This window comes from Oncorhynchus kisutch, linkage group LG23 (assembly GCF_002021735.2).
Source record: "Oncorhynchus kisutch isolate 150728-3 linkage group LG23, Okis_V2, whole genome shotgun sequence".
NCBI lineage: Eukaryota > Metazoa > Chordata > Actinopteri > Salmoniformes > Salmonidae > Oncorhynchus > Oncorhynchus kisutch.
Genome location: NC_034196.2, coordinates 48,180,464 through 48,252,552, shown reverse-complemented (window position 1 = coordinate 48,252,552; position 72,089 = coordinate 48,180,464). Strand labels below are relative to the sequence as shown.

At 45.5% G+C, this 72,089-nt stretch overlaps 1 protein-coding gene across 1 annotated transcript; it reads left to right on the top strand.

The window, feature by feature from the left end:
• The first annotated feature begins 27,671 nt into the window (after positions 1 to 27,671).
• Positions 27,672 to 54,990, top strand: LOC109885724 (phospholipid phosphatase-related protein type 1). Its single transcript, XM_031803273.1, has 8 exons — positions 27,672 to 27,873; positions 32,839 to 32,936; positions 44,796 to 44,984; positions 47,474 to 47,606; positions 48,715 to 48,965; positions 49,868 to 50,044; positions 51,778 to 51,909; positions 54,180 to 54,990. The coding sequence occupies exons 2-8, from the start codon at positions 32,877 to 32,879 to the stop codon at positions 54,210 to 54,212; spliced, it is 975 nt and encodes a 324-aa protein (XP_031659133.1). The 5' UTR covers positions 27,672 to 27,873; positions 32,839 to 32,876; the 3' UTR covers positions 54,213 to 54,990.
• The last annotated feature ends 17,099 nt before the right edge of the window (positions 54,991 to 72,089 follow it).

Genomic DNA, 72,089 nt, shown 5'->3' with positions numbered 1-72,089 from the left:
TTATGTGTCGGGGGGCTGGGGTCAGTTTGTTATATCTGGAGTACTTCTCCTGTCCTATTTGGTGTCCTGTGTGAATCTAAGTGTGCGTTCTCTAATTCTCTCCTTCTCTCTTTCTTTCTCTCTCTCGGAGGACCTGAGCCCTAGGACCATGCCCCAGGACTACCTGACATGATGACTCCTTGCTGTCCCCAGTCCACCTGGCCATGCTGCTGTTCCAGTTTCAACTGACCTGAGCCCTAGGACAATGCCCCAGGACTACCTGACATGATGACTCCTTGCTGTCCCCAGTCTACCTGGCCATGCTGCTGCTCCAGTTTCAACTTCCACCTGACTGTGCTGCTGCTCTAGTTTCAACTGTTCTGCCTTATTATTATTCGACCATGCTGGTCATTTATGAACATTGAACATCTTGACCATGTTCTGTTATAATCTCCACCCGGCACAGCCAGAAGAGGACTGGCCACCCCACATAGCCTGGTTCCTCTCTAGGTTTCTTCCTAGGTATTGGCCTTTCTAGGGAGTTTTTCCTAGCCACCGTGCTTCTACACCTGCATTGCTTGCTGTTTGGGGTTTTAGGCTGGGTTTCTGTACAGCACTTTGAGATATCAGCTGATGTACGAAGGGCTATATAAATAAATTTGATTTGATTTGATTTGATCTGGAGCCTGGTTTTTGCACACTTGAATTCCTCTGTTAGACTGGTGAGGGGCAGCTTGAGGACACCATCTCCATAGAGGCCTATGGTGGTAAGGCATCGTGGAACTCCGAGCCACTTCTTTAAGTAGCCTGTGACTCCTCTTTCCATCTTCTCCACTGTTGAGATTGGAACCTCATACAGTGCTAAGGGCCACAACCTTCCAGGTAGCTGGGTGTTGTCGATGGACTGTAGGCTACTACTGATGTCTTTGCGCAGCTGTTGCACTTGGTCTTTGTCCTTCAGGCTTGCATCATACCACCTTCCAAGGCTTTTTACCGGCTGCTCAGACACTGTTGGGATTTGGTCATCTCCGATGAAGAATTTCAGGTCAGAGAGTACTCCCTTCACAATCGAGATGCTGCGTGACTTGGATGGTTTAATCTTCAAACGGGCCCAGCTGATGTTCTCCTCAAGTTCTCTGAGCAGTCTCCTGGTGCATGGGACAGTGGTGGTCAATGTTGTAATGTCGTCCATGTAGGCTCTGAGTGGAGGGAGGCGGAAACCAGAGTCGACTCGCTGTCCACCAGCAACCCATTTTGAGGATCTGATGATAATCTCCATTGCCATTGTGAATGCCAACGGAGAAATGGTACATCCCGCCATTATACCTACTTTCAGGCACTGACATGAGGTGGTGAACTCTGAGGTGGTGAAGCAGAACTGCAGATCCTGGAAGTAAGACTTCACCAGGTTTGTGATGGTGTCCGGTATGTGGAAAAATCTGAAGGCAGACCACAGGAGTTCATGGGGCACAGAGCCAAATGCATTGGCGAGGTCGAGGAAGACTACATGGAGGTCCCTTTTCTCCACCTTGGCCATTTGGATCTGGTGCCAGATCATGCTGGAATGTTCCAAGCAGCCAGAGAACCCTGATATTCCTGCCTTCTGTACAGATGTATCGACGTACGCATTCCTTTGCAGGTACTCGGCCATCCTCTGGGCAATGACCCTAAAGAAGATTTTACCCTCGACATTCAGTAAGGAGATTGGGCGGAATTGGTTGATGTTCACTGCATCCTTCTCCTTAGGGATCAGGACCCCGCCTGCCCTACGCCACACTTTGGGTATTATCTGCTTCTGCCAAGCTGTTCTCATAAGCCTCCAGAGGAACCTCAGGACATCTGGTGCGTTCTTATACACTTTGTACGGGACTCCATTTGGCCCCGGGGCTGATGCTGTTCTTGCCCGTCGAACTGTGTCTTCCACCTCTTTCCATGTCGGAGGGCTGGTCTCAATATGATGTTCCGGGGGTTCAATGGGTGGGATATCTGATGGGATGGCCAGATGTTCATGTCGCTTTGAGTCAAAGTTTGTTGTTCTCAGGTGCTCCTCTAGGTCTTTCTTTGTTGTTTTTAGAGCTCCACTTTTTTCCTTTGTGAAGAGACTTTTAAGGAACTTGAAGGGATCTTTATAGAATCGAGTTCTAGTTTGTTCTTTCTTCCTTCTGCGTTTCTGTAGGTTCTCTGCTCTACGGAGGGATGCCAACCGGGTTTTGATGTCAGCCTGAAGTGCCTCTATGCCTCCTTCTCCACTTCCGAGGCCTTCTTCCACTGTTTCTTAAGCTGCCGCCTTTCTTGAACGAGGCGCTTGATTTCTTGTTGCCTCCTGGAAACTGGTGGGGTTGGAACCTTTCTCCCGCCTTTTGCCTCTTCCACTCCAAATCTTTCTGTCCCGTACTCATAGATGATGTCCCCCATCCTCTCCAACTTCTTCTCCACTGTGCCTCGAAGTTTCTCGAGGTTCAAGGTAAGGTCAGTATTCACTGTTTCCCACAAGTGGCGCCAGGCCACTTCACATACGGTCTGTGCCCTGGCAGTCTCCTCTCGACTCCAGGTCTGGGAGGCTGGGTGAGTTCCACTCCTGTTGTGGGTTCCACCTCAGTTGCTACTTCGGTGCTTGAGTTTACGTCCTCCATGACAGTGGTACTGATGCACTGCAAACTATGGTTTGCGTCCAGTTGCTGTGCTTCATTCGACTGATTTGATCGCTTTCGCAGAAAGTAATCAATGCGAGTTCTCTGTCTCTCTTTACCCAAACACCCCTTCTTCCCCTGGTGGATCCTCAACCCATGGTGTGATGTAACTTTCCTCCAACCACAGATACATACCTGCATCTGTTTGTGGCCCACTGTTGTAGCAGAACTTGTGACAGTTGCTGTGGTGTTCTCTTGTGCTGTGCTCTCATTACTTGTAGTCGTTTCCAGTCCAGTCGTTACCATGTTGTCAGCCAATGAGTCATCTTCCGCCCCCGCTCTCGCAGACTCTAGGGGTATTCTCGTATGTTGACTTTCAGTAGCTAAAGTGGGTGTTTCCAACATACTGTGAAGCATGGGAATCTACAGAAATGGGAAGCTACCCCATGACTGTCCCAGTGGGGTCTATTCACTCCTGTCAGCCGTCTCTCCGTGCCACCACAAGGACTTTCCCCTGTTGTCAGCTGATCTTTCTCAGCAGTCACTGGACAAGTCCAGATATTCAGATTCCAAGAACACAGGATGAGATGTTACTATCCTTTGTGCAAGCACTTCCAAGAATTAATGAAGAGTGAGCGTGGTGAAATTTGGGGAGCGTAGGGTCTATGGACTATATTATGAATGGGGTGACCTTTGAGATACAGCCTATGTGATCTGTTTTGTAGTTCTGATTTTAAATGTGATATTTCAAAACATTAATCTGATTTGACAGTAGTTTAACAAGCAGCATACACTTGCCCCCATCCCCCTCTCTCTCCATCCCTCTCTATCCGTCCCTCTGTCTTCATCCCCCTCTCTCTCCATCCCTCTCTCTCTTCATCCCCCTCTCTCTCCATCCCTATCTCCGTCCCTCTCTCTATCCGTCCCTCTGTCTTCATCCCCCTCTCTCTCCGTCCCTCTCACTATCCGTCCCTCTGTCTTCATCCCCCTCTCTCTCCATCCCTCTCTCTCTCCCCCTCTCTATCCGTCCCTCTCTCTATCCGTCCCTCTCTCTATCCGTCCCTCTCTCTCTTCGTCCCTCTCTCTCTTCATCCCCCTCTCTCTATCCGTCCCTCTCTCCATCCCTCTCTCTATCCGTCCATCTCTCTATCCGTCCCTCTCTCTCCATCCCTCTCTCTCTCTCCCTCTCTCCCTCTCTCTATCCGTCCCTCTCTCCATCCCTCTCTCTATCCGTCCCTCTCTCTATCTGTCCCTCTCTCTCCATCCCTCTCTCTCTCTCCCTCTCTCCCTCTCTCTATCCGTCCCTCTGTCTTCATCCCCCTCTCTCTCCGTCCCTCTCTCTATCCGTCCCTCTGTCTTCATCCCCCTCTCTCTCCATCCCTCTCTCTATCCGTCCCTCTCTCCATCCCTCTCTCTATCCGTCCCTCTCTCTCTTCATCCCCCTCTCTCTCTCCATCCCTCTCTCCGTCCCTCTCTCTATCCGTCCCTCTGTCTTCATCCCCCTCTCTCTCCGTCCCTCTCTCTATCCGTCCCTCTCTCTCTTCATCCCCCTCTCTCTCCATCCCTCTCTCCATCCCTCTCTCTCTTCATCCCCCTCTCTCTGTCCATCCCTCTCTCTCCGTCCCTCTCTCCATCCCTCTCTCTATCCATCCCTCTCTGTCTTCATCCCCCTCTCACTCTGTCCCTCTCTCTCTTCATCCCCCTCTCTCTCTCCATCCCTCTCTGTCCATCCCTCTCTCTCTGTCCCTCTCTCTATCCGTCCCTCCTAGTCTTCATCCCCCTCTCTCTCCGTCCCTCTCTCTCTTCATCCCCCTCTCTCTCCGTCCCTCTCTCTCTTCATCCCCCTCTCTCTCTCCATCCCTCTCTGTCCATCCCTCTCTCTCTGTCCATCTCTCTCTCAGTCCCTCTCTCTCCATACCTCCTCTTCCCTTCATCTCTGTCTGTTTGGGTGGGGAGTATTTTTGGTGTAACATTGGCTTTGACATTACCATGGATACCTCCTCAGCCAGCCCTGGTTATTTATAGCAGCAGTAAGAGATATATAGCTGAGCTCTCTCTCTCTCTCTCTCTCTCTCTCTCTCTAAACAGTATCTCTCACTCTCTCACTCCTTCCTCCTGCTGCTATCTCCATATACAGTAACTCTCTCTCCTCTCTCTCTCTTTCCTCCTTCTATCTCCATACACAGTATCTCTCACTCTCTCTCCTCTCTCTCTCTCGCTCACTGTGAGAAACAACCCAGTGCTGCCAAAACATGGTTGCCAAAAACAGACAACATGGGTAATACAGGATGAGGAGCAGGAGGACAGAAATGTATCATGCAAATATGCATTTGCTGATGAACTCTATTTCACTGATATCTCCAGGGTGGAAATTGTATTAGGGCATTATAATACATCTACATATGGGTTATTTCAACGTATCAACAGAAAAACACAAAGATCATCTTCATCGTAAAATACAAACAATAACATACGCTCTTGGAAATAAATGTAGTGTATTGATTGACAGCTATTATAATGAAAATATATCTGTCCTGAAATAGACTGGTGATGATGATGTGACTATTGTCTGTGGGAACTAACGTGAATGGAAAGAGCTGACCCTGCTGAAGAGAAGACGCCACAACAACAACAACAGAATACTGGGTCTAAAATGTGCTTCCTGTTCTGTTTCTATGGTGGGTTGTGTGAAAGGAAGACTGTAACATAGAGACACACAGCCGTATCTAAAGAACAAATTACCACCTTCCCCTGGGAGAGAAACACCACGGTTCTGTTTCAGACAAGCTTCTATGTGACATAAACCATGATTTTGACATTTCAATTGGTAAATGACAATAGCCATGTCAGTACTGCTACATTAGTGTATGATCAGTCCTGTGTGTCAGTACTACTACATTAGTGTATGATCAGTCCTGTGTGTCAGTACTGCTACATTAGTGTATGGTCAGTCCTGGGTGTCAGTACTGCTACATTAGTGTATGATCAGTCCTGTGTGTCAGTACTACTACATTAGTGTATGATCAGTCCTGTGTGTCAGTACTGCTACATTAGTGTATGATCAGTCCTGTGTGTCAGTACTGCTACATTAGTGTATGATCAGTCCTGTGTGTCAGTACTACTACATTAGTGTATGATCAGTCCTGTGTGTCAGTACTGCTACATTAGTGTATGGTCAGTCCTGGGTGTCAGTACTGCTACATTAGTGTATGATCAGTCCTGTGTGTCAGTACTACTACATTAGTGTATGATCAGTCCTGTGTGTCAGTACTGCTACATTAGTGTATGATCAGTCCTGTGTGTCAGTACTGCTACATTAGTGTATGATCAGTCATGTGTTACAGCAGACAGGTCTCTAGTCTCAGGAGTTCCCTCTTCTCCACGCACAGCGCCAGCCCCAACATCACACGCACACAACAAGGCCAAAGATACCGACATACACTTCCCTCTCCTCTCCACGCCTGCCTGCCTTCTGCATCACCATGACAACCCCTCAGTGGAAGCTACACCCATAGAATTAGGCATTAGAATACTTTCATTCAATAGGATGTCTGTGGCTACACCCTCACCTTCGCAGCATATGCAAGAAGTGGATGTTTAAGTTTGCCCAGAAATTTGGAAGTGGGGACTCAGCAAAGGCACCTTCCTACGGCTGCTACGTTAGGCTTCATGACCACAGCAGAGCTCCACAGAGAGAGAGCTGAGCTGGAGAAACCAAATATAAAGAGAAAATGTTACACCCAGATATACCCAGATCAAAGGCTATGCCCAGATATTTCCAGATATACCCAGATATTACCAGATATACCCAGATATTCTCAGATATACCCAGATCAAAGGCTATACCCAGATATACCCAGATCAAAGGATATACCCAGATATTCTCAGATATACCCAGATATACCCAGATATACCCAGATATTCCCAGATCAAAGGCTATACACAGATATACCCAGATCAAAGGCTATACCCAGATATTCCCAGATATACCCAGATCAAAGGCTATACCCAGATCAAAGGCTATACCCAGATATTCCCAGATATACCCAGATATTCTCAGATATACCCAGATCAAAGGCTATACAAAGATATACCCAGATATTCCCAGATATACCCAGATCAAAGGCTATTCCCAGATATTCCCAGGTATACCCAGATATTCCCAGATCAAAGGCTATACCCAGATATACCCAGATCAAAGGCTATACCCAGATATTCCCAGACCAAAGGCTATACCCAGATATACCCAGATATTCCCAGATCAAAGGCTATACCCAGATATACCCATATATTCCCAGAACCCAGATCATACCCAGGTATACCCAGATATTCCCAGATATACACAGATCAAAAGATCTTGGCGGCAGGTAGCCTATCGGATAGAGCATTGAGCCAGTAACCCATCAGGTGTGTGTCACAATACCAAACTCAACCTCTAAAAACTACATTGGCGCATATATCCACGAGATAACAAGCACTAGTATCCATGTGAACCCCTCAGGGCTGTACACTAGGGGCTACAAGGCATCGTATCCATATGAACCCCTCAGGGCTGTACACTAGGGGCTACAAGGCATCGTATCCATATGAACCCCTCAGGGCTGTACACTAGGGGCTACAAGGCATCGTATCCATGTGAATCCCTCAGGGCTGTACACTAGGGGCTACAAGGCATCGTATCCATGTGAACCCCTCAGGGCTGTACACTAGGGGCTACAAGGCATCGTATCCATATGAACTCCTCAGGGCTGTACACTAGGGGCTACAAGGCATCGGCTAACATGCCACCCTACGGATAATCTACACTGAGTGTACAAAGCATTTAGAACACCTGCTCTTTCCATGACATAGACTGACCAGGTGAATCCAGGTGAACTCTATGATCTCTTATTGATGTCACCTGTCCACTTCAATCAGTGTAGAAGAAAGGGAGGAGACAGGTTAAAGAAGGATTTTTAAGCCTTGAGACAATTGACATTTGGATTGTGCACTTGTGCCATTCAGAGGGTGAATGGGCAAGATCAAATATTTAAGTGCCTTCGAACGAGGCATGTTGAAATTTGCCAGGCACACCCGTTTGAATGTGCCAAGAACTGCAACGCTGCTGTGTTTTTGACTTTCAATAGTTTTCTGTGTGTATTAAGAATGGTCCACCTCTCAAAGGACATCCAGCAGGCCAGTGGTCGAAAACGGGTCAATGATATGATGAAAGAGGACAAAGGAGGCTGACACTAATTGTGCAGAGCAACAGACGGCTGTAGTTAGTCAACTGACAGTCCAGTACAACACTGGTGCCCAAAGACCCATCAAAGAATGCACAACTCATCGTACTGTGACACTAATTAGGTATGGCAGCCGATGACCTTACAGAAATCTTTCAGCAGAAAGCAACAAGAAACTGCGGTTGCAGTGAGATAAAGAACGAAAACACTGGACACTGGAGAATAGGAAAAGCATTGCCTGGTCTGATGAATCCCGGTTCCTGTTGTTTCATGCTGTTGGGAGGACAAGGGTATGGAGACTCATGAGTACATGCATCTATCATACCGCGTGTCAACAGTGCATGCTGGTGGTGCAATAGTGTGGGGTGTGTTTTCAGTGCACACATTGGGCCTCTTGATAAACCTGGATAGTGTGGGGTGTGTTTTCAGTGCACACATTGGGCCTCTTGATAAACCTGGATAGTGTGGGGTGTGTTTTCAGTGCACACATTGGGCCTCTTGATAAAACTGGATAGTGTGGGGTGTGTTTTCAGTGCACACATTGGGCCTCTTGATAAAACTGGATAGTGTGGGGTGTGTTTTCATTGCACACATTAGGCCTCTTGATAAAACTGGATAGTTTGGGGTGTGTTTTCATTGCACACATTGGGCCTCTTGATACAACTGGATAGTGTGGGGTGTGTTTTCAGTGCACACATTGGGCCTCTTGATAAAACTGGATAGTTTGGGGTGTGTTTTCATTGCACACCTTGGGCCTCTTGATAAAACTGGATAGTGTGGGGTGTGTTTTCAGTGCACACATTGGGCCTCTAGATAAAACTGGATTGTGTGGGGTGTGTTTTCAGTGCATATATTGGGCCTCTGATAAAACTGGATAGTGTGGGGTGTGTTTTCAGTGCACACATTGGGCCTCTTGATAAAACTGGATAGTGTGGGGTGTGTTTTCAGTGCACACATTGGGCCTCTTGATAAAACTGGATAGTGTGGGGTGTGTTTTCAGTGCATATATTGGGCCTCTGATAAAACTGGATAGTGTGGGGTGTGTTTTCAGTGCACACATTGGGCCTCTTGATAAAACTGGATAGTGTGGGGTGTGTTTTCAGTGCATATATTGGGCCTCTTGATAAAACTGGATAGTGTGGGGTGTGTTTTCAGTGCACACATTGGGCCTCTTGATAAAACTGGATTGTGTGGGGTGTGTTTTCAGTGCATATATTGGGCCTCTGATAAAACTGGATAGTGTGGGGTGTGTTTTCAGTGCACACATTGGGCCTCTTGATAAAACTGGATAGTGTGGGGTGTGTTTTCAGTGCACACATTGGGCCTCTTGATAAAACTGGATAGTGTGGGGTGTGTTTTCAGTGCACACATTGGGCCTCTTGATAAAACTGGATAGTGTGGGGTGAGTTTTCAGTGCACACATTGGGCCTCTTGATAAAACTGGATAGTGTGGGGTGTGTTTTCAGTGCACACATTGGGCCTCTGATAAAACTGGATAGTGTGGGGTGTGTTTTCAGTGCACACATTGGGCCTCTTGATAAAACTGGATTGTGTGGGGTGTGTTTCAGTGCATATATTGGGCCTCTGATAAAACTGGATAGTTTGGGGTGTGTTTTCATTGCACACATTGGGCCTCTTGATAAAACTGGATAGTGTGGGGTGTGTTTTCATTGCACACATTGGGCCTCTTGATAAAACTGGATAGTTTGGGGTGTGTTTTCATTGCACACATTGGGCCTCTTGATACAACTGGATAGTGTGGGGTGTGTTTTCAGTGCACACATTGGGCCTCTTGATAAAACTGGATAGTGTGGGGTGTGTTTTCAGTGCATATATTGGGCCTCTGATAAAACTGGATAGTGTGGGGTGTGTTTTCAGTGCACATATTGGGCCTCTTGATAAAACTGGATAGTGTGGGGTGTGTTTTCAGTGCATATATTGGGCCTCTTGATAAAACTGGATAGTGTGGGGTGTGTTTTCAGTGCACACATTGGGCCTCTTGATAAAACTGGATTGTGTGGGGTGTGTTTTCAGTGCATATATTGGGCCTCTGATAAAACTGGATAGTGTGGGGTGTGTTTTCAGTGCACACATTGGGCCTCTTGATAAAACTGGATAGTGTGGGGTGTGTTTTCAGTGCACACATTGGGCCTCTTGATAAAACTGGATAGTGTGGGGTGTGTTTTCAGTGCACACATTGGGCCTCTTGATAAAACTGGATAGTGTGGGGTGAGTTTTCAGTGCACACATTGGGCCTCTTGATAAAACTGGATAGTGTGGGGTGTGTTTTCAGTGCACACATTGGGCCTCTGATAAAACTGGATAGTGTGGGGTGTGTTTTCAGTGCACACATTGGGCCTCTTGATAAAACTGGATTGTGTGGGGTGTGTTTTCAGTGCATATATTGGGCCTCTGATAAAACTGGATAGTGTGGGGTGTGTTTTCAGTGCACACATTGGGCCTCTTGATAAAACTGGATAGTGTGGGGTGTGTTTTCAGTGCACACATTGGGCCTCTTGATAAAACTGGATAGTGTGGGGTGTGTTTTCAGTGCACACATTGGGCCTCTTGATAAAACTGGATAGTGTGGGGTGAGTTTTCAGTGCACACATTGGGCCTCTTGATAAAACTGGATAGTGTGGGGTGTGTTTTCAGTGCACACATTGGGCCTCTGATAAAACTGGATAGTGTGGGGTGTGTTTTCAGTGCACACATTGGGCCTCTGATAAAACTGGATAGTGTGGGGTGTGTTTTCAGTGCACACATTGGGCCTCTTGATAAAACTGGAGCAAAGTTTATATGCCACAAGATATCTGAACATCATGAGCCAATCAGGCTCCTCCCTTCATGGTAGCAGTGTATCCATCTGCAAATGAATTTATTTTCAGCAGGATAATGTCTCATGTTACAAGTCTAAGACTGTCTCGGAATGGTTCTACAAACATGACAGTGAATTTAGCTTACTGCAGTGGCCTGCCCAGTCACCAGAGATCAATCCCATGGAGCATCTGAGAGATGGAAAAAGCTATTCGGGGTAAAGATTCCACTACTAATAAACTTGACACAACTGTGGGAAGCATTGGAGTCAACATGGGCCAGCATCCCTGTGGAACGCTTTCGACCACTTGTAGAGTTCATGCCCCCGACAAATTGAGGCTGTTCTAATGGCAAAAGGGGAGTGCAACTAAATACTAGGAAGGTGTTCCTAATGTTTTGTTCACTCGGTGCACATACTTTTTCTATGCATTGTCAAGGCAGGAAGGCAGACTGGGGAAAGACAAAGGGCGGAGGGGTGTGTCTCTTTTTTTAAATACAGCTGGTGCGCCATCTCTAATATTAAGGAATCTCAAGTTCTTTGCTTACCTGAGTTAGAATACCTCATGATAATCTGTTGGCCATACTATTTACCAAGAGAATTTTCATCAGCATAAACCGGTGCTCGCACTGAGACCAAATCAAATCAAATTGTATTTGTCAAATGCACCAAGAAGAATTGATTAGCTGTTCAGGAGTCCTATAGCTTGGGGGAAGAAGCTGTTTAGAAGCCTCTTGGACCTAGACTTGGCGCTCAGGTACCGCTTGCCGTGCGGTAGCAGAGAGAACAGTCTATGACTAGGTTGGCTCGAGTCTTTGACAATGTTTAGGGCCTTCCTCTGACACTTCCTCTGACAGGAGGTATAGAGGTCCTGGATGGCAGGCAGCTTAGCCCCAGTGATGTACTGGGCAGTACGCACTACCCTCTGTAGTGCCTTGCGGTCAGCGGCCGAGCTGTTGCCATACCAGGCAGTGATGCTCTCGATGGTGCTAGTCTAGAACTTTTTGAGGATCTGAGGACCCATGCCAAATATTTTCGGTCTCCTGAGGGGGAATACGTTTTGTCGTGCCCTCTTCACGACTGTCTTGGTGTGCTTGGACAATGTTAGTTTGTTGGTGATGTGGACACCAAGGAACTTGAAGCTCTCAACCTGCTCCACTACATTCCCGTTGATGAGAATGGGGGCGTGCTCGGTCCTCCTTTTCCTGTAGTCCACTATAATTTTTAATTTCACCTTTATTTAACCAGGTAGGCCAGTTGAGACCAAGTTCTCATTTACAAATGCGACCTGGCCAAGATAAAGCAAAGCAGTGCGACAAACAACACAGTTATACATGGGATAAACAAATGTACAGTCAATAACATAATAGAAACGTCTATATACAGTGTGTGCAAATGTAGTAAGATTAAGGAGGTAAGACAATAAATAGGCCATAGAGGCAAAATAATTACAATTTAGCAATTAAACAATGGAGTGATAGATATGCAGAAGATGAATGTGCAAGTAGACATACTGGAGTGCAAAGGGGCAAAATAAATAACAATATGGGGATGAGGTAGTTGGGTGGGCTATTTACAGATGGGCTATGTACAGGTGCAATGATCGGTAAGCCGCTCTGACAGCTGATGCTTAAAGTTAGTGAGGGAGTTATAAGACTCCAGCTTCAGTCATTTTTGCAATTTTTTCCAGTCATTGGCAGCAGAGAACAGGAAGGAAAGGGGGCCAAATGGGAATTTGGCTCTGGGGATGACCAGTGAAATATACCTGCTGCAGTGCATGCTACGGGTGGGTGCTGCTATGGTGACCAGTGAGCTGAGATAAGGCGGGGCTTTACCTAGCAAGAACTTATAGATGACCTGGAGCCAGTCGGTTTGGCGACGAATATGAAGCGAGGGCCAGCCATCGAGAGCATACAGGTCATAGTGGTGGGTAGTATATGGTGCTTTGGTGACAAAACGGATGGCACTGTGATAGACTACATCCAATTTGTTGAGTAGAGTTTTGGAGGTTGTTTTGTAAATGACATCGCCGAAGTCAATGATCAGTAGGTAATTCATTTTTATGAGGGTAGCATGAGTAAAGGATGCTTTGTTGCAAAATAAGAAGCCAATTCTCCTTAGTCTTGATAACGTTGAGGATTGTTGTCTTGGCACCGAACAGCCAGGTCTCTGACCTCCTCCCTATGTGCAGCCTTGTCCTTGTTGGTGATCAGGCCTACCACTTTTGTGACATCGGCAAACTTAATGATGGTGTTGGAGTCGTGAGTGGACAGGGAGTACAGAAGGGGACTGAGCACGTAACCCTGAGGGGCCCCTGTGTTGAGGATCAGCGTGGAAGATGTGTTGTTACCCTAACCACTTGGGGGCGGCCCGTCAGGAAGTCCAGGATCCAGTTGCAGAGGGAGGGGTTTAGTCCCAGGGTCATTAGCTTTGTGATGAGCTTTGAGGGCACTATGTGTTGAACGCTGAGCTGAAATGAATAGCATTCTAACATAGGTTTTCCTTTTGTCCAGGTGGGAAAGGGCAGTGTGGAGTGCAATAGAGATTGCATCATCTGTGGATATGTTGGGGTATGCGAATTGGAGTGGGTCTAGGGTGTCTGGGATGATGGTGTTGATGTGAGCCATGACCAGCCTTTCAAAGAACTTCATGGCTACGGTGTGAGTGCTACGGGTCGGTAGTCATTTAGGCAGGTTACCTTAATGTTCTTGTGCACAGGGCTATGGTGGTCTGTTTGAAACATGTTGGTATTACAGACTAAGACAGGGAGAGGTTGAAAATGTCAGTGAAGACACTTGCCAGTTGGTCAGCGCATGCTCGGAGTACATGTCCTGGTAATCCATCTGGCCCTGCGGCCTTATGAATGTTGACCTGTTTAAAGGTCTTACTCACATCGGCTGTGGGGCGCGTGATCACACAGTCGTCCGGAACAGCTGAGGCTCTCATGCATGTTGCAGTGTTACTAGCCTCAAAGTAAGCATATTTAGTTATACAAGTTATTTAGCTCGTCTGGTAGGCTTGTGTCACTGTGCAGCTCTCGGCTGTGCTTCCCTTTGTATTCTGTAATAGTTTGCAAGCCCTGCCACATCCGACAAGCATCGGAGCCGGTGTAGTACGATTCAATCTTAGTCCTGTTTTGATGCTTTGCCTGTTTGATGGTTCGTCGGAGGGCATAGCAGCATTTCTTATTAGCTTCCGGGTTAGAGTCCTGCTCCTTTAAAGCGGCAGCTCTACCCTTTAGCTCAGTGTGGATGTTGCCTTTAATCCATGGCTTCTGGTTGGACTATGTAGGTACAGTCACTGTGGGACTACGTCATCGATGCACTTATTGATGAAACCAGTCACTGATGTGGTGTACTCCTCAATGCCATCAGAAGAATTCCGGAACATATTCCAGTCAGTCTTAGCAAAACAGTCCTGTAGCATCTGCTTCATCTGACGACTGGTGCTTCTTGCTTTAATTATTGCTTGTAAGCAGGAATCAGGAGGATAGAATTATGGTCAGATGGAGGGCGAGGGAGAGAACTTTGTACGCGTCTCTGTGTGTCGAGTAAAGGTGGTCCAGAGTTTTTTTTCCCTCTGGTTGCACATTTAACATGCTGGTGGAAATTTAAGCTTCCTGCATTTAAGTTTTCTTGTTTGCTCATGGCGGGATACAGCTCATTGTCTTAGTGCCATGACGGGGAGGAGGGCCTGTTTGGGTGTCTGGAGTACATCCAGCCTGTCTGACTCATTTAAGAGAATTCTTTTGTCCAGTTCAAGGTGAGTAATCGCTGTTCCGATGTCACCATTAAGGTTTTTTATTTAAATAGGCCCCTTGAATGAACTCTATCAGATTTAACCGTTATATTCTTAATCAACAGTCAATTTACTATATGCTCATTCTGAATGGTCATCGAACTCTCAGACTTCAAGAATCCAAATGCTCATTTAAGGACTTCAATGCAACAAAGGATTCACTTCAAGGTTTTATTACAAGACCAACAGGTGGAAAATTTGGTTGATACAGTTGTTTGATATGCAACATATCAAACAACTGTATCTCGGCTTGTCCACCAGTCGTGGAGCTCCCGGCTTAACCACCGGTCGTGGAGCTCTAGGGTCGTCCACCGGTCGTGGAGCTCTAGGCTCGACCACCGGTCGTGGAGCTCTAGGCTCGACCACCGGTCGTGGAGCTCTAGGGTCGTCCACCGGTCGTGGAGCTCTAGGCTCGACCACCGGTCGTGGAGCTCTAGGCTCGACCACCGGTCGTGGAGCTCTAGGCTCGACCACCGGTCGTGGAGCTCTAGGGTCGTCCACCGGTCGTGGAGCTCTAGGCTCGACCACCGGTCGTGGAGCTCTAGGCTCGACCACCGGTCGTGGAGCTCTAGGCTCGACCACCGGTCTTGGAGCTCTCGGCTCGACCAACGGTCGTGGACCTCTAGGCTCGTCCACCAGTCGTGGAGCTCTAGGGTCGTCCACCAGTCGTGGAGCTCTAGGCTCGTCACCAGTCGTGGGTCGTCCACCAGGAGTTGCCAGTGGCTAGGCTATCCGTGGACAATGCAGTGACAGTATTTATTATGATATGTAATTAAGAGTAACAATCTTACAATAATCATCAGTTACTGTCACCAGTTTTACATAGAGACAACGTCACACAAAAGGGAATGCCATGAGGTGAATCTGGTTTATTTGAGTTTTCGTTATGACGGAGTGGTAGACAGGGAAAGTGGTTGAAAGAAGCAACTCCCTCATCGGGGCTACAAGCATAGGCCCATCGTTCTTTCTCAGTTCAGTTCTCCATTCGTCAGTCCTTAGAGAAAAAGCTTTTTAAGGGACAGTATGCAATATACTGTTGGTTTGGGTCCCCTTTTGGGAGTGAAAAAAACTCAGCAGTTCATTGGGAATGAGCAGAGATGCGGTTTCCTCTCAGGTAATCCTTCTGTTTGAGTAGGATGGTGCAAGTTAAAGGTGTGTAGGTTTCTTGCAGCGATGTTTTGGTTTCCAAGGAGATGGGATCACTCTGTTCACGGGTGTGGTATCGACCATGGTACCTGATCTAATGAGTCAAAGGACCAGCCTCATTACTTATACTGTGGGAGGGCTCAGCCAGGAAGTGTCACGAAGACTGCCTGGTCACGCCTTCGTGTTTACCATAGGGCATGCCAATATGGGGACAAAACCTGATATTTGCTCATAAGTGTTCATATAATGTTAAAAGGTGTTTTGAATAAGAATAACAGTCTCCAGGATGAAATGCATAGTCTGTAGAGAACAAATGGAAGTATGACCAGATCCATACATTTTGTTACAGAAAAACACTGATTGCTCTTTTAATTAATAACACGGGAAGAGATAGAAAGAGCATCACCATGTACATTCAGGTTACATCAACGTTTCCAACAGTTCCAATACAGTTTAAGAAAATGTGTTTAATTGTCCTTCTGCGCTCCATTTTGTCTTTGTTACAAAGAGTGGGAAGAGAAATTTGGCTCTGGCAGCCAAAAAGTCTCTAATAACCCCCTTCCTTATCAAGTGAGTCATAAAAGAGAGTCAGTTCTTTGTCTCTTGTCCTCCTCAGTCCATTCAGAGTCGTAAAGGGAGCAGTTGATTTGTCTTGTGATAGGCTTGAAAGGGGGCCATCAAATACAGAACAGTAAACTCTTGGCCTGGAATGTGGTACTTAGGAAACTCTGTTCTGCATCACTTACTCCAGCCCTCATGAGCTCTCTGATGCAACACTATACACACCATCACATACAGTACCAGTCACACACCTATTCATTCCGCTGTTTTTCACAATTTTTTTTACTATTTTCTACATTGTAGAATAATGAGAACATAACAACTATGAAATAACACATCATGTAGTAACCAAAACAGTGTTAAATCAAAATCTATTTTATATTATATATCTTCAAAATGCTCACCCTTTGTCTTGATGACAGCTTTACACACTCTTGTCCATGCCAGCTGCGAGTGAGAATAGACTGGCTTCTCTAGTGGTGGCAGAACCCTGTCCATGTCAGCTGGAAGTGAGAAGAGACTGGCTTCTCTAGTGGTGGCAGAACCCTGTCCATGCCAGCTGGGAGTGAGAAGAGACTGGATTCTCTAGTGGAGGCAGAACCCTGTCCATGCCAGCTGGGAGTGAGAAGAGACTGGCTTCTCTAGTGGTGGCAGAACCTTGTCCATGCCAGCTGGAAGTGAGAAGAGACTGGATTCTCTAGTGGAGGCAGAACCCTGTCCATGCCAGCTCGGAGTGAGAAGACACTGGATTCTCTAGTGGAGGCAGAACCCTGTCCATGCCAGCTGGGAGTGAGAAGAGACTGGCTTCTCTAGTGGTGGCAGAACCCTGTCCATGCCAGCTGGAAGTGAGAAGAGACTGGATTCTCTAGTGGAGGCAGAACCCTGTCCATGCCAGCTGGGAGTGAGAAGAGACTGGATTCTCTAGTGGAGGCAGAACCCTGTCCATGTCAGCTGGAAGTGAGAAGAGACTGGCTTCTCTAGTGGTGGCAGAACCCTGTCCATGCCAGCTGGGAGTGAGAAGAGATTGGATTCTCTAGTGGTGGCAGAACCCTGTCCATGCCAGCCGGGAGTGAAATAAAGGCAAATGTTAACCGTGTGTGCTTGTGGCGTCTAACCACTAGAGTCTAACCAGGTCTATCTAACCAGACAGTCCTGGTTTGACATCCCTAGTTTGACAGTAACTGAAAGGTTGTTGGATGGATCCCCAAGCTGACAAGGAAAAAAATCTGTCTTTCTGCCCCTGAACAAGGCAGTTAACCCAGTGTTCCCTGGTAGGCCATCAGTGTAAATAAGAATTTGTTCTTAACTGACTTGCCTAGTTAAATAACGTTTAAATGAAACATTTTTAAAAACAGGGCTGTCTAACCAGGGCTGTCTAACCAGGGCTGTCTAACCAGGGCTGTCTAACCAGGGCTGTCTCAGAGCATAAAATGAACATATCTACCCTGTCAAGTAGCTGCTCACTACAGTTTAAGATTTTATACACAAGGCAGTGTTATTTGAGGTGGACAGTGATGCAGGATTATTAATCCTCTTTACTGTAACCGTCTGAATTGACTGAGCATGATATCGGATTACATGCACCTTTGTTATAAAGGATGATGGCTAGATTGTAATGGTCCTGTGAGTGGCTAGTGCAGAGAGTCAGGTGCAGGACAGCAGATATGAGTAACCAACGTACTTTACTCAAGTAAATACACAAATACAAAAAGCAAAATAACGAGCCCACAAATATGGACCGAATAACAATGAACAATCACTCACAAACAAACATGGGGAACAGAAGGTTAAATAATAAACAAGTAATTGGGTGAATGAAGCCAGGTGTGTAAGACAAAGACAAAACAAATGGAAAATGAAAAGTGGATCGGCGGTGGCTAGAAGACCGGTGACGTCGACCGCTGAACGCCACCCGAACAAGGAGAGGGACCGACTTCGGCGGAAGTTGTAACATATATCCTGTTTTTGTTTTTTTGGGGGGAAACATCTACTTGGGATGATGTAGCAGGGTGTAGGACACAGTAGAGGACATCTACCTGGGATGATGTAGCAGGGTGTAGGAGACAGTAGAGGACATCTACCTGGGATGATGTAGCAGGGTGTAGGAGACAGTAGAGGACATCTACCTGGGATGACGTAGCAGGGTGTAGGAGACAGTAGAGGACATCTACCTGGGATGACGTAGCAGGGTGTAGGAGACAGTAGAGGACATCTACCTGGGATGATGTAGCAGGGTGTAGGAGACAGTAGAGGACATCTACCTGGGATGATGTAACAGGGTGTAGTAATGGGTCCCAATATGCCTGGCAAAACCAAACACTGCATTCCACAATAAGAACCTTTTACCAAAGGTCAAGCATGGTGGTGGTAGTGTGATGGTTTGGGGATGCTTTGCTGCCTCAGGATCTGGACGACTTGCCTTAATAGAAGGAACCATGAATTCTGCTCTATATCAGATAACATTCAGTAAAAAATATTTATAAACATTGAGAAAATTAGAAAGGTGGCAAATACTTTTTCACGGAACTGTACAGTCCACTTTTTTCTCATTGGGTAATCCAATCTTTTCTCATGGGGTAATCCAATATTTTCTCATGGGGTAATCCAATATTTTCTCATTGGGTAATCCAATCTTTTCTCATGGGGTAATCCAATCTTTTCTCATGGGTAATCCAATCTTTTCTCATGGGGTAATCCAATATTTTCTCATTGGGTAATCCAATCTTTTCTCATTGGGTAATCCAATATTTTCTCATGGGGTAATCCAATCTTTTCTCATGGGGTAATCCAATCTTTTCTCATGGGGTAATCCAATCTTTTCTCATGGGGTAATCCAATCTTTTCTCATTGGGTAATCCAATCTTTTCTCATTGGGTAATCCAATCTTTTCTCATGGGGTAATCCAATCTTTTCTCATGGGGTAATCCAATCTTTTCTCATGGGGTAATCCAATCTTTTCTCATTGGGTAATCCAATCTTTTCTCATTGGGTAATCCAATCTTTTCCCATTGGGTAATCCAATCTTTTCTCATTGGGTAATCCTATCTTTTCTCATTGGGTAATCCAATATTTTCTCATTGGGTAATCCAATCTTTTCCCATTGGGTAATCCAATCTTTTCTCATTGGGTAATCCTATCTTTTCTCATTGGGTAATCCAATATTTTCTCATTGGGTAATCCAGTATTTTCTCATTGGGTAATCCAGTATTTTCTCATTGGGTAATCCAATATTTTCTCATTGGGTAATCCAATCTTTTCTCATTGGGTAATTCATTCTTTTCTATTGGGTAATTCAATCTTTTCTCATTGGGTAATTCAATCTTTTCTCATTGGGTAATCCAATCTTTTCTCATTGGGTAATCCAATATTTTCTCATTGGGTAATTCAATCTTTTCTCATGGGGTAATCCAGTCTTTTCTCATGGGGTAATCCAATCTTTTCTCATGGGGTAATCCAATCTTTTCTCATGGGGTAATCCAATCTTTTCTCATGGGGTAATCTTTTCTCATGGGGTAATCCAATCTTTTCTCATGGGGTAATCCAATCGTTTCTCATGGGGTAATCCAATATTTTCTCATTGGGTAATCCAATCTTTTCTCATTAGGAATTCCAATATTTTCTCATTGGGTAATCCAATCTTTTCTCATTGGGTAATTCATTCTTTTCTATTAGGTAATTCAATCTTTTCTCATTGGGTAATCCAATCTTTTCTCATTGGGTAATCCAATCTTTTCTCATTGGGTAATTCATTCTTTTCTATTGGGTAATTCAATCTTTTCTCATTGGGTAATCCAGTCTTTTCTCATGGGGTAATCCAATCTTTTCTCATGGGGTAATCCAGTCTTTTCTCATGGGGTAATCCAATCTTTTCTCATAGGGTAACTCAATCTTTTCTCATTGGGTAATCCAATCTTTTCTCATGGGGTAATCCAATCTTTTCTCATGGGGTAATCCAGTCTTTTCTCATTGGGTAATCCAGTATTTTCTCATGGGGTAATCCAGTATTTTCTCATGGGGTAATCCAATCTTTTCTCATTGGGTAATTCATTCTTTTCTATTGGGTAATTCAATCTTTTCTCATTGGGTAATCCAGTCTTTTCTCATGGGGTAACTCAATCTTTTCTCATTGGGTAATCCAGTCTTTTCTCATGGGGTAATCCAATCTTTTCTCATGGGGTAATCCAGTCTTTTCTCATTGGGTAATCCAGTATTTTCTCATGGGGTAATCCAGTATTTTCTCATGGGGTAATCCAATCTTTTCTCATGGGGTAATCCAGTTTAGCCTGAGTTGGGATCGGTGGTTGTGATGGTTATCCATTCACTTTTTATTTCCAGGTGGAAGGATCATGTTCATGTGATGTCTAGAGTAGATGGGGGTCTATGGTTAAATCTCTCAGGCAGGAAGAAAATGACTACATTTACCATGATCCTATGCTAGTTATGGCCAATTTCACCATGATCCTTAGAGAATTTTTGGTGTCAGAGTGTTAAGGAGGAGTCTACCGTGTCTGGAAGATAATTAACCATGCATGTCCTGTATTCAGGGTTCACACAAACATCGTTGTAAGCTTTGTTTTACTATTAACAGTTACAGCTCATTTCAGGATTGTACATCCATTTGATTTATTTGTTTTAGTGTCTGAATCTTTTATTTTTTGACCCCTTTTCCTCCCGTATTGGTAGTTACAGTCTTGTCCCATCGCTGCATCCCCTTACAGGCTTGGGAGAGGCGAATGTCGAGACCCATGCGTCCTCTGAAACACGAACCTGCCAAGCCGCATTGCTTCTTGACACACTGCTGCCTTAACCCGAAAGCCACATCAATGGAGGAAGCACCGTCCAGCTGGCGCTCCGCAGTCAGCTTGCAGACGCCCGGCCCGCCACAAGGAGTTGCTAGAGCACAATGGGACAAGGAAATCCCTGCCAGCCAAACCCTCCCCTACGCCGGGCGATGCTGGGCTAATTGTGCGCTGCCTCATGGGTCTCCCGGTCATGGCCGGCTATAATCAAACCTGGGTCTGTAGTGACGCCTTAAACCGCTGCGCCACTCGTGAGGCCCTAGTCTCTGAAAGTTATCAAACATTTGCCGCCAGCTCCTGAAAACATATGCGCAATAAGCCCGTGTTCCGTTTCCCCGGTTTGCCCTGGCTAAACTAGCTGGCTAGTTGAACTATGCTAGATTTAGTCCTCATTCCCAAACTTCATAAATACTGCACCCTCAACTTCAAAACTCCTTTGCTAGTTAAACAAACATGTAACTAAGAAATTAGCTAGAAGGCAACATGAAAATTCTGAATTGTTTTATTGAAGTAGTCATAATATATTCCATTTATCCAAAGCGACTTACAGTCATAGGTGCATAAGAACAGCCCTTAGCTGTGGTGTATTGGTCATATCCCCTCCAGCCTTATTTCTTAAATTATACCTCAGTGATTCAGCAATATGGCGCTTCAAATACTTCCAGTGCCATCGGGGGTTTTCCATAGGAATATGTGGATGACGTCAGCGGTATCACTGTCTACTGGTTTTAATGTCCATGGCTACAGCACTGTTCGTCAGAGAAGGAGACATCCAGAAAATTGGTACCGCCAATGTGCCATCTTCTGTCTGTAGCATCCACACTGTTTGATTTAAAAACTAATATGACCCCATCATATTTAGATGTGTTTGCGTGACTTTCAATGAGCTCTCGGAGAGACTTGATTGGTCTCCCCACATCACAAGCGCAAAAAGGGTGTGCGGATGATGGGAATTAGGGAACTCCCAGTCTGACTCACCATAGTGCTGGTACCCACTAGAGACAAGGGTTTCCTAATAGGGCAGGTTGCTATAAAATGTCCTGCCCCTCCACAGTACAGACAACAGTTACTGTTCATCCTCCGTGAGCGTTCCCCAACGGACAACCTAGCTCTTCCCAACTGCATAGGCTCATTAGTATCCAACTCACCTGACGTAGATTCATGAGAGTGCTCGGGTGGCTTTGAACCCTCTTGGAAAAGCTGCCTTCGGAAACCTCCGGGTTCCCTCGAAGGTGAATGAGCCATAGTGGGTGCACGAGTGTGCCTGAGACCAGACCTCCACTCACTCCTACGTTTCCTTAGGCATCCATTGATTTTGACGGTTAGGATGATAAGTGAGTCGAGGTCCACTGGCAATTCCCGAGCAGCTAGATCATCTTTTACCACCTCAGTTAAAGGTTTCGGGGAGAGACTCCGGATTCCAGGCACTCTCAGCGGCCAACGTGTGAAAATTGTAGTCTGCCACACTACGGGGGTTCTGACGTAAGTCAAGCAGTTTACTGGCCACCTTTCTCCCAGATACCTGAGACTCAAATACCTTTCTCATTCCTCCAAATGACCACAAATGGCAGATTGTTGCTCCCGAACTACCGTAGCCCAGGAGAATACCCTTCCCGGCATTAGCGTAATGGTAAACACTATCTTCGATCGGTCTGAAGGAAGGAAAGATGGCTGTATCTCAAAAATAAGCGAGCACTGTGAAATAATACCCCGGCAGGCACCAGGATTCCCTGAATATCAATCCAGAGGTGGTAAGTGGGGTTCTCGGGGAGCTGGAATAGGCTGTACAAACTTACCACAGAGAGAGGAAAAATACTGGGTGATTGGGGTTTTTCCAGAGGTGGCAGGCAGCCTCTGAGCTAACTCCCTGATTTGCTCCATAATAACCTTTAACCCATGGTTGTGGCGTTCCGTCAAGGACCTGAGCCCTTCCAAAAGACCCAGTAACAACTCTTCATGTCTCCCAATGGTGGCTCCCTGCAGGGAGACAGCGTGGAGGAGATGGTCCAAGTCTGCTGGGTCTGTCATGGCCATGGCTATCATGACACAAGGCCAGACACAGATGCAGACACATGAGGCAGATGGTTGGAGTCTTACAATGTTTATTAATCCAAAAGGATTAGGCAAGAGAATGGTCGAGGACTGGCAAAAGGTCAAAACCAGATCAGAGTCTAGGAGGTACAGAGTGGCAGGCAGGCTCATTGTCAAGTCAGACAGAAAGGTCAGGCAGGCGGGTACACAGTCCAGAAACAGGCAAGGGTAAAAATCGGGAGGACTAGAAAAAGGGGATTGCAAAAAGCAGGAGAACAGGAGAAACACTGGTTGACTTGGAAACATACAAGACGAACTGGCACAAAGAGACAGTGAACATAGGGAAAAATACACTGGGGAAAATAAGCGACACCTGGAGGGGGTGGAGACAATCACAAGGACAGGTGAAACAGATCAGGGTGTGACAGAGGATGAGTTACCTGTAGTTGCAGGCGTGGTGAAGACCTCTGACTCCGAGCCTCACCCTGAAGCTCACCCTGGATCCCACCCTCACAGGCAGGGATCCACTTCCTCAAAAAATCTCACTCACCCTGAAGCAAAGGATGAGTGAGATTTTTTGAGAAAGTGGATCCCTGCCTGTTAGCAGGCACATATCAGGCTGGGTAGAAAATAAGTTGGGTACTGTTAAATTGGTGAAGGTAGCTCAAAGTGGTCTTGTGAAGATGTTCTGTGTTTCTTTCTCCCAGAGGGAGCGGGCGCTTCGCATCACGTGCCTTGGGATAAGACCTCTGACTTGCATTGCTCTCCGGTGCAAGGTTGCCTTTGAAAGGAGGGATTACTGGGGTGGCGTTAAGTGTTGAGGTGGAACAACTAAAATTGAAGATTCCCCGTGTCTGTGACACCCGTCGTTTGGTGAGCGTGGTGAATCTGAGAAGACACTGCATGTTCTTTTGAGTTTTCACCTGTCAAAATCATGTTAGGATATGTCATTTATCCCGTGAGCGCTTTTGTGCCGAACCCACTAAGGCGTTTTAGATGCCAAATTTATGGTCATGTTGCAGCAGTGTGTCAATTGTGGGAATGCCCATGTTGCTGGTGATCAGAATTGTCCGGTGCGAGAGAGAGAGAGGTTGCCAGGGTCAGAGTATAACAGAAGGTGTTGTATTATGAGGCAGTAAGAGAGTAGTAGAGGAAGATGAGTCCAGGGTGATAGATCCTAAGAGGCTACCTTTGAGTGAGCCAATAGAGAGTGATAGGAATAACGTGAGGTTGGTTTCTTAGCATTCATAGCCATGCTTATCAACTCTACCGCAGAAATTGAACATAAATCCCAGAGAATGGACGTGGTGGCAGCTGCAGAACTTACTTACATACTTGGGTGGACAAGATTTTACTGCAGAGGAGTTACAAGGTGTGTTGAGCGACAGTGTCCCGACCTCCCAGGCTGCTGGCCGGGTGTGGGATCAGATGGGGGCCAAGAAGTGGAATAGTTGTGAGGTTTTAATGGGGTGTCGGGTTAGTTGCTATAGTGGGAGGTTTTAATGGGTATAGGGTTAGTTGGTAGTGAGGTTTTAATTGGTGTAGGGTTAGTTGGTATAGTGGGGACGTTTTAATGGGTGTAGGGTTAGTTGGTATAGTGGGAGGTCTTAATAATGAGTGTAGGGTTAGTTGTATAGTGGGGAGGTTTAATGGGTGTAGGGTTAGTTGGAGCAGTGGTGAGGTTTTAATGGGTGTAGGGTTAGTTGTATAGTGGGGAGGTTTAATGGGTGTAGGGTTAGTTGGTATAGTGGGGAGGTTTTAATGGGTGTAGGGTTAGTTGGTATAGTGGGGAGGTTTTAATGGGTGTAGGGTTAGTTGGTATAGTGGGAGGTCTTAATGGGTGTAGGGTTAGTTGTATAGTGAGGTTTTAATGGGTGTAGGGTTAGTTGTATAGTGGGGAGGTTTTAATGGGTGTAGGGTTAGTTGGTAGTGAGATTTTAATGGGTGCAGGGTTAGTTGGTATAGTGGGGAGTTTTACTGGGTGTAGGTTTAGTTGGTAGTGAGGTTTTAATGGGTGTAGGGTTAGTTGGTAGTGAGGTCCTAATGGGTGTAGAGTTAGTTGGTATAGTGGGAGGTCTTAATAATGAGTGTAGGGTTAGTTGTATAGTGGGGGGGTTTAATGGGTGTAGGGTTAGTTGGAGCAGTGGTGAGGTTTTAATGGGTGTAGGGTTAGTTGGTATAGTGGGGAGGTATTAATGGGTGTAGGGTTAGTTGGTAGTGAGGTTTTAATGGGTGCAGGGTTAGTTGGTATAGTGGGAGGTCTTAATGGGTGTAGGGTTAGTTGTATAGTGGGGAGGTTTAATGGGTTAGTTGGTATAGTGGGGAGGTTTTAATGGGTGTCGGGTTAGTTGATATAGTGGGGAGGTTTTAATGGGTGTAGGATTAGTTGGTATGATGGTGAGGTTTTAATGGGTTAGTTGGTATAGTGGGGAGGTTTTAATGGGTGTAGGGATAGTTGGTAGAATGGTGAGGTTTTAATGGGTGTAGGGTTAGTTGGTATAATGTTGAGGTTTTAATGGGTTAGTTGGTATAGTGGGGAGGTTTTAATGGGTGTCGGGTTAGTTGGTAGAATGGTGAAGTTTTAATGGGTGTAGGGTTAGTTGGTATAATGGTGAGGTTTTAATGGGTTAGTTGGTATAGTGTGGAGGTTTTAATGGGTGTAGGGTTAGTTGGTATAGTGGGGAGGTTTTAATGGGTGTAGGGTTAGTTGGTATAGTGGGATGTCTTAATGGGTGTAGGGTTAGTTGTATAGTGGGGAGGTTTTAATGGGAGTAGGGTTAGTAGGTAGTGAGGTTTTAATGGGTGCAGGGTTAGTTGCTATAGTGGGGAGGTTTTAATGGGTGTAGGGTTAGTTGGTATAGTGGGAGGTCTTAATGGGTGTAGGGTTAGTTGTATAGTGGGGAGGTTTAATGGGTTAGTTGGTATAGTGGGGAGGTTTTAATGGGTGTCGGATTAGTTGATATAGTGGGAAGGTTTTAATGGGTGTAGGATTAGTTGGTATGATGGTGAGGTTTTAATGGGTTAGTTGGTATAGTGGGGAGGTTTTAATGGGTGTAGGGATAGTTGGTAGAATGGTGAGGTTTTAATGGGTGTAGGGTTAGTTGGTATAATGGTGAGGTTTTAATGGGTTAGTTGGTATAGGGGGGAGGTTTTAATGGGTGTCGGGTTAGTTGGTAGAATGGTGAAGTTTTAATGGGTATAGGGTTAGTTGGTATAATGGTGAGGTTTTAATGGGTTAGTTGGTATAGTGTGGAGGTTTTAATGGGTGCAGGGTTAGTTGGTATAGTGGGGAGGTTTTAATGGGTGTAGGGTTAGTTGGTATAGTGGGATGTCTTAATAATGGGTGTAGGGTTAGTTGTATAGTGGGGAGGTTTTAATGGGAGTAGGGTTAGTAGGTAGTGAGGTTTTAATGGGTGCAGGGTTAGTTGCTATAGTGGGGAGCTTTTAATGGGTGTAGGGTTAGTTGGTATAGTGGGAGTCTTAATGGGTGTAGGGTTAGTTGTATAGTGGGGAGGTTTAATGGGATAGTTGGTATAGTGGGGAGGTTTTAATGGGTGTCGGGTTAGTTGGTATAGTGGGGAGGTTTTAATGGGTGTAGGGTTAGTTGGTATAATGGTGAGGTGTTAATGGTTTAGTTGGTATAGTGGGGAGGTTTTAATGGGTGTAGGGATAGTTGGTAGAATGGTGAGGTTTTAATGGTTTAGTTGAGGTTTTAATGGTGTAGGGTTAGTTGTATAGTGGGGAGGTTTTAATGGGAGTAGGGTTAGTAGGTAGTGAGGTTTTAATGGGTGCAGGGTTAGTTGCTATAGTGGGGAGCTTTTAATGGGTGTAGGGTTAGTTGGTATAGTGGGGAGGTTTTAATGGGTGTAGGGTTAGTTGGTAGAATGGTGAAGTTTTAATGGGTGTAGGGTTAGTTGGTATAATGGTGAGGTTTTAATGGGTTAGTTGGTATAGTGGGGAGATTTTAATGGGTGTAGGGTTAGTTGGTATAGTGGGGAGGTTTTAATGGGTGTAGGGTTAGTTGGTAATGAGGTTTAAATGGGTGTAGGGTTAGTTGGTAGTGAGGTTTTAATGGGTGCAGAGTTAGTTGGTATAGTGGGGAGGTTTTCATGGGTGTAGGGTTAGTTGGTAGTGAGGTTTTAATGGGTGCAGGGTTAGTTGGTATAGTGGGGAGGTTTTAATGGGTGTAGGGTTAGTTGGTATAGTGGGAGGTCTTAATGGGTGTAGGGTTAGTTGTATAGTGGGGAGTTTTAATGGGTTAGTTGGTATAGTGGGGATGTTTTAATGGGTGTAGGGTTAGTTGGTATAGTGGGGAGGTTTTAATGGGTGTAGGGTTAGTTGGTATAATGGTGATGTTTTAATGGGTTAGTTGGTATAGTGGGGAGGTTTTAATGGGTGTAGGGTTAGTTGGTAGAATGGTGAAGTTTTAATGGGTGTAGGGTTAGTTGGTATAATGGTGAGGTTTTAATGGGTGTAGGGTTAGTTGGAAGGGCAGTGTTTCTTCCCTTTTCCCGTCCTTTTTGTGTCACAAAGTGTAATGAATTCATACTCTAGAACAGTAGGTAGAAATAGGGCAAGATGAGAGCTATAGATGAATATGGAGGCCCTGTCCGGCCTCACTCTCCACTACAGTAGATGGCGGTGTACGCACCTTTCAGTTGGTTGCGATCCGCCAAATTTAAAGAATAGAAGTTTGACTCCTCCCAGTTCTCTGTGCCGTTGCGAGGGGTACTTGATGGTGTTCTCATCACCCATCTCAAAGCTACTAGCAGACACTGTAGCGCTGAAACGCTGATTAACAATATGGAGTAGCATGCACGCGTCTGGGCATTATTTTATTCCATTCCCTTTGATGGATGTGCACGTCCATTGGAATATACGTTCATCGCACGGTAAGTTCTCCGTGATGCACTCGGTGGCAGCCCCGGCCACTCGGTGAGAAATAGACAAATTGTTGTTGCTATTCGCCTATTCAGCTATTGTCTTGCTTCTCACAGCGTCTAGGGTCGATGGGTTCGTGTGCTGTGTCTGAGCGCAATGTGGAATTGGTTCCGATATTGCCGGAGTGTTCATTTTTTATTTCAGCCGATTTAAATATAGCCAGTGTTTAACTAAAGCGTTACTTTGTTGCAATGGTCAGTCCTGAGAATGAAGCCACACGTTGCGGAGGGAGGACCAGAGTACTATCATGGTCCTCCGTGGGTCATTTAATTATTTAAATGGTCTTTTACCAGGGAGGATCCGTGAACTCAGACTAACACCTGTCTCTCTGGAACTCATTTAGACCGTGATTGTTGTGTAATTACCTCGCCGTCCTCGTGTTTTTTGTTTCCAATTATTTACCGAGGAGAGAGGAGCCTAATCATTCATGCACATCATTTGTTCGTCATTAGTAGGATCACGAGCATGGTTGGTGATCAGACAAGCCTGTGTGTCATTCCAGTCGCCTTTGGTTGTGGTCTGGGGCCGGATGTATCAAGTGTCTTGATAGCTGATTTAGGATCAGTTTGGTCATGTTTCATAAAACCTCTCAGCAGTAGAAGGGGCTGATTTAGGATCAGTCAGAATAAGATGACATGGTGACATTATCCTACTCTGATCTCCCTGTGAACTCCAACCTGATGGCACATGATGCCACCCACACCCCAGTGCCACAGCATCCTCCCACACCCCAGCTCCACAGCAAATCAAATCAAATTTTATTTGTCACATACACATGGTTAGCAGATGTTAGTGCGAGTGTAGCGAAATGTTTGTGCTTCTAGTTCCGACAATGCAGTAATAACCAACAAGTAATCTAGCTAACAATTCCAAAACTCCTACCTTATAGACACAAGTGTAAGGGGATAAAGAATATGTACATAAGATATATGAATGAGTGATGGTACAGAGCAGCATAGGCAAGATACAGTAGATGGTATTGAGTACAGTATATACATATGAGTATGTAAACAAAGTGGCATAGTTAAAGTGGCTAGTGATACATGTATTACATAAGGATGCAGTAGATGATATAGAGTACAGTATATACGTATACATATGAGATGAATAATGCATCCTCCCACACCCCAGCATCCTCCCACATCTCAGCTCCACAGCATCCTCCCACAACCCCAGCTCCACAGCATCCTCCCACACCCCAGCTCCACAGCATCCTCCCACAACCCCAGCGCCACAGCATCCTCCCACAACCCCAGCTCCACAGCATCCTCCCACAACCCCAGCTCCACAGCATCCTCCCACAACCCCAGCTCCACAGCATCCTCCCACAACCCCAGCTCCACAGCATCCTCCCACAACCCCAGCTCCACAGCATCCTCCCACAACCCCAGCTCCACAGCATCCTCCCACAACCCCAGCTCCACAGCATCCTCCCAGTTGCTTGTTGTTGCTATTTAGCCATACAGTATTATATCAACGTGGGTGATTGACTTCCTCTATTGGGTAATCTGATTATACCACCAATGACTTCTTCAGGAGCATACCATCATCAATGTCATCCTAGGTGATAGGTCCGTCAGCTAGAATTGTGCTCTACTGTTGACCATTCCCTGTGTGCCCTGTTCAAAAGTGGAGCACTATATAGGGAATATGGTTCCATTTGAGACACCACCATTCATCCTGGAACCTGCTCTTTACCCACTCTCCCCTCTTCCCCCCCTGCTCTTTACCGACTCTCCCCCCTTTCCCCCCCTGCTCTTTACCGACTCTTCCCCCCCCCCCCGCTCTTTACCCACTCTCCCCTCTTTCCCCCCCTGCTCTTTACCCACTCTCCCCTCTTCCCCCCCTGCTCTTTACCCACTCTCCCCTCTTTCCCCCTTGCTCTTTACCCACTCTCCCCTCTTTCCCCCCCTGCTCTGTACTGACTCTTCCCCCTGCTCTGTACCGACTCTCCCCTCTTCCCCTCCTGCTCTGTACCCACTCTCCCCTCTTTCCCCCCCTGCTCTTTACCCACTCTCCCCTCTTTCCCCCCCTGCTCTGTACCCACTCTCCCCTCTTTCCCCCCCTGCTCTGTACCCACTCTCCCCTCTTTTCCCCCCCTGCTCTTTACCCACTCTCCCCTCTTACCCCCGCTCTTTACCCACTCTACCCCCCTGCTCTTTACCCACTCTACCCCCTCGCTTTTTACCCACTCTTCCCCCCTCCCCTTCTCTTTACCCACTCTTCCCCCCCTGCTCTTTACCCACTCTCCCCTCTTTCCCCCCCCTGCTCTTTACCCACTCTCCCCTCTTTCCCCCCCTGCTCTTTACCCACTCTCCCCTCTTTCCCCCCTACTCTTTACCCACTCTCCCCTCTTTCTCCCTTGCTCTTTACCCACTCTCCCCTCTTTCCCCCCCTGCTCTGTACCGACTCTTCCCTCTTCCCCCTGCTCTGTACCCACTCTCCCTCTTCCCCCTCTGCTCTTTACCCACTCTCCCTCTTTCCCCCCTGCTCTTTACCCACTCTCCCCTCTTCCCCCCTGCTCTTTACCCACTCTCCCCTCTTTCCCCCCCTGCTCTGTACCCACTCTCCCCTCTTTCCCCCCCTGCTCTTTACCCACTCTCCCCTCTTTTCCCCCCCTGCTCTTTACCCACTCTCCCCTCTTTTCCCCCCTGCTCTTTACCCACTCTCCCCTCTTACCCCCCCGCTCTTTACCCACTCTACCCCCCTGCTCTCTACCCCCCTGCTCTTTACCCACTCTACCCCCCCGCTTTTTACCCACTCTTCCCCCCTCCCCTTCTCTTTACCCACTATACCCCCCCCTGCTCTTTTTTTTCTCTACCCCCCTGCTCTTTACCCACTCTACCCCCCGCTTTTTACCCACTCTTCCCCCTCCCCTTCTCTTTACCCACTCTACCCCCCTGCTCTTTACCCACTCTACCCCCCCTGCTCTATACCCACTCTACCCCCCCTGCTCTTTACCCACTCTATCCCCCCCTGTTCTTTACCCACTCCCCCTCTTCCCCCTGCTCTTTACCCACTCTCCCCTCTCCCCCCTGCTCTTTACCCACTCTCCCCTCTTCCCCCTGCTCTCTATCCCCCTGCTCTTTACCCACTCTACCCCCCCGCTTTTTACCCACTCTTCCCCCCTCCCCTTCTCTTTACCCACTCTTCCCCCTCCCCTTCTCTTTACCCACTCTACCCCCCCTGCTCTTTTTTTTCTCTACCCCCCTGCTCTTTACCCACTCTACCCCCCCGCTTTTTACCCACTCTTCCCCCCTCCCCTTCTCTTTACCCACTCTTCCCCCCTCCCCTTCTCTTTACCCACTCTTCCCCCCTCCCCTTCTCTTTACCCACTCTTCCCCCCTCCCCTTCTCTTTACCCACTCTACCCCCCCTGCTCTTTACCCACTCTTCCCCCCTCCCCTTCTCTTTACCCACTCTTCCCCCCTCCCCTTCTCTTTACCCACTCTACCCCCCCTGCTCTTTACCCACTCTACCCCCCCTGCTCTTTACCCACTCTACCCCCCTGCTCTTTACCCACTCTACCCCCCCTGCTCTTTACCCACTCTCCCCTCTTTCCCCCCTGCTCTTTACCCACTCTCCCCTCTTTCCCCCCTGCTCTTACCCACTCTCCCCTCTTTCCCCCCCTGCTCTGTACCGACTCTCCCCTCTTTCCACCCGCTCTTTACCGACTCTTCCCCCCACTCTTTACCGACTCTTCCCCCCCCCCCTGCTCTTTACCCATTCTCCCCCCGCTCTTTACTCACTCTCCCCCCCCCCGCTCTTTACCCACTCTTTCTCCCTCCCTGCTCTTTATCCACTCTTCCCCCCTTCTCTTTATCCACTCTTTCCCCCCTTCTCTTTATCCACTCTTCCCCCCCTTCTCTTTATCCACTCTTCCCCCCCTTCTCTTTATCCACTCTTCCCCCCCTTCTCTTTATCCACTCTTCCCCCCTTCTCTTTATCCACTCTTCCCCCCCTTCTCTTTATCCACTCTTCCCCCCCTTCTCTTTATCCACTCTTCCCCCCCTTCTCTTTATCCACTCTTCCCCCCTTCTCTTTATCCACTCTTCCCCCCTGCTCTTTATCCACTCTTCCCCCACTCTTTACCAACTCGACCTCCCCTGTTCTCTCCCCCTTGCTCTTTACCCACTCTACCCCCCGCTTTTTACCCACTCTTCCCCCCTCCCCTTCTCTTTACCCACTCGTTCCCCCCCTGCTCTTTGCCCACTCGTTCCCCCCCTGCTCTTTACCCACTCTACCCCCCCTGCTCTTTACCCACTCTACCCCCCCCCTGCTCTTTACCCACTCTACCCCCCCTGGTCTTTACCCACTCTACCCCCCTGGTCTTTACCCACTCTACCCCCCTGCTCTTACCCACTCTACCCCCCCTGCTCTTTACCCACTCTTCCCCCCCCTGCTCTTTACCCACTCTTCCCCCCCCTGCTCTTTACCCACTCTTCCCCCCTCTGCTCTTTACCCACTCTTCCCCCCCTGCTCTTTACCCACTCTTCCCCCCCTGCTCTTTACCCATTCTCCCCCCCCTGCTCTTTACCCACTCTTCCCCCCCTGCTCTTTACCCACTCCCCCCCCCCCTGCTCTTTACCCACTCTCCCCTCTTACCCCCCCGCTCTTTACCCACTCTACCCCCCCTGCTCTCTCAAATAGACTAGTGCTCAAAGACTAGTCTATTTGCCAACCCTGTTTGTATATAACACATGTACTTTATGCAGTGTTTTTTTAATGTTCAACCCTGTATTGTAGTTTCACTGTATGTTGTCCAGTCACCCTCTGTTGTTTTGTATTTTTCTGGAATCAGTTAATGGTTTGAAATGGACTCCTCTTGGAGTCAATTCCCATCTCCAGGAATTTAGGAATGGAATCACAATGGACTCCCAATATTTTATGATATTAACAGTCCTTCATCTCCTGTAGATTGAGATCCAGACTGATCCATTCTTTGCTGAGACAACATGGCTTCTGACAACACACAGCGCAGTTACTCCATCATCCCATGTTTCATCTTCGTAGAGGTAAGACTGTCTCTGGTGTTACCTAATAACAGATCATAGAGGTAAGACTGTCTCTGGTGTTACCTAATAACAGATCATAGAGGTAAGACTGTCTCTGGTGTTACCTAATAACAGATCATAGAGGTAAGTGTCTGTCTGTCTCTGGTGTTACCTAATAACAGATCATAGAGATAAGACTGTCTGTCTCTGGTGTTATCTAATAACAGATCATATAGGTAAGACTGACTGTCTCTGGTGTTACCTAATAACAGATCACAGAGGTAAGACTGTCTGTCTCTGGTGTTACCTAATAACAGATCATAGAGGTAAGACTGTCTGTCTCTGGTGTTACCTAATAACAGATCATAGAGGTAAGACTGACTGTCTCTGGTGTTACCTAATAACAGATCATAGAGGTAAGACTGACTGTCTCTGGTGTTACCTAATAACAGATCATAGAGGTAAGACTGACTGTCTCTGGTGTTACCTAATAACAGATCATAGAGGTAAGACTGACTGTCTCTGGTGTTACCTAATAACAGATCATAGAGGTAAGACTGACTGTCTCTGGTGTTACCTAATAACAGATCATAGAGGTAAGACTGTCTGTCTCTGGTGTTACCTAATAACAGATCATAGAGGTAAGACTGTCTGTCTCTGGTGTTACCTAATAACAGATCATAGAGGTAAGACTGACTGTCTCTGGTGTTACCTAATAACAGATCATAGAGGTAAGACTGACTGTCTCTGGTGTTACCTAATAACAGATCATAGAGGTACGACTGTCTGTCTCTGGTGTTACCTAATAACAGATCATAGAGGTAAGACTGTCTGTCTCTGGTGTTACCTAATAAGAGATCATAGAGGTAAGACTGTCTCTGGTGTTACCTAATAACAGATCATAGAGGTAAGACTGTCTCTCTGGTGTTACCTAATAACAGATCATAGAGGTAAGACTGTCTGTCTCTGGTGTTACCTAATAACAGATCATAGAGGTAAGACTGTCTCTGGTGTTACCTAATAACAGATCATAGAGGTAAGACTGACTGTCTCTGGTGTTACATAATAACAGATCATAGAGGTAAGACTGACTGTCTCTGGTGTTACCTAATAACAGATCACAGAGGTAAGACTGTCTGTCTCTGGTGTTACCTAATAACAGATCATAGAGGTAAGACTGACTGTCTCTGGTGTTACCTAATAACAGATCATAGAGGTAAGACTGACTGTCTCTGGTGTTACCTAATAACAGATCATAGAGGTAAGACTGTCTCTGGTGTTACCTAATAACAGATCATAGAGGTAAGACTGTCTGTCTCTGGTGTTACCTAATAACAGATCATAGAGGTAAGACTGTCTGTCTCTGGTGTTACCTAATAACAGATCATAGAGGTAAGACTGTCTGTCTCTGGTGTTACCTAATAACAGATCATAGAGGTAAGACTGTCTCTGGTGTTACCTAATAACAGATCATAGAGGTAAGACTGTCTCTGGTGTTACCTAATAACAGATCGTAGAGGTAAGACTGTCTCTGGTGTTACCTAATAACAGATCATAGAGGTAAGACTGTCTCTGGTGTTACCTAATAACAGATCATAGAGGTAAGTGTCTGTCTGTCTCTGGTGTTACCTAATAACAGATCATAGAGGTAAGACTGTCTGTCTCTGGTGTTACCTAATAACAGATCATATAGGTAAGACTGTCTGTCTCTGGTGTTACCTAATAACAGATCATATAGGTAAGACTGTCTGTCTCTGGTGTTACCTAATAACAGATCATAGAGGTAAGACTGTCTGTCTCTGGTGTTACCTAATAACAGATCATAGAGGTAAGACTGTCTGTCTCTGGTGTTACCTAATAACAGATCATAGAGGTAAGACTGACTGTCTCTGGTGTTACCTAATAACAGATCACAGAGGTAAGACTGTCTGTCTCTGGTGTTACCTAATAACAGATCATAGAGGTAAGACTGACTGTCTCTGGTGTTACCTAATAACAGATCATAGAGGTAAGACTGACTGTCTCTGGTGTTACCTAATAACAGATCATAGAGGTAAGACTGACTGTCTCTGGTGTTACCTAATAACAGATCATAGAGGTAAGACTGACTGTCTCTGGTGTTACCTAATAACAGATCATAGAGGTAAGACTGTCTGTCTCTGGTGTTACCTAATAACAGATCATAGAGGTAAGACTGTCTGTCTCTGGTGTTACCTAATAACAGATCATAGAGGTAAGACTGTCTGTCTCTGGTGTTACCTAATAACAGATCATAGAGGTACGACTGTCTCTGATGTTACCTAATAACAGATCATAGAGGTACGACTGTCTCTCGCTGGTGTTACCTAATAACAGATCATAGAGGTAAGACTGTCTGTCTCTGGTGTTACCTAATAACAGATCATAGAGGTAAGACTGACTGTCTCTGGTGTTACCTAATAACAGATCATAGAGGTAAGACTGACTGTCTCTGGTGTTACCTAATAACAGATCATAGAGGTAAGACTGTCTCTGGTGTTACCTAATAACAGATCATAGAGGTAAGACTGTCTGTCTCTGGTGTTACCTAATAACAGATCATAGAGGTAAGACTGACTGTCTCTGGTGTTACCTATTAACAGGTCATAGAGGTAAGACTGTCTGTCTCTGGTGTTACCTAATAACAGATCATAGAGGTAAGACTGTCTCTGGTGTTACCTAATAACAGATCATAGAGGTAAGACTGTCTCTGGTGTTACCTAAAGCAGATCATAGAGGTAAGACTGTCTCTGGTGTTACCTAATAACAGATCATAGAGGTAAGACTGTCTGTCTCTGGTGTTACCTAATAACAGATCATAGAGGTAAGACTGTCTGTCTCTGGTGTTACCTAATAACAGATCATAGAGGTAAGACTGTCTGTCTCTGGTGTTACCTAATAACAGATCATAGAGGTAAGACTGACTGTCTCTGGTGTTACCTAATAACAGATCATAGAGGTAAGACTGACTGTCTCTGGTGTTACCTAATAACAGATCATAGAGGTAAGACTGACTGTCTCTGGTGTTACCTAATAACAGATCATAGAGGTACGACTGTCTGTCTCTGGTGTTACCTAATAACAGATCATAGAGGTAAGACTGACTGTCTCTGGTGTTACCTAATAACAGATCATAGAGGTAAGACTGACTGTCTCTGGTGTTACCTAATAACAGATCATAGAGGTAAGACTGACTGTCTCTGGTGTTACCTAATAACAGATCATAGAGGTAAGACTGACTGTCTCTGGTGTTACCTAATAACAGATCATAGAGGTAAGACTGACTGTCTCTGGTGTTACCTAATAACAGATCATAGAGGTAAGACTGTCTCTGGTGTTACCTAATAACAGATCATAGAGGTAAGACTGACTGTCTCTGGTGTTACCTAATAACAGATCATAGAGGTAAGACTGTCTCTGGTGTTACCTAATAACAGATCATAGAGGTAAGACTGTCTCTGGTGTTACCTAATAACAGATCATAGAGGTAAGACTGTCTCTGGTGTTACCTAATAACAGATCATAGAGGTAAGACTGTCTCTGGTGTTACCTAATAACAGATCATAGAGGTACGACTGTCTCTCGCTGGTGTTACCTAATAACAGATCATAGAGGTAAGACTGTCTGTCTCTGGTGTTACCTAATAACAGATCATAGAGGTAAGACTGTCTCTGGTGTTACCTAATAACAGATCATAGAGGTAAGACTGTCTGTCTCTGGTGTTACCTAATAACAGATCATAGAGGTAAGACTGACTGTCTCTGGTGTTACCTATTAACAGGTCATAGAGGTAAGACTGTCTGTCTCTGGTGTTACCTAATAACAGATCATAGAGGTAAGACTGTCTCTGGTGTTACCTAATAACAGATCATAGAGGTAAGACTGTCTCTGGTGTTACCTAAAGCAGATCATAGAGGTAAGACTGTCTCTGGTGTTACCTAATAACAGATCATAGAGGTAAGACTGTCTGTCTCTGGTGTTACCTAATAACAGATCATAGAGGTAAGACTGTCTGTCTCTGGTGTTACCTAATAACAGATCATAGAGGTAAGACTGTCTGTCTCTGGTGTTACCTAATAACGGATCATAGAGGTAAGACTGACTGTCTCTGGTGTTACCTAATAACAGATCATAGAGGTAAGACTGACTGTCTCTGGTGTTCAAATCAAATCAAATCAAATTTATTTATATAGCCCTTCGTACATCAGCTGATATCTCAAAGTGCTGTACAGAAACCCAGCCTAAAACCCCAAACAGCAAGCAATGCAGGTGGAGAAGCACGGTGGCTAGGAAAAACTCCCTAGAAAGGCCAATACCTAGGAAGAAACCTAGAGAGGAACCAGGCTATGTGGGGTGGCCAGTCCTCTTCTGGCTGTGCCGGGTGGAGATTATAACAGAACATGGTCAAGATGTTCAATGTTCATAAATGACCAGCATGGTCGAATAATAATAAGGCAGAACAGTTGAAACTAGAGCAGCAGCACAGTCAGGTGGAAGTTGAAACTGGAGCAGCAGCATGGCCAGGTAGACTGGGGACAGCAAGGAGTCATCATGTCAGGTAGTCCTGGGGCATGGTCCTAGGGCTCAGGTCAGTTGAAACTGGAACAGCAGCATGGCCAGGTGGACTGGGGACAGCAAGGAGTCATCATGTCAGGTAGTCCTGGGGCATGGTCCTCCGAGAGAGAGAAAGAAAGAGAGAAGGAGAGAATTAGAGAACGCACACTTAGATTCACACAGGACACCGAATAGGACAGGAGAAGTACTCCAGATATAACAAACTGACCCCAGCCCCCCGACACATAAACTACTGCAGCATAAATACTGGAGGCTGAGACAGGAGGGGTCAGGAGACACTGTGGCCCCATCCGAGGACACCCCCGGACAGGGCCAAACAGGAAGGATATAACCCCACCCACTTTGCCAAAGCACAGCCCCCACACCACTAGAGGGATATCTTCAACCACCAACTTACCATCCTGAGACAAGGCTGAGTATAGCCCACAAAGATCTCCGCCACGGCACAACCCAAGGGGGGGGGGGGGGGGGGGCGCCAACCCAGACAGGATGACCACAACAGTGAATCAACCCACTCAGGTGACGCACCCCCTCCAGGGACAGCATGAGAGAGCCCCAGCAAGCCAGTGACTCAGCCCCTGTAATAGGGTTAGAGGCAGAGAATCCCAGTGGAAAGAGGGGAACCGGCCAGGCAGAGACAGCAAGGGCGGTTCGTTGCTCCAGAGCCTTTCCGTTCACCTTCCCACTCCTGGGCCAGACTACACTCAATCATATGACCCACTGAAGAGATGAGTCTTCAGTAAAGACTTAAAGGTTGAGACCGAGTTTGCGTCTCTGACATGGGTAGGCAGACCGTTCCATAAAAATGGAGCTCTATAGGAGAAAGCCCTGCCTCCAGCTGTTTGCTTAGAAATTCTAGGGACAATTAGGAGGCCTGCGTCTTGTGACCGTAGCGTACATATAGGTATGTACGGCAGGACCAAATCAGAGAGATATGTAGGAGCAAGCCCATGTAATGCTTTGTAGGTTAGCAGTAAAACCTTGAAATCAGCCCTTGCTTTGACAGGAAGCCAGTGTAGAGAGGCTAGCACTGGAGTAATATGATCAAATTTTTTGGTTCTAGTCAGGATTCTAGCAGCCGTATTTAGCACTAACTGAAGTTTATTTAGTGCTTTATCCGGGTAGCCGGAAAATAGAGCATTGCAGTAGTCTAACCTAGAAGTGACAAAAGCATGGATTAATTTTTCTGCATCATTTTTGGACAGAAAGTTTCTGATTTTTGCAATGTTACGTAGATGGAAAAAAGCTGTCCTCGAAATGGTCTTGATATGTTCTTCAAAAGAGAGATCAGGGTCCAGAGTAACGCCGAGGTCCTTCACAGTTTTATTTGAGACGACTGTACAACCATTAAGATTAATTGTCAGATTCAACAGAAGATCTCTTTGTTTCTTGGGACCTAGAACAAGCATCTCTGTTTTGTCCGAGTTTAATAGTAGAAAGTTTGCAGCCATCCACTTCCTTATGTCTGAAACACATGCTTCTAGCGAGGGCAATTTTGGGGCTTCACCATGTTTCATTGAAATGTACAGCTGTGTGTCATCCGCATAGCAGTGAAAGTTTACATTATGTTTTCGAATAACATCCCCAAGAGGTAAAATATATAGTGAAAACAATAGTGGTCCTAAAACGGAACCTTGAGGAACACCGAAATTTACAGTTGATTTGTCAGAGGACAAACCATTCACAGAGACAAACTGATATCTTTCCGACAGATAAGATCTAAACCAGGCCAGAACATGTCCGTGTAGACCAATTTGGGTTTCCAATCTCTCCAAAAGAATGTGGTGATCGATGGTATCAAAAGCAGCACTAAGGTCTAGGAGCACGAGGACAGATGCAGAGCCTCGGTCCGATGCCATTAAAATGTCATTTACCACCTTCACAAGTGCCGTCTCAGTGCTATGATGGGGTCTAAAACCAGACTGAAGCATTTCGTATACATTGTTTGTCTTCAGGAAGGCAGTGAGTTGCTGCGCAACAGCCTTCTCTAAAATTTTTGAGAGGAATGGAAGATTCGATATAGGCCGATAGTTTTTTATATTTTCTGGGTCAAGGTTTGGCTTTTTCAAGAGAGGCTTTATTACTGCCACTTTTAGTGAGTTTGGTACACATCCAGTGGATAGAGAGCCGTTTATTATGTTCAACATAGGAGGGCCAAGCACAGGAAGCAGCTCTTTCAGTAGTTTAGTTGGAATAGGGTCCAGTATGCAGCTTGAAGGTTTAGAGGCCATGATTATTTTCATCATTGTGTCAAGAGATATAGTACTAAAACACTTGAGCGTCTCTCTTGATCCTAGGTCCTGGCAGAGTTGTGCAGACTCAGGACAACTGAGGTTTGGAGGAATACGCAGGTTTAAAGAGGAGTCCGTAATTTGCTTTCTAATAATCATAATCTTTTCCTCAAAGAAGTTCATGAATTTATCACTGCTAAAGTGAAAGTCATCCTCTCTTGGGGAATGCTGCTTTTTAGTTAGCTTTGCGACAGTATTAAAAAGGAATTTCGGATTGTTCTTATTTTCCTCAATTAAGTTAGAAAAATAGGATGATCGAGCAGCAGTAAGGGCTCTACGGTACTGCACGGTACCGTCCTTCCAAGCTAGTCGGAAGACTTCCAGTTTGGTGTGGCGCCATTTCCGTTCCAATTTTCTGGAAGCTTGCTTCAGAGCTCGGGTATTTTCTGTGTACCAGGGAGCTAGTTTCTTATGAGACATTTTAATTACCTAATTACAGATCATAGAGGTAAGACGGACTGTCTCTGGTGTTACCTAATAACAGATCATAGAGGTACGACTGTCTGTCTCTGGTGTTACCTAATAACAGATCATAGAGGTAAGACTGACTGTCTCTGGTGTTACCTAATAACAGATCATAGAGGTAAGACTGACTGTCTCTGGTGTTACCTAATAACAGATCATAGAGGTAAGACTGACTGTCTCTGGTGTTACCTAATAACAGATCATAGAGGTAAGACTGTCTCAGGTGTTACCTAATAACAGATCATAGAGGTAAGACTGTCTCTGGTGTTACCTAATAACAGATCATAGAGGTAAGACTGTCTGTCTCTGGTGTTACCTAATAACAGATCATAGAGTTAAGACTGACTGTCTCTGGTGTTACCTAATAACATATCATAGAGGTAAGACTGTCTCTGGTGTTACCTAATAACATATCATAGAGGTAAGACTGTCTCTGGTGTTACCTAATAACAGATCATAGAGGTACGACTGTCTCTCTGGTGTTACCTAATAACAGATCATAGAGGTAAGACTGTCTGTCTCTGGTGTTACCTAATAACAGATCATAGAGGTAAGACCGTCTGTCTCTGGTGTTACCTAATAACAGATCATAGAAGTACGACTGTCTGTCTCTGGTGTTACCTAATAACAGATCATAGAGGTAAGACTGACTGTCTCTGGTGTTACCTAATAACAGATCATAGAGGTAAGACTGTCTGTCTCTGGTGTTACCTAATAACAGATCATAGAGGTAAGACTGTCTGTCTCTGGTGTTACCTAATAACAGATCATAGAGGTAAGACTGTCTGTCTCTGGTGTTACCTAATAACAGATCATAGAGGTAAGACTGTCTGTCTCTGGTGTTACCTAATAACAGATCATAGAGGTAAGACTGACTGTCTCTGGTGTTACCTAATAACAGATCATAGAGGTAAGACTGTCTGTCTCTGGTGTTACCTAATAACAGATCATAGAGGTAAGACTGTCTGTCTCTGGTGTTACCTAATAACAGATCATAGAGGTAAGACTGTCTGTCTCTGGTGTTACCTAATAACAGATCATAGAGGTAAGACTGTCTGTCTCTGGTGTTACCTAATAACAGATCATAGAGGTAAGACTGACTGTCTCTGGTGTTACCTAATAACAGATCATAGAGGTAAGACTGACTGTCTCTGGTGTTACCTAATAACAGATCATAGAGGTAAGACTGACTGTCTCTGGTGTTACCTAATAACAGATCATAGAGGTACGACTGTCTGTCTCTGGTGTTACCTAATAACAGATCATAGAGGTAAGACTGACTGTCTCTGGTGTTACCTAATAACAGATCATAGAGGTAAGACTGACTGTCTCTGGTGTTACCTAATAACAGATCATAGAGGTAAGACTGACTGTCTCTGGTGTTACCTAATAACAGATCATAGAGATAAGACTGTCTCAGGTGTTACCTAATAACAGATCATAGAGGTAAGACTGTCTCTGGTGTTACCTAAAGCAGATCATAGAGGTAAGACTGTCTCTGGTGTTACCTAATAACAGATCATAGAGGTAAGACTGTCTGTCTCTGGTGTTACCTGATAACAGATCATAGAGGTAAGACTGACTGTCTCTGGTGTTACCTAATAACATATCATAGAGGTAAGACTGTCTGTCTCTGGTGTTACCTAATAACATATCATAGAGGTAAGACTGTCTCTGGTGTTACCTAATAACAGATCATAGAGGTAAGACTGTCTCTGGTGTTACCTAAAGCAGATCATAGAGGTAAGACTGTCTCTGGTGTTACCTAATAACAGATCATAGAGGTACGACTGTCTCTCTGGTGTTACCTAATAACAGATCATAGAGGTAAGACCGTCTGTCTCTGGTGTTACCTAATAACAGATCATAGAAGTACGACTGTCTGTCTCTGGTGTTACCTAATAACAGATCATAGAGGTAAGACTGACTGTCTCTGGTGTTACCTAATAACAGATCATAGAGGTAAGACTGTCTGTCTCTGGTGTTACCTAATAACAGATCATAGAGGTAAGACTGTCTGTCTCTGGTGTTACCTAATAACAGATCATAGAGGTAAGACTGTCTGTCTCTGGTGTTACCTAATAACAGATCATAGAGGTAAGACTGTCTGTCTCTGGTGTTACCTAATAACAGATCATAGAGGTAAGACTGTCTGTCTCTGGTGTTACCTAATAACAGATCATAGAGGTAAGACTGTCTCTGGTGTTACCTAATAACAGATCATAGAGGTAAGACTGTCTCTGGTGTTACCTAATAACAGATCATAGAGGTAAGACTGTCTCTGGTGTTACCTAAAGCAGATCATAGAGGTAAGACTGTCTCTGGTGTTACCTAATAACAGATCATAGAGGTAAGACTGACTGTCTCTGGTGTTACCTAATAACAGATCATAGAGGTAGGACTGACTGTCTCTGGTGTTACCTAATAACAGATCATAGAGGTAAGACTGTCTGTCTCTGGTGTTACCTAATAACAGATCATAGAGGTAAGACTGACTGTCTCTGGTGTTACCTAATAACAGATAATAGAGGTAAGACTGACTGTCTCTGGTGTTACCTAATAACAGATCATAGAGGTAAGACTGTCTGTCTCTGGTGTTACCTAATAACAGATCATAGAGGTAAGACTGACTGTCTCTGATGTTACCTAATAACAGATCATAGAGGTAAGACTGTCTGTAGTGAAATGCTGAATATAACAGGTGCTAACCAATGGTGCCCCCAAAAAGTTGTGTGTGTGTGTGTGTGTGTGTGTGTGTGTGTAGGTAAAGAAATAAAACAACAGTAGAAAGACATCTGAAAAAAGAGTAGCAAGTCTACATACAGACACCTGTTAGTAGCAAGTCTACATACAGACACCTGTTAGTAGCAAGTCTACATACAGACACCTGTTAGTAGCAAGTCTACATACAGACACCTGTTAGTAGCAAGTCTACATACAGACACCTGTTAGTAGCAAGTCTACATACAGACACCTGTTAGTAGCAAGTCTACATACAGACACCTGTTAGTAGCAAGGCTACTAACAGAATGCAAGTAACCATTGGTTACCTGTTCAGGAGTCTTATGGCTTGGGGGTTAAAAACTGTTGAGAAGCTGTTTTGTCCTAGACTTCGGTACCGCTTGCCATTCGGTAGTAGAGAGAACAGTCTATGGCTGGGTTCTTTGACAATGTTTAGGGTCTTCCTCTGACACCGCCTGGTGTAGAGGTCCTGGATTGCAGGCAGCAAGGCCCCAGTGATGTACTGGGCCATACACACTTCCCTCTGTAGTGCCTTGCGGTCAGAGGCCGAGTAGTTGTCATACCAGGCAGTGATGCAACCGATGTTGCAGCTGTAGAACCTTTTGAGGATCTCAGGACCCATGCCAAATCTTTTTAGTTTCCTGATGGGGAATAGGCTTTGTCGTGCCCTCTTCACAACTGTCTTGGTGTGTTTGGACCAATCTAGTTTGTTGTTGATGTGGACACCAGGAACTTGAATCTCTCAACCTGCTCCACTACAGCCCCGTTGATGAGAATGGGGATGTGCTCGGTGCTCCTTTTCCTGTAGTCCACAATAATCTCCTTAGTCTTGGTTACATTGAGGGATAGGTTGTTATTTACAGATGGCATACAAGTTTGTTATTAAGGCACATTAAAATGCACATGTTCCAGAAGGCATTTCTGCCAAAGTTGAATTAAAAGCCTCTCCTGTGAAGTGACATACGCCTAGCTTACTGAAACAGGTATTTGATTAGACTGTAATGTTATAGTGTAGGGAGGAGGGCAAATGTATGTGCACTATTAGTAAACGGTAGAGCGAGGCTGCCCGCTGCAGGTAAACGGTAGAGCGAGGCTGCCCGCTGCAGGTAAACGGTAGAGCGAGGCTGCAGGTAAACGGTAGAGCGAGGCTGCAGGTAAACGGTAGAGCGAGGCTGCAGGTAAACGGTAGAGCGAGGCTGCAGGTAAACGGTAGAGCGAGGCTGCAGGTAAACGGTAGAGCGAGGCTGCAGGTAAACGGTAGAGCGAGGCTGCCCGCTGCAGGTAAACGGTAGAGCGAGGCTGCAGGTAAACGGTAGAGCGAGGCTGCCCGCTGCAGGTAAACGGTAGAGCGAGGCTGCAGGTAAACGGTAGAGCGAGGCTGCAGGTAAACGGTAGAGCGAGGCTGCCCGCTGCAGGTAAACGGTAGAGCGAGGCTGCAGGTAAACGGTAGAGCTAGGCTGCAGGTAAACGGTATAGCGAGGCTGCAGGTAAACGGTAGAGCGAGGCTGCAGGTAAACGGTAGAGCGAGGCTGCCCGCTGCAGGTAAACGGTAGAACGAGGCTGGGGGTAAACGGTAGAGCGAGGCTGCCCGCTGCAGGTAAACGGTAGAGGCGAGGCTGGGGGTAAACGGTAGAGGCGAGGCTGGGGGTAAACGGTAGAGGCGAGGCTGGGGGTAAACGGTAGAGCGATAATGGCAGGGACGGTCCTGCTGGCCTACTACTTTGAGTTAGGTCAGGTTGTATTTAGGTTAGTGTTCCAGCCTGATATCTCCCTGATGTTGTCTCTCCAGCTGGTGATAATGGCAGGGACCGTCCTGCTGGCCTACTACTTTGAGCTGACCGACACGTTCGGCATCCACGTCCAGGGGTTCTTCTGCAACGATGCTGACCTGATGAAGCCGTACCCCGGGGTGGACGAGAGCAGCTTCATCCCTCCCCTCATCCTCTACTGCGTGGTCGCCGCTGTTCCCACCACCATCGTGAGTACTAGGTTACTGACGGACTCTGTCTTGCTGGCTCTGCCCTCTCTCTCTTCTGTCTCTCTGCCCCCTCGCTCCTCTTTCTCTCTCTCTCTGTCACAATAAGCGGCTTGGCTCCCATCGCCATCTTGAGTACAGTAACTGTTTTTCTGTATTTTCGCTCTTGCTATCTTGCTTTCTCAGTAAATCATCTCACATTATCCTCCATTATCTTTGTATTATATATTTAATGAAGATATATATATCCTACTGATGTAGGCTCTTAATTTGATCACTCTTTTGTGGTTGAGAATTTACTTGTATTTGAGTTTTAAGAAGGCTTCTGAAGTTTATAATTTCCACTTTTTAAAAATTTCAGACTTGATTTCCCCTTCCGAAAAATTTAATAAGGATTATTCCTCCTGTAGCAAACTGGCTCGAATTAAAATCCTGCATCTGTATTATTTACAGATCAAATGCTCCCATTAGCCTCATTTCTACTTAAACATTGATTTCTAGGTTTAATTATGACTGCTAGATTCACTGGAGGAAAACACAGATGTTTTTTTAAGTCACTGAGGCACTGACATGGTTTCATTAGTTCAAAGAACGAACACTAGATAGCACTGTTGCTACACTGTAGATCTACTGCCTACAGTTCGGCAGCAGCCATAGCAGCTCTACATGCCCGTCTCTGGCGCCAACACAGACTGCACCTTTATTTAACTAGGCAAGTCAGTTAAGATCAAATTCTTATTTACAATGACGGCCTACCAGGGAACAGTGGGTTAACTGCCTTGTTCAGGGGCAGAACAACAGATTCTTACCTTGTCAGCTCTTGGATTCGATCCAGCAACCTTTCAGTTAATGGCCCAGTGCTCTAACTACTAGGCTACCTGCTGCCCAAGGTAGCCTACCATTACACCCATACTCAATAAATAATAATATATACTATTTAGCATAAACTTTTATCCTAAGCGACTTAGTAATTCCAGTGTTTTACTTGCTATATTGTATTTACTTCGCCACCATGGCCTTTTTTGCCTTTACCTCCCTTATCTCACCTCATATTGTATATAGACATATTTTCCTACTGTATTATTGACTGTATGTTTGTTTTACAACTCTGTGTTGTTGTATGTGTCGAACTGCTTTGCTTTATCTTGGCCAGGTCACAGTTGTAAATGAGAACTTGTTCTGAACTAGCCTCCCTGGTTAAATAAAGGTGAAATAAATAAAAGTCATGCATGTTCATGTGGGTGACCTCAGTGGGAATCAAACATCTCCTGATGGTCTACCAACTGAACCACACAAGACCAACTAACACCTTCAGAGTAGTGTTACATTTTAGTCATTTATCAGACGCGCCTATCCAGAGTGACGTAGTGGCATTATTTAAAGATATTTAAAGGGACTAGTGATACCTTTAAGTAATTTTTTTTTAAAGTGGCCAGTGATTTCAATCAGTGTGTTGGCAGCAGCCTCTCCGATAGCGATGGCTGTTTAACAGTCTGATGGCCTTGATGGAAGCTGTTTTTCAGTCTCTCGGTCTCTGCTTTCATGCACCTGTACTGACCTAGCCTTCTGGATGATAGCGGGGTAAACAGGCAGTGGCTCGGGTGGTTGTTGTCCTTGATGATATTTTTGGCCTTCTTGTAACATCGGGTGGTGTAGGTGTCCTGGAGGGCAGGTAGTTTTGCCCTGGTGATGCGTTGTGCAGACCTCAACACCCTCTGGAGAGCCCTGTGGTTGAGGGCAGTGCAGTTGCCGTACCAGGCGGTGATACAGCCCGACCGGATGTTCTCGATTGTGCATCTGTAAAAGTTTGACTCTACAAGGTGTTGCAAGCGTTCCACAGGGATGCTGGCCCATGTTGACTCCGATGCTTCCCATAGTTGTCAAGTTTTCTGGATGTCCTTTGGTTGGTGGACCATTCTTGATGCAGACAGGAAACTTTATTGACCATGAAAAACCCCAGCAGCATTGCAGCCTTGACACAAACTGTTGCTCCTGGCACCTACTACCAAACCCCGTTCAAAGGCACACTATTTTGTCTTTGTTCACCCTCTCTGTTAGATCAAGGCTCCTTTAACCTCCTCTCCTTCATCTACACAGCGATTGAAGTGGCTTTAACAAGTGACATCAATAAGGGATCATAGTTTTCACCTGATCTGTCTATGCCATGGAAAGAGCAGGTGTTCTTAATATTTTGTACACTCTGTCTGTTTTCAGATCTTCATTTTGAGAGGTTTCCAAGTACAGTGGTTCTTCCTTTTTAAAAGTTGCTGCGTACTGCAGCACAGCTTGCGGGGTGCCGCAGAATTCTATGGCACGTTATTTAAGTGGCAGCCATTGTTGCCAGAATGCCGCAATTTACCGCAATCTGCCACAAACCGTCGCGGCATAAGCTCCAAACTTTTAAAGGAAGAACCACTGTACATCATGAAGTCCATCAGGGTGGAGGTTAGGCTCAATGTGTTTAACATTACCATGCATCTGTCTGTCATCAGATCTTCATCGGGGAGGTATCCATGTACATCATGAAGTCCACACGGGCTGTGCTACTAACCCAGGAGAAGACCATGGTGACGGGGAAGTGCTGCTACCTGAATGCCCTTACCAGGAGAGTCATCAGGTTTATTGGTTAGTTATTGGTGACCTACTGGTCATGTCAGTGGTGTTACTTGTATATTAATGTTGAACGTAGTTACATGTTGAGTAGCCAACTCTTAGCAAACTATTTTATAGTATTTTTGTTATTTTATTATGTAAAAAATGTCATTTAGCTGACATTCTTATTCATAGCGACTTACTGCAGCAATTAGGTTTAAGTGCACATTGATAGATTTTTCATCAGCTCAGGGATTTGAACCAGTAACCTTCGTTACTGGCCCACCTTCTCTTAACCATTAGGCTTTCATACAAACATCTGCTGCAGATTAACATGGGGCCCATTCAGTTAGTGTGACTGAAGCTGTAATTATGAGAGCAGTTTGGAACTCTCCAAGATGTCTTCACGGTTTCTACTGATGACCCTTCTCTCTAGTAGAACGTCTGTTAGGGTGCTCAATGACACCGTGTCAGGGTGCTCAATGACACCGTGTCAGGGTGCTCAATGACACCGTGTCAGGGTGCTCAATGACACCGTGTCAGGGTGCTCAATGACACCGTGTCAGGGTGCTCAATGACACCGTGTCAGGGTGCTCAATGACACCGTGTCAGGGTGCTCAATGACACCGTGTCAGGGTGCTCAATGACACCGTGTCAGGGTGCTCAATGACACCGTGTCAGGGTGCTCAATGACACCGTGTCAGGGTGCTCAATGACACCGTGTCAGGGTGCTCAATGACACCGTGTCAGGGTGCTCAATGAGACCGTGTCAGGGTGCTCAATGAGACCGTGTCAGGGTGCTCAATGACACCAAGTTACATTACGTCTGTGTTAAAATGCATCCCAAAATGGCACTGTATTCCTTACATAGTACACTACTTTGACTAGCACACACAGGGCCCTGGTCAAAAGTAGTGCACTGTGTAGGGGATATGGTTCCATTTGGGACACAGCCCAGCCCATTGTTCTCAGTCTCTCCCTCCAGAACACAGGACCCCCCCAGACAGAGGGGCACCACCAGGCTCAGAGTATTACAATATAAAGGGCAGATAATAAGTCATATTTCATGAACCTTGGAAATGAAGCATTTAGTTTCATGTGTCTCTATCTTTTCTCTCTCTGTTCGTCTCTCTCTTTCCAGGTGTGTTTGCATTTGGTCTGTTTGCGACAGACATCTTTGTAAACGCGGGGCAGGTGGTGACGGGCAACCTGGCTCCGTACTTCCTGTCTGTGTGTAAGCCCAACTACACCGGCACCGAGTGTCGCTTCAACCACCAGTTCATCTCCAATGGTAACATCTGTACCGGCAGCCCGGTCGTCGTGGAGAAGGCTCGACGCTCCTTCCCTTCCAAAGACGCGTCGCTCAGCGTCTACTCTGCTGTCTACGTCACTGTGAGGGTTATGATAATCAGAATGAGTATTACTGTAGAATGTAGTCATTGTTACTCTGCTGTCTATGTCACTGTGAGGGTTATGATAATCAGAATGAGTATTACAGTAGAATGTAGTCATTGTTACTCTGCTGTCTGCGTCACTGTGAGGGTTATGATAATCAGAATGAGTATTACAGTAGAATGTAGTCATTGTTACTCTGCTGTCTGCGTCACTGTGAGGGTTATGATAATCAGAATGAGTATTACAGTAGAATGTAGTCATTGTTACTCTGCTGTCTGCGTCACTGTGAGGGTTATGATAATCAGAATGAGTATTACAGTAGAATGTAGTCATTGTTACTCTGCTGTCTGCGTCACTGTGAGGGTTATGATAATCAGAATGAGTATTACAGTAGAATGTAGTCATTGTTACTCTGCTGTCTGCGTCACTGTGAGGGTTATGATAATCAGAATGAGTATTACAGTAGAATGTAGTCATTGTTACTCTGCTGTCTGCGTCACTGTGAGGGTTATGATAATCAGAATGAGTATTACAGTAGAATGTAGTCATTGTTACTCTGCTGTCTGCGTCACTGTGAGGGTTATGATAATCAGAATGAGTATTACAGTAGAATGTAGTCATTGTTACTCTGCTGTCTGCGTCACTGTGAGGGTTATGATAATCAGAATGAGTATTACAGTAGAATGTAGTCATTGTTACTCTGCTGTCTGCGTCACTGTGAGGGTTATGATAATCAGAATGAGTATTACAGTAGAATGTAGTCATTGTTACTCTGCTGTCTGCGTCACTGTGAGGACTGCTGGAACTGGCCCAACTTTATTATGATGATGGACATTTTTAGCTTGGGCAGACACCATAGAGACAGTTACTACCTCTCATCATGTCTCTCCCTGTTCCAGATGTACATCACTAGCACCATAAAGACTAAGAGTAGTCGCCTGGCCAAACCGATGCTGTGCCTGGGCACCCTCTGTACAGCATTCCTCGCCGGGCTCAACCGGGTCTCGGAGTACCGGAACCACTGTTCTGATGTCATCGCTGGGTTCATCCTTGGTAGCTGTATCGCTCTGTTCCTGGTGAGGACTAACGGTCGTTTTAATCTGGTTGTGTTGATCTCTTTTAGCACTCAATGGGAGCTGATCTTTCTGATGAGGATGTCTTGTATTCCAATTGGTCAAAATCTTCCTCGGCATCTAAATGGTTCCCACTGGCAATATTCCCTCTAAGCTGCGCGCCACGCAGAATAAATATCAGCCCGCGCAGAGAAGCACGAGATTGAACTTAACTTTCTACAGTTTTCCCCCTTAGTTAATTAACATGATCAATGTTTCCCTTTACTGTGGGAATTGTGATCAAAGCAATAGTAGCCACTTTCAATGCAACATACCAAAATGAAATATGCCAGATTTAGTATGCAAAACCAACTGTGCAAGAGATTTTTTTTTTTCTGCATTAGCATGCAGGACTCATGCTCTACTCAGACTGGTGCACCATATCCAATCAGAGCTGCAGGAAGCCTATAAGCATGTAGTCCATTGCCATATATGGATCTGTTCTATTCACTTTGAACTGGACTGTTTACAGCATTTTTTTATTTTATTTTACCTTTATTTAACCAGGCAAGTCAGTTAAGAACAAACTCTTATTTTCAATGACGGCCTAGGAACAGTGGGTTAACTGCCTGTTCAGTGGCAGAATGACCTTGTCAGCTCGAGGGTTTGAACTCGCAACCTTCCGGTTACTAGTCCAATGCTCTAACCACTAGGCTACCCTGCCACCCCGAGCATGAGCGGTCGTGAGTAGATGCACTTGTTTTGAGATCGAAGTGAGAGCTGCATGTTGCCACGTGGGCACATTTTGTTCATATTATTTGCTAGTTAGTGAGTTATTAGTCCAGTTATAGATCATTTCTTGTCAACGATAAGGGAGTGATTGCTTCCTACAAGAGCACAAAACATGTACATTTCTAGACATCTTTGAAAAGCCAGTCAGGTAAATATATATTTTTTCTCTTAAAGGGGCAGTGTTGTATTTTGAGACAGTCTTGAATAAGCTAAGTAGCCAATAGGCAGAGGGTAGCGTAATTTGTCTGATTCTCTGTAATAATGGTATGGGGATAATAATGCATTTTCATTTAACACAACATGGTCAGTCACCTCCTTTTCTGAAGGACAAGTGGATAAACTTGTTAATGTGAAGCTTGTTAAATCTCATGGAATGTAGACCTACATTAAACACCACACATTTGCTGCTACTGTAGGCTGAATGATAGGACAGATATTTCCATGGTAAAATGTTACGGGATGCATTTTCTCCATTGTTTTTGATGGTAGGCCTCTCTGGTAGGTCTACATTATGATCAAATAGCCACAGTAGCCTACTTGGACACTGTTAAAACTGTAACTTTAGTTACCTGTCTAGTATGCAGCCGGTTAACATAGCGATAGTTAAATTAGTTACCTGACTAGTATGCAGCCAGTTAACATAGTGATAGTTAAATTAGTTACCTGACTAGTATGCAGCTGGTTAACACTGGAAGTTACACAATGTTGAAGTGTGCGCTCAGCAGACCAGAAATTTGCTCAGTGCCAAAATATTTGAGTTGACACATTGCCCACGGGTGAATTTTCTAAATGGATCAAATGTAATTATTGGCCAGTGGCTCTTCTCGTGGATATTCTTCCTTGCTGTGTCATGGAGATGGGATCGTGTAATGTGTGTAACCCTGGGAACCCTAATACTGTTCAGCCTTTTGCTCTGTGACGTTTTCATGTCAGGGAATGTTTCAGTGACGTTGTGTCTCCTTCAGGGTATCTGTGTGGTGAACAACTTTAAAGGAACCCACTCCCCTCCTGCCAAACAGAAGAGTGAAGATTACCGTGGTCTCCCTCTAATGACCTTCCCCCGCATCCAGAGCCCCCTGCAGACACTCAGCGCACAGGTAACTTAACAGTACTGTTCAATATTACTGCACTTAACACTGCTGTTCAATACTACTGCTCAGGTAACCACTTAACACTGCTGTTCAATATTACTGCACAGGTAACCACTTAACACTACTGTTCAATATTACTGCACAGGTAACCACTTTACACTACTGTTCAATATTACTGCACAGGTAACCACTTAACACTGCTGTTCAATACTACTGCACAGGTAACCACTTAACACTACTGTTCAATACTACTGCTCAGGTAACCACTTAACACTACTGTTCAATATTACTGCACTTAACACTGCTGTTCAATATTACTGCACTTAACACTACTGTTCAATACTAATGCACAGGTAACCACTTAACACTACTGTTCAATATTACGCACAGGTAACCACTTAACACTACTGTTCAATATTACTGCACAGGTAACCACTTAACACTGCTGTTCAATATTACTGCACAGGTAACCACTTAACACTGCTGTTCAATATTACTGCACAGGTAACCACTTAACACTGCTGTTCAATACTACTGCACTGGTAACCACTTAACACTGCTGTTCAATATTACTGCACAGGTAACCACTTAACACTGCTGTTCAATACTACTGCACAGGTAACCACTTAACACTACTGTTCAATATTACTGCACAGGTATCCACTTAACACTACTGTTCAATATTACTACCGAGGCCATCACCTGCTTTACTATTCAGACACTGTACCGAGGCCATCAGACACTGTACCGAGGCCATCAGACACTGTACCGAGGCCATCAGACACTGTACCGAGGCCATCAGACACTGTACCGAGGCCATCAGACACTGTACCGAGGCCATCAGACACTGTACCGAGGCCATCAGACACTGTACCGAGGCCATCAGACACTGTACCGAGGCCATCAGACACTGTACCGAGGCCATCAGACACTGTACCGAGGCCATCAGATACTGTACCGAGGCCATCAGATACTGTACCGAGGCCATCACCTGCTTTACTATTCAGACACTGTACCGAGGCCATCAGATACTGTACCGAGGCCATCAGATACTGTACCGGGGCCATCAGACACTGTACTGGGCCATCAGACACTGTACCGGGGCCATCAGACACTGTACCGAGGCCATCAGATACTGTACCGGGGCCATCACCTGCTTTACTAATCAGATACTGTACCGAGGCCATCAGATACTGTACCGAGGCCATCAGATACTGTACCGAGGCCATCAGATACTGTACCGAGGCCATCAGATACTGTACCGAGGCCATCAGATACTGTACCGAGGCCATCAGATACTGTACCGAGGCCATCAGATACTGTACCGAGGCCATCACCTGCTTTACTATTCAGACACTGTACCGAGGCCATCAGATACTGTACCGAGGCCATCAGATACTGTACCGAGGCCATCACCTGCTTTACTATTCAGATGCTGTACCGAGGCCATCAGATACTGTACCGAGGCCATCAGATACTGTACCGAGGCCATCACCTGCTTTACTATTCAGACACTGTACCGGGCCATCAGACACTGTACCGGGTCATCAGACACTGTACCGGGGCCATCAGACACTGTACCGAGGCCATCAGATACTGTACCGGGGCCATCACCTGCTTTACTATTCAGATACTGTACCGAGGCCATCAGATACTGTACCGAGGCCATCAGATACTGTACCGAGGCCATCAGATACTGTACCGAGGCCATCAGATACTGTACCGAGGCCATCAGATACTGTACCGAGGCCATCAGATACTGTACCGAGGCCATCAGATACTGTACCGAGGCCATCAGATACTGTACCGAGGCCATCGCCTGCTTTGCTATTCAGATACTGTACCGAGTCCATCAGATACGGCGTTTCCCACGACCATCAATAAAACACCAAACGATTTAATATTTCATGGAAGAATGGTGTCTCATCCCTCCACTAGAGTTCCAGACACTTGTAGAATCTATGCCAAGGTGCATTGAAGCTGTTCTGGCTGGTGGTGGCCCAACGCCCTATTAAGAGACTTTATGTTGGCAGTTACCTATACTTCGGTATATGCCTCAAATTTTTTTGTTTAAATTCAGTATATGCCAAAACATTTAGCCTCAATTTAGTTTTCTTAGTTGCTTATGAAGTTCTTAACAAAAATGCCTCTGTCTTCCCAGAATCTTAGTTTTGCTGGTCTTGTCAAGTTTGGCATATGCGTACCTCACTCGCTTGCTTTATGTTTGCTGGACATCAACCACAGTATAAACCAACATTCCCCCTTCTGTCTTTCAGAACCATTCGGCATCGATGACCGAGGTCACATGACTAGCGGGGAACGAGGGGGGTCAGCACCGGGTCACCTTTGCGTCTCCTCAACACATCTTCTAGGCACAATGTTTTGTACTGTCATACTACTACTGTAAAAAAGGACAGTATTCTGGTGTAACTAGTTAGAGGCTGATGTTTTGTACATTTTTGTATAAGGGAGTATGTGCTGTAGCCTACCTAATCCTGAAGATGTTATTACTGTAGGTCTGAACTAGGGTTGTAAAATAATAAGCAGGAAATCTGTGAATCCTCCTGGGATTTCTGGGAAACCTGGGAACTTTGGTCCGAGCTGAACTGTCTGTCAAGACTGACTTACATAGCCATTCCTCCTCTCTCTCTCTCATGTTTTACATCACAAAGTAAATCTAATATGCAGTATTTAATGTTATGGAAATATTGATGTCATTCTGTGGGATTTGTACAAATACTTCTATCTATTCTGTTTGACTAAAGTCTTTATTTTTTTTATTGCTATAAAATATTGTCACTTTTAGTTTTTTTTCTGGCTGCCGTTTTTCAGGAATGTTTTTGGTATTCATAATGTTTGTGGTCTAGGGAAAAAACCGTCTCATTGACTTGTGACTTGGTGTGGTATTGTTTTCCTTCATGGCAGAATACAGAAGCTGCCATTATCTCAGCATGGAACTAAACAGTTGAACTGTTTGAATAGATATTTCTTATTTGTGTATTTCTTACATACAATACATATTTATTTAGAAATGCTGCATATATTTTTCTTGATTTGTGTACAAAATAAATAGTCCATAGCAGATTATCAATTGTGTGGGCATTTTTATTCCAAACTTCAACAGTCTTTGTTGGCCTTTCTACAATGGGTGGGTCTTCCTGAATGCTGATTTGGTTAAAAGCGCATTCCAGCTGGTGTCTAATCCACAAATTACCACCGGCTAAATCTATGACGTTAAAATGCCTATTTACTCTGTTCCATCTGACTGCGCAATCCACTGTCTCATCAGCCCAGCCAGGCAATTTATAAACTTGATCTCCACTATAAAAAGCATATAGACATTGTCTCACATTTCTTTTAGACTAACATTTAGTTAAACAGAGGAGATTGGTATAAACCTTGCTGTCTGTCTCCGACATTTACAACATTGTTTCAAGATTCAAATTCCAGTGGTCCCATAGTAATGAATGTGTCGAATCCTGACAGACAGGCAGCGTTTCTCAACCAGTTGAAATCATGAATCAGCATCACTTTTATTTATATACAAAAATGCCAAACAAAATGAACGCAGCTTCAAGTGATCATGTTGTTGGCTACCTCCTCTGAACAATAGGGTCCTGAGAAGTGAGCAAATGTTCTATGCCAGGTGAAATCGCACCTTTCCAGCTTCAAGTGATCATGTTGTTGGCTACCTCCTCTGAACAATAGGGTCCTGAGAAGTGAGCAAATGTTCTATGCCAGGTGAAATCGCACCTCATTAGCTCATTGTTATAGATGTTTCCAAATATGTCACTATAAAACATCTTATGCAAATGCAGCTACTTTGCTGTTATTCTGGCTGCACTTTTTAACGTGACTAAGTTAGCCATAGTTGGTTAGCTAGAAAGCAAGGGATAAGAACATTGCCAGTCAGTATGGCAATGGAACATTTAGAATAAATGACTGGGTCCCTTCCATAAATACAGAACAAGAAGACTGAGTCGCATCGAGCGACCGAACCGATAGAACAAACTACACCGGATCTGATGCTCGTTAGATGTGGCAGGGCTTCAACTATTCCAGACTACAAAGGGAAACCCAGACACGAGCTGCCCAGTGACACGAGCCTACCAGACAAGCTAAATGCCTTTTATGGTTGCTTTGAGGCAAGCAACACTGAAGCATGCATGAGAGCACCAGCTGTTCTGGATGACTGATAACGGTGTTGGCAGCCGATGTGCGCAAGACCTTTAAACAGGTCTACATTCACAAAGCCACGGGGCCAGACATATTACCAGGACGTGTACTCAAAAGCATGCGCGGACCAACTGGCAAGTGTATTCACTGATATTTTCAACCTCTCCCTGACCAAGTATGTAATGCCTACATGTTTCAAGCAGACCACCATAGTCCCTGTGCCCAAGAAAGTGAAGGTGACCTGCCTAAATGATTTCCGCCTCGTAGCACTCATGTCGGTAGCCATGAAGTGCTTTGAAAGGCTGGACAGGACACACATCAACAGCATCCTCCATGAGACCCTAGACCCACTCCAATTTGCATACTGCCCCAACAGATCCACAGATGACTCAAACTCAATAGCACTCCACACTGCCCTTTCACACCTGGACAAAAGGAAGGACATGGCCACCACCTAGCCAATTGTGCTATTTTTTTCGCGTTATTTGTAAATTATTTTGTACATAATGTTTCTGCAACCGTATCTTACGGAAGAAAAGAGCTTCTGGATATCAGGACAGCGATCACTCACCTCGGATTAGACAAGATCTTTTCAACAACAACAAGCAGGACTCACACGATATTCTCCAAACTCCCCACATTGCAGACATCCCAATTATTTGCAAAAGGAAGCGAAGCAGAGGAAGAAGAGCCGGATGCCTCGTCCGGACCCGCAGAAGACATCTAGGAAAGCTGCCGTTACCGTCAATATTACTCGCCAACATGCAATCATTGGACAATAGACTAGACAAGGTAAGATCACGAATATCCTACCAACCGGACATCAAAAACTGTAATATCCTATGTTTTCATGGAATCGTGGCTGAATGATGACATGGATATTCAGCTAGCGGGATATACGCTGCACCGGCAGGATAGAACAGCACAATCCAGGAGACCAGGGGGGGGGGGCAGTGCAGTCTGTGCAAATGTATAAACAGCTGGTGCACGAAATCTAAGGAAGTCTCTAGATTTTGCTCACCTGAGGAAGAGTATATTATGATAAATTGCAGGCCACACTACTTGCCTAGAGAGTTCTCAGATATACTTTTTGTGGCTGTTTATTTACCACCACAGACAGATGCTGGCACTAAGACCGCACTCAGTCAGCTTTACAAGGAAATAAGGAAACAGGAAATCACTCCCCAAAGGCGGCGCTCCTAGTGGCCGGAGACATTAATGTAGGGAAACTTAAATCAGTTCTACCAAATTTCCATCAACACGTTAAATGTGCAATCAGAGGGAATAAAAAATTATAGATCAGCTGTACTCCACACATAGAGATACGTACAAAGCTCTCCCCCGCCCTCCATTTGGTAAATCCGACCACAACTCTATCCTCCTGATTCCTGCTTACAAGCAAAAATTAAAGCAGGAAGCACCAGTGACTCGGTCTATAAAAAAATGGTCAGATGAAGCAGATGCTAAACTACAGGACTATTTTGCTATCACAGACTGGAACATGTTCTGGGATTCTTCCGATGGCATTGAGGAGTACACCCTATCAGTCACTGGCTTTATCAATAAGTGCAGTGAGGACGTTGTCCCGTACATACCCCAACCAGAAGCCATGGATTACAGGTAACATTCGCACTGAGCTAAAGGGTAGAGCTGCCGCTTTCAAGGTGCGGGACTCTAACCCGGATACTTACAAGAAATCCCGCTATGCCCTGCAACGAACCATCAAACAGGCAACGCGTCAATACATGGCTAAGATTGAATCATACTACACCGGCTCCGACGCTCGTCGGATGTGGCAGGGCTTGCAAACTATTACAGACTACAAAGGGAAGCACAGCCGTGAGCTGCTATGCTCGCTTCGAGGCAAGCAACACTGAGGCATGCATGAGAGCATCAGCCGTTCCGGACGACTGTTCGATCACTGTCTCCGTAGCCGACGTGAGTAAGACCTTTAAACAGGTCAACATTCACAAGGCTGCGGGGCCAGATGGATTACCAGGACGTATGCTCCGGGGCATGTGCTAACCAACTGGCAGGTGTCTTCACTGACATTTTCAACATGTTCCTGATTGAGTCTGTAATACCAATGTGCTTCAAGCAGACTACCATTGTCCCTGTGCCCAAGAACACAAAGGCAACCTGCCAAAATTACTACAGACCCATGGCACTCATGTCCGTAGCCATGAATTGGTTTGAAAGGCTGGTAATGGCTCACATCAACACCATTATCCCAGAAATCCTAGACCCACTCCAATTTGCATACCGCCCAAAACAGATCCACAGATGATGCAATCTCTATTGCACTCCACACTGTCCTTTCCCACCTGGACAAAAGGAACACCAATGTGAGAATGCTATTCATTGACTACAGCTCAGCGTTCAACACCATAGTGTCCTCAAAGCTGATCACTAAGCTAAGGACCCTGTGACTAAACACGTTCTGCAAATGGATCCTGGACTTCCTGACGGGCTGCCCCCCCCCCCCCAGGTGGTGAGGGTCTGCCACGCTGATCCTCAACACAGGGGCCCCTCAGGGGTGCGTGCTCAGTCCCCTCCTGTACTCCCTGTTCACCCACGACTGCATGGCCAAACACGACTCCAACACCATCATTAAGTTTGCTGACGACACAACAGTGATAGGCCTGATCACCAACAACAATGAGACAGCCTTTAGGGAGGAGGTCAGAGACCTGGCAGTTTGGTGCCAGGACAACAACGTCTCCCTCAACGTGAGCAATATAAATGAGCTGATTGTGGACTACAGGAACAGGCAGGCTGAACAGGCCCCCATTAACATCAACAGGGCTGTAGTGGAGTGGGTCGAGAGTTTCAAGTTCCTTGGTGTCCACATCACCAACGATCTATCATGGTCCAAACACACCAAGACAGTTGTGAAGAGGGCACAACAATGCCTTTTCCTTTGGCATGGGTCCCCAGATCCTCAAAGTTATACAGCTGCACCATCGAGAGCCTCCTGACTAGTTGCATTACAACCTGGTACGGCAACTGCTTATCATCCTACTGTAAGGCGATACGAAGAGTAGTGCGTACGGCCCAGTACATCACTGGGGGCAAGCTTCCTGCCATCCAAGCTTCCTGCCATCCAAGGCCCAAAAATGTGTCAGTCACCCCAGTCATATACTGTTCTCTCTGCTACCGCACGACGAGCGGTACCAGAGCGCCAAGTCTAGGTCCAAAATGCTTCTACCCTCAAGCCATAAGAACAATTATCAAATGGCCACCTGGACTATTTACATTGACTTACCTCAACTTGTACCCCCGCACATTGACTCGGTACCGGTACCGCATCCGAAATAGCCTCGTTATTCTTATTTTATTGTTACTTTTTATAATTGTTTACTTTAGTTTATTTGGTAAATATCTTCTTCACTCTTTCTTGAACTGCACTGTTGGTTAAGGGCTTGTAAGCATTTCACGGTAACCTGTTGTATTCGGTTCATGTGACAAAGTTCGATTTGATTTGAACGACTAGCCGGCTTGGGTAGCAAACCATAGATTGGTGTCGGGATGTTGTGAAAAGGATGAAGCCGGCTTGGGTAGCAAACCATAGATTGGTGTTGGGATGTTGTGAAAAGGATGAAATGGTATAAATAAATGTATGAACATTTTTTTTATGAAAATATGTCAATCATTTTATTATTTGTATATTATATGAATCATTATTTTGGAAACCCGTTTGTATAAAAGTGTTAATGGCCTAAAAGCCGGTGTTCAACTTCGTGTCGGGTCTAACAAACGCCAATATATCCTCCAAACACCAGCTTCGAAGGCATTAACACTTAATGGTAGTATTTAGCATAAATTTAGCAGTCATCATTTCATTAAATTGACTGCATTCCCAAAGATTATTCTGCAAGTGACAATATAATCTGACTGAGTAGTCTTTCACAAGTGTTTAGTAATGTTTAGTTATGAATCATGTTCATTTGTAACTCATCTTGTTCAGTGGCTCCTAGACTGGATCTTAATGGTCATTCCAGTCATCTCCTGTACGTGTCCCAAATGACACCCTATTCCTTATAGTCCCAATGGGCCCTGGTCAAAAGTAGTGTATAAAGGGAATAGGGTGCCCTGTGGTAGATAAGGTCCTCCCTTGGTAGAAATAATCAATTTTTTGTGTTTTGGTGACTATGTAATTATAATCACAACAAAATCAACTAGATGTGTTTGTCAGTAATATGTCATTGTAAGGAGATTAGCCACACACACACACAGGAGATGAAACTTGATTATCTTTGTTAATAAATAAGAACAAATTCAAACCCATGAAAATAACTGCTAATATATCCTGACAGCCCCCAGGGAAGAGAACAGCTTTACTCTGGACAAGACTAACGCAGACGCTGGGAGTCGAGAAGCAGGTGCAGGTGGTGAGTTTAATAACACGATGAACATGGAACGATACAAAACAAGAGTAGCGTCTGGACATGAACACATAACCAATACTGCCTGGGGAATGAACCAAAGGGAGCGACAATCAGGGAAGGGATGAGTCCAGGTGAGTCTCATAATGAGGTGCTAGTGCGGGTAACGATGGTGTACGTAATGATGGTTGTCAGAGGCAGTGATTTGTAAATCGGCAACGTCGAGTGCCGAAGAAGGAGAGTGGGAGTAGACGTGACAGAATCTCCCCCCCCACGAGGGGACAGCTTTAGCCAGGGGACCAGGAACCACCGGCCTGAGAAGGGAGACATGAAAGGAAGGTAAGATACGGTAGTCACTGGGTAGCTGTAATATATACGTCACCTCGTTGACCCTTCGGAGAACCTTGAACGGCCCCACAAAACGGGGTTCAGCTTCTTGCAGGGAGTGGGAGGTTCCTGGTAGAACATGATGGAACACGGGAGATTAACTGCAGTGTGGCAATCCTTCTACTCCTGACATTGGACGGTGCGCTTTAGTCTGACGTGAGTATCGCTCCACACTTTTTCTGTGTGCCTAAACCACCGCAGGAGCTTCGGTCTGGCCCGAGGTCAACAGAGCCAGGACCGGCTGACAACCCAGAACACACTGGAAAGGAGTCAGCCTGGTGGAGGAGTGACGTAACACATTCTGGGCGTACTCCGCCTCTGGAAGGAATTGGGCCCACTCCCCCTGCCGGTCCTGGCAGTGGCTCCTCAGGAACTTCCCCAGCTCCTGGTTCATCCTCTCCACCTGCCCTTTAGACTCAAACTTCTCCATGAAGGCTCTTCATGTCCGTGATGCGAATTGGGGGCAACGGTCGGAGACGATGTCCTCCGGAAGGCCATAATGCCAGAAGACCTGCTGAAACACTGCCTTAGCGACCTGGAGACCAGAGGGGGATAAAACGGCAGGATTTAGAGAATCCAAAATGCTGGTGAAAGCATCAGAGATCAGTGACAAAATCAATGGACAGATGTGACCAGGGATACCGAGTTGGGATGTACCGGACACTGCTGAAGCTGGTGCCCCCCTTGACCACAATAGGGACAGAGCCCCAGCTGTTTCCGTCTGCGTCGTTCAGGCTCCAAGGAGAGGTTGTCGTCTCGACATGCCAGTTGAGTCTGGACCTCCCTGTGCAGTCCTCTTCTGAATAACGTACGGGGTGCCAGCTCATTCCATCCACTGCATACTGCTACTGTCTGGAAGGTGAGCGCCTACTCGGCAGCGGTTTGTTCATCTTGCCGTAGTTGGAATAGAAGCTCACTCCCCTCTCTGCCCTACGGCGGATGATCGAAGATACATCTGAACAGAGCCATGAACACCTCATACGAAGAGAGCTCCTCCTTTCCTCTCTCCCAGACGGCTGAAGCCCTCTCCAACCCCCGCCTAGTCAGCAGAGAAATAACCATGGCAACCTGGGACCTCTCGGTGGTGAGGCCTCCCATCTGTTGTGCAAAATAGAGGGAGCACTTGAGTAGGAAGCCACTTAGATGGGGTTGCGTGCTGGTACCAATCCTCTACCCCGTCATATTTATCCGGGAGGGACAAATGGGCATTGCTGACCTGGGCGGACTGCTGAATGGACTGGTGTGCTGGGTCGACTGGTGGCAGAGTATCCTCCTCTAGTTGAAGGTTGTCAGATGCAGTGATTAGAGCTGTCATACATCACCCTGACACCTCTACAGCTACCATAGATGACCTGACACCTCTACAGCTACCATACATCATCCGGGCTCCTCTACAGCTACCATACATCACCCTGACACCTTTACAGCTATCATACATAATCCTGACACTTCTACAGCTATCATCCTGACACCACTACAGCTAAGATACATCATCCTGACACTTTTACAGCTATCATAAATCATCCTGACACCCCTACAGCTATCATCCTGACACCTCTACAGCTATCATACATCACCTCTACAGCTATCATACATCACACTGACACCTCTACAGCTATCATAGATCACATTGACACCTCTACAGCTATCATACATCATCCTGACACTTTTACAGCTATCATACATCATCCTGACACCCCTACAGCTATCATACATCATCCTGACACTTCTACAGCTATCATCCTGACACTCCTACAGTTATCATCCTGACACCCCTACAGCTATCATACATCATCCTGACACCTCTACAGCTATCATACATCATCCTGACACCTCTACAGCTACCATACATCATCCTGACACTTCTACAGCTACCATACATCATCCTGACACCTCTACAGCTATCATACATCATCCTGACACCTCTACAGCTACCATACATCATCCTGACACTTCTACAGCTACCATACATCATCCTGACACCTCTATAGTTATCATACATCACCCTGACACCTCTACAGCTATCATACATCATCCTGACACCTCTACAGCTATCATACATCATCCTGACACCCCTACAGCTATCATAGATCATCCTGACACCTCTACAGCTATCATCCTGACACCTCTACAGCTATCATACATCATCCTGACACCTCTACAGCTATCATACATCATCCTGACACCCCTACAGCTATCATAGATCATCCTGACACCTCTACAGCTATCATCCTGACACCTCTACAGCTATCACACATCATCCTGACACCTCTACAGCTATCATACATCATCCTGACACCTCTACAGCTATCATACATCATCCTGACACCCCTACAGCTATCATAGATGACCTGACACCTCTACAGCTATCATACATAATCCTGACACCTCTACAGCTATCATACATCATCCTGACACCTCTACAGCTATCATACATCATCCTGGCACCTCTACAACTAACATACATCATCCTGACACCTCTACAGCTATCATACATCATCCTGACACCCCTACAGCTATCATAGATCATCCTGACACCTCTACAGCTATCATCCTGACACCTCTACAGCTATCATACATCATCCTGACACCTCTACAGCTATCATACATCATCCTGACACCCCTACAGCTATCATAGATCATCCTGACACCTCTACAGCTATCATACATCATCCTGACACCTCTACAGCTATCATACATCATCCTGACACCCCTACAGCTATCATAGATGACCTGACACCTCTACAGCTATCATACATAATCCTGACACCTCTACAGCTATCATACATCATCCTGACACCTCTACAGCTATCATACATCATCCTGGCACCTCTACAACTAACATACATCATCCTGACACCTCTACAGCTATCATCCTGACACCTCTACAGCTATCATCCTGACACCTCTACAGCTATCATACATCATCCTGACACTTCTACAGCTATCATCCTGACACCTCTACAGCTATCATACATCACCCTGACACCTCTACATCTACCATACATCATCCTGACACCTCTACAGCTACCATACATCATCCTGACACCTCTACAGCTATCATACATCATCCTGACACCTCTACAGCTAACATACATCATCCTGACACTTCTACAGCTATCATCCTGACACCTCTACAGCTATCATACATCACCCTGACACCTCTACAGCTACCATACATCATCCTGACACCTCTACAGCTACCATACATCATCCTGACACCTCTACAGCTACCATACATCATCCTGACACCTCTACAGCTACCATACATCATCCTGACACCTCTACAGCTATCATACATCATCCTGACACCTCTACAGCTATCATACATCATCCTGACACTTCTACAGCTATCATCCTGACACCTCTACAGCTATGTTTACCCTACCCTGACACCTCTACCCTGCTCTCCATATGTTCACCACCACCTGATACCAACACACCTCTATGGCACAGTCACACTCTGTCTCCCTAAAACCACATCTTTCACAAATCTAAATGAACTGTAAGTCTGTAAATGCATTCATGAGGAAAAGTTCTGATTCAATATAGTATTGTATCATCAGTTCCTCAGTACCCTCTGTCTTCATGTTAGGTGTATTGAGACAGCAAACAGTACTGTCAGAAAACATCCAAAAGATCACATTCTTTATCAAATAAGACGTGAGATATGATGTTCAGAGAGTAAAGAAAAGGGAAGAAGATCTATTGAAACAATCCACCGTAGGACTGGGAGCAAGGCTTTGGGTACAGACAGTGTCCTCTGGTTATCGCCGGTCAGAGAGAGCTTGGAGGTTGGTTGGAGATGGAGAGCAGACGGTTCCAGGGATCAGGACACACCATGATCCTCTGGTACAGAGCTCTGGGTCTGATTGTCTTAGGTACAGGGCTATGGGTCTGATTGTCTAGGTACAGGGCTCTGGGTCTGATTGTCTAGGTACAGGGCTCTGGGTCTGATTGTCTAGGTACAGGGCTCTGGGTCTGATTGTCTAGGTACAGGGCTCTGGGTCTGATTGTCTAGGTACAGGGCTCTGGGTCTGATTGTCTAGGTACAGGGCTCTGGGTCTGATTGTCTAGGTACAGGGCTCTGGGTCTGACTGTCTAGGTACAGGGCTATGGGTCTGATTGTCTGGGTACAGGGCTCTGGGTCTGATTGTCTAGGTACAGGGCTATGGGTCTGATTGTCTAGGTACAGGCCTCTGGGTCTGATTGTCTAGGTACAGGGCTCTGGGTCTGATTGTCTAGGGACAGGGCTCTGGGTCTGATTGTCTGGGTACAGGGCTCTAGGTCTGATAGTCTGGGTACAGGGCTATGGGTCTGATTGTCTAGGTATAGGGCTCTGGGTCTGATTGTCTGGGTACAGGGCTCTAGGTCTGATTGTCTGGGTACAGGGATATGGGTCTGATTGTCTAGGTACAGGGCTCTGGGTATAGGGCTCTAGGTCTGATTGTCTGGGTACAGGGCTATGAGTCTGATTGTCTAGGTACAGGGGTCTGGGGGTCTGGGTATAGGGCTCTAGGTCTGATTGTCTGGGTACAGGGCTCTGGGTCTGATTGTCTGGGTACAGGGCTATGGGTGTCTGGGTAGAGGGCTCTGGGTCTGGGTGTCTGGGTATAGGGCTCTGGGTCTAGGTGTCTGGGTACAGGGCTCTGGGTCTGATTGTCTGGGTACAGGGCTCTGGGTCTGATTGTCTGGGTACAGGGCTCTGGGTGTCTGGGTATAGGGCTCTGGGTCAGGGTAGAGGGCTCTGGGTCTGGGTAGAGAGCTCTGGGGCTGGGTATCTGGGTATAGGGCTCTGGGTCTGGGTAGAGGGCTCTGGGTCTGGGTAGAGGGCTCTGGATCTGGGTGTCTGGGTATAGGGCACTGGGTCTGGGTAGAGGGCTCTGGGTCTGAGTAGAGGTGTGTGGTTATAGGGCTCTGGGTCTGGGTGTCTAGGTCTGGGTGTCTGGGTGTAGGGCTCTGGGTCTGAGTAGAGGTATCTGGATATAGGGCTCTCGGTTTGGGTTTCTGGGTAGAGGGCTCTGGGTTTGGGTGTCTGGGTGAGTCTTGCTGGTCTCTGGGTCTCAGGCTGGTTGTCCTCCTGCTGGTCCTCTGTGCTGCTCTCGGACTCAGTGTTCCTGTGTGTCTGCTGGTACCAGTGTAACAGAGTTTAAAATATCTTCCCTCATGCTATCAAATTGTCAGTCATTTTGTGACCAGACCAGTCCTCTACTCAGCGATGTTGTGTTTTTTTATTTTACCTTTATTTAACTAGGCAAGTCAGTTAAGAACAAATTCTTATTTTCAATGACGGCCTAGGAACAGTGGGTTAACTGCCTGTTCAGATTTGTACCTTGTCAGCTCGGGGGTTTGAACTTGCAACCTTCCGGTTACTAGGCTAACCACTAGGCTACCCTGCCGCCCCTACCAGTTTCTGCTGGTATCAGTCTCTACTCTGTCATGTTGTGTTTCTGCTGGTACCAATCCTCTACTCTGTCATGTTGTGTTTCTGTTGGTATCAGTCTCTACTCTGTCATGTTGTGTTTCTGTTGGTATCAGTCTCTACTCTGTCATGTTGTTTTTCTGCTGGTATCAATCCTCTACTCTGTCATGTTGTGTTTCTGTTGGTATCAGTCTCTACTCTGTCATGTTGTGTTTCTGCTGGTACCAATCCTCTACTCTGTCATGTTGTGTTTCTGCTGGTACCAATTCTCTACTCTGTCATGTTGTGTTTCTGCGGGTATCAGTCTCTACTCTGTAATGTTGTGTTTCGACTGGTATCAGTCTCTACTCTGTCATGTTGTGTTTCTGCGGGTATCAGTCTCTACTCTGTCATGTTGTGTTTTGGCTCGTATTCGTCTCTACTCTGTCATGTTGTGTTTCTGTTGGTATCAGTCTCTACTCTGTCATGTTGTGTTTCGACTGGTATCAGTCTCTACCCTGTCATGTTGTGTTTTGGCTCGTGTCAGTCTCTACTCTGTCATGTTGTGTTTCTGCTGGTATCAGTCTCTACTCTGTCATGTTGTGTTTCTGTTGGTATCAGTCTCTACTCTGTCATGTTGTGTTTCTGCTGGTATCAGTCTCTAGTCTGTCATGTTGTGCTTCTGCTGGTATCAGTCTCTACTCTGTCATGTTGTGTTTCTGTTGGTATCAGTCTCTACTCTGTCATGTTGTGTTTCTGCTGGTACCAGTCTCTAATCTGTCATGTTGTGTTTCTGCTGGTACCAGTCTCTACTCTGTCATGTTGTGTTTCTGCTGGTATCAGTCTCTACTCTGTCATGTTGTGTTTCATCTGGTATCAGTCTCTACTCTGTCATGTTGTGTTTCTGCTGGTACCAATCCTCTACTCTGTCATGTTGTGTTTCTGTTGGTATCAGTCTCTACTCTGTCATGTTGTGTTTCTGCTGGTACCAGTCTCTAATCTGTCATGTTGTGTTTCTGCTGGTACCAGTCTCTACTCTGTCATGTTGTGTTTCTGCTGGTATCAGGCTCTACTCTGTCATGTTGTGTTTCATCTGGTATCAGTCTCTACTCTGTCATGTTGTGTTTCTGCTGGTATCAGTCTCTACTCTGTCATGTTGTGTTTCTGTTCGTATCAGTCTCTACTCTGTCATGTTGTGTTGTGTTTCTGCTGGTACCAATCCTCTACTCTGTCATGTTGTGTTTCCGCTGGTACCAATCCTCTACTCTGTCATGTTGTGTTTCTGCGGGTATCAGTCTCTACTCTGTAATGTTGTGTTTCGACTGGTATCAGTCTCTACTCTGTCATGTTGTGTTTCTGCGGGTATCAGTCTCTACTCTGTCATGTTGTGTTTTGGCTCGTATTCGTCTCTACTCTGTCATGTTGTGTTTCTGTTGGTATCAGTCTCTACTCTGTCATGTTGTGTTTCGACTGGTATCAGTCTCTACCCTGTCATGTTGTGTTTCTGTTGGTATCAGTCTCTACTCTGTCATGTTGTGTTTCTGTTGGTATCAGTCTCTACTCTGTCATGTTGTGTTTCTGCTGGGAACAGTCTCTAGTCTGTCATGTTGTGTTTCTGCTGGTATCAGTCTCTACTCTGTCATGTTGTGTTTCTGTTGGTATCAGTCTCTACTCTGTCATGTTGTGTTTCTGCTGGTACCAGTCTCTACTATGTCATGTTGTGTTTCTGCTGGTACCAGTCTCTACTCTGTCATGTTGTGTTTCTGCTGGTATCAGTCTCTACTCTGTCATGTTGTGTTTCTTCTGGTATCAGTCTCTACTCTGTCATGTTGTGTTTCTGCTGGTATCAGTCTCTACTCTGTCATGTTGTGTTTCTGTTCGTATCAGTCTCTACTCTGTCATGTTGTGTTGTGTTTCTGCTGGTACCAATCCTCTACTCTGTCATGTTGTGTTTCCGCTGGTACCAATCCTCTACTCTGTCATGTTGTGTTTCTGCTGGTACCAGTCTCTACTCTGTCATGTTGTGTTTCTGCTGGTACCAATCCTCTACTCTGTCACGTTGTGTTTCTGCTGGTATCAGTCTCTACTCTGTCATGTTGTGTTTCTGCTGGTATCAGTCTCTACTCTGTCATGTTGTGTTTCTGTTGGTATCAGTCTCTACTCTGTCATGTTGTGTTTCTGTTGGTATCAGTCTCTACTCTGTCATGTTGTGTTTCTGTTCATATCAGTCTCTACTCTGTCATGTTGTGTTGTGTTTCTGCTGGTACCAATCCTCTACTCTGTCATGTTGTGTTTCTGCTGGTACCAGTCTCTACTCTGTCATCTTGTGTTTCTGTTGGTATCAGTCTCTACTCTGTCATGTTGTGTTTCTGCTGGTACCAGCCTCTACTCTGTCATGCTGTGTTTCTGCTGGTATCAGTCTCTACTATGTCATGTTGTGTTTCTCATGGTATCAGTCTCTACTATGTCATGTTGTGTTTCTCATGGTATCAGTCTCTACTCTGTCATGTTGTGTTTCTGCTGGTACCAATCCTCTACTCTGTCATGTTGTGTTTCTGCTGGTATCAGTCTCTACTCTGTCATGTTGTGTTTCTCATGGTATCAGTCTCTACTATGTCATGTTGTGTTTCTCATGGTATCAGTCTCTACTCTGTCATGTTGTGTTTCTGCTGGTACCAATCCTCTACTCTGTCATGTTGTGTTTCTGCTGGTATCAGTCTCTACTCTGTCATGTTATGTTTCTGTTGGTATCAGTCTACTCTGTCATGTTGTGTTTCTGCGGGTATCAGTCTCTACTCTGTCATGTTGTGTTTCTGCTGGTAACAATCCTCTACTCTGTCATGTTGTGTTTCTGCTGGTATCAGTCTCTACTCTGTCATGTTGTGTTTCTGCTGGTATCAGTCTCTACTCTGTCATGTTGTGTTTCTGTTCGTATCAGTCTCTACTCTGTCATGTTGTGTTTCTGTTCGTATCAGTCTCTACTCTGTCATGTTGTGTTTCTGTTCGTATCAGTCTCTACTCTGTCATGTTGTGTTTCTGTTCATATCAGTCTCTACTCTGTCATGTTGTGTTTCTGTTGGTATCAGTCTCTACTCTGTCATGTTGTGTTTCTGTTGGTATCAGTCTCTACTCTGTCATGTTGTGTTTCTGTTCATATCAGTCTCTACTCTGTCATGTTGTGTTGTGTTTCTGCTGGTACCAATCCTCTACTCTGTCATGTTGTGTTTCTGCTGGTACCAGTCTCTACTCTGCCATGTTGTGTTTCTGCTGGTACCAATCCTCTACTCTGTCATGTTATGTTTCTGCTGGTATCAGTCTCTACTCTGTCATGTTGTGTTTCTGCTGGTACCAATCCTCTACTCTGTCATGTTGTGTTTCTGCTGGTATCAGTCTCTACTCTGCCATGTTGTGTTTCTGCTGGTACCAATCCTCTACTCTGTCATGTTGTGTTTCTGTTGGTATCAGTCTCTACTCTGTCATGTTGTGTTTCTGCTGGTACCAGTCTCTACTCTGTCATGCTGTGTTTCTGCTGGTATCAGTCTCTACTATGTCATGTTGTGTTTCTCGTGGTATCAGTCTCTACTCTGTCATGTTGTGTTTCTCATGGTATCAGTCTCTACTCTGTCATGTTGTGTTTCTGCTGGCACCAATCCTCTACTCTGTCATGTTGTGTTTCTGCTGGTATCAGTCTCTACTCTGTCATGTTGTGTTTCTGTTGGTATCAGTCTCTACTCTATCATGTTGTGTTTCTGCTGGTATCAGTCTCTACTCTGTCATGTTGTGTTTCTGTTGGTATCAGTCTACTCTGTCATGTTGTGTTTCTGCGGGTATCAGTCTCTACTCTGTCATGTTGTGTTTCTGCTGGTAACAATCCTCTACTCTGTCATGTTGTGTTTCTGGTGGTATCAGTCTCTACTCTGTCATGTTGTGTTTCTGCTGGTATCAGTCTCGACTCTGTCATGTTGTGTTTCTGTTCGTATCAGTCTCTACTCTGTCATGTTGTGTTTCTGTTCGTATCAGTCTCTACTCTGTCATGTTGTGTTTCTGTTCGTATCAGTCTCTACTCTGTCATGTTGTGTTTCTGTTCATATCAGTCTCTACTCTGTCATGTTGTGTTTCTGTTGGTATCAGTCTCTAATCTGTCATGTTGTGTTTCTGTTGGTATCAGTCTCTACTCTGTCATGTTGTGTTTCTGTTCATATCAGTCTCTACTCTGTCATGTTGTGTTGTGTTTCTGCTGGTACCAATCCTCTACTCTGTCATGTTGTGTTTCTGCTGGTACCAGTCTCTACTCTGTCATGTTGTGTTTCTGCTGGTACCAATCCTCTACTCTGTCATGTTGTGTTTTTGCTGGTATCAGTCTCTACTCTGTCATGTTGTGTTTCTCGTGGTATCAGTCTCTACTCTGTCATGTTGTGTTTCTCATGGTATCAGTCTCTACTCTGTCATGTTGTGTTTCTGCTGGTACCAATCCTCTACTCTGTCATGTTGTGTTTCTGCTGGTATCAGTCTCTACTCTGTCATGTTGTGTTTCTGTTGGTATCAGTCTCTACTCTGTCATGTTGTGTTTCTGCTGGTATCAGTCTCTACTCTGTCATGTTGTGTTTCTGTTGGTATCAGTCTCTACTCTGTCATGTTGTGTTTCTGCTGGTATCAGTCTCTACTCTGTCATGTTGTGTTTCTGTTGGTATCAGTCTACTCTGTCATGTTGTGTTTCTGTTCGTATCAGTCTCTACTCTGTCATGTTGTGTTTCTGTTCGTATCAGTCTCTACTCTGTCATGTTGTGTTTCTGTTCATATCAGTCTCTACTCTGTCATGTTGTGTTTCTGTTGGTATCAGTCTCTACTCTGTCATGTTGTGTTTCCGCTGGTACCAATCTTCTACTCTGTCATGTTGTGTTTCTGCTGGTACCAGTCTCTACTCTGTCATCTTGTGTTTCTGCTGGTACCAGTCTCTACTCTGTCATGTTGTGTTTCTGCTGGTATCAGTCTCTACTCTGTCATGTTGTGTTTCTCGTGGTATCAGTCTCTACTCTGTCATGTTGTGTTTCTGTTGGTATCAGTCTCTACTCTGTCATGTTGTGTTTCTGCTGGTATCAATCTCTACTCTGTCATGTTGTGTTTCTGCTGGTATCAGTCTCTACTCTGTCATGTTGTGTTTCTCGTGGTATCAGTCTCTACTCTGTCATGTTGTGTTTCTGTTGGTATCAGTCTCTACTCTGTCATGTTGTGTTTCTTTTAGTACCAGTCTCTACTCTGTCATGTTGTGTTTCTGTTGGTATCAGTCTCTACTCTGTCATGTTGTGTTTCTGTTCATATCAGTCTCTACTCTGTCATGTTGTGTTGTGTTTCTGCTGGTACCAATCCTCTACTCTGTCATGTTGTGTTTCTGCTGGTATCAGTCTCTACTCTGTCATGTTGTGTTTCTGCTGGTACCAATCCTCTACTCTGTCATGTTGTGTTTCTGCTGGTACCAGTCTCTACTCTGTCATGTTGTGTTTCTGCTGGTATCAGTCTCTACTCTGTCATGTTGTGTTTCTGCTGGTACCAGTCTCTACTCTGTCATGCTGTGTTTCTGCTGGTATCAGTCTCTACTCTGTCATGCTGTGTTTCTCGTGGTATCATTCTCTACTCTGTCATGTTGTGTTTCTCATGGTATCAGTCTCTACTCTGTCATGTTGTGTTTCTGCTGGTACCAATCCTCTACTCTGTCATGTTGTGTTTCTGCTGGTATCAGTCTCTACTCTGTCATGTTGTGTTTCTGTTGGTATCAGTCTCTACTCTGTCATGTTGTGTTTCTGCTGGTATCAGTCTCTACTCTGTCATGTTGTGTTTCT

Coding starts and splice junctions, on each gene's coding strand:
- LOC109885724 (XM_031803273.1), top strand. CDS start 32,877: ATGGCTTCTGACAACACACAGCGCAGTTACTCCATCATCCCATGTTTC. Junction 44,985..47,473: donor CCGCTGTTCCCACCACCATC/GTGAGTACTAGG, acceptor GTCTGTCATCAG/ATCTTCATCGGGGAGGTATC. Junction 47,607..48,714: donor GAGAGTCATCAGGTTTATTG/GTTAGTTATTGG, acceptor CTCTCTTTCCAG/GTGTGTTTGCATTTGGTCTG.